The sequence below is a fragment of the Hibiscus syriacus genome, unplaced genomic scaffold, assembly GCF_006381635.1.
Source record: "Hibiscus syriacus cultivar Baekdansim isolate YM2019G1 unplaced genomic scaffold, ASM638163v2 tig00111837_pilon, whole genome shotgun sequence".
Taxonomy (NCBI): Eukaryota; Viridiplantae; Streptophyta; class Magnoliopsida; order Malvales; family Malvaceae; genus Hibiscus; species Hibiscus syriacus.
In genome coordinates, this window is record NW_024063194.1 from 659,093 (window position 1) to 731,181 (window position 72,089).

The 72,089-nt window shown below is 34.4% G+C and overlaps 1 protein-coding gene and 1 long non-coding RNA gene across 2 annotated transcripts; one reads left to right on the top strand and one right to left on the bottom strand.

Annotated features, from left to right (window-relative positions):
* Positions 1-3,368: 3,368 nt before the first annotated feature.
* Positions 3,369-25,658, bottom strand: LOC120171919. Its single transcript, XM_039179526.1, has 20 exons — positions 25,538-25,658; positions 25,340-25,354; positions 25,085-25,134; positions 24,613-24,690; positions 24,392-24,476; positions 24,219-24,301; positions 22,198-22,255; positions 21,722-21,834; positions 21,316-21,371; positions 20,992-21,088; positions 20,416-20,451; positions 7,781-7,917; positions 7,534-7,604; positions 7,366-7,419; positions 6,122-6,264; positions 5,407-5,520; positions 4,694-4,924; positions 4,491-4,550; positions 3,906-4,161; positions 3,369-3,509 (listed from the first exon to the last, which is right to left on the bottom strand). Coding segments are annotated over exons 1-20 (1,860 nt in total). The 3' UTR covers positions 3,369-3,507.
* Positions 25,659-26,388: 730 nt separating this feature from the next.
* Positions 26,389-27,205, top strand: LOC120171941. The gene is made up of 2 exons (XR_005520915.1): positions 26,389-26,420; positions 27,129-27,205. It is a non-coding gene; the product is annotated as an uncharacterized LOC120171941 (long non-coding RNA).
* Positions 27,206-72,089: the final 44,884 nt, after the last annotated feature.

Genomic DNA, 72,089 nt, shown 5'->3' on the forward strand with positions numbered 1-72,089 from the left:
TGGTTGATTACAAATTTCTCAAATCTTATTACACAACACTTAAACATCTCTCAAATCTTATTTTTGTAATTTTTTGTTCATCATGAGTAACACGGCTGAATCTTCCGTCGGGGGAAACCTTGAAGTCGTGAGAGTGATCGAACACACTCGAAACAAAGACATTTGGGATCACTACGATTTATGTGAGATGTCAAATGGCTCGAGGAGGGCGCGTTGTAAACTTTGTCTAAAGTTTCTTGCATCGGATGGAAACACAACGTTGAAGAACCATTTGACAAAATCATGCAAGGCACTTCGTTCAAGATCGGATCCTAGTCAATCGAATCTTACACCGCAAGGTGGTGTTTTTGTTTACGACAACGAAAAATTACGAGAAGCGTTTACAAAGTTCGTGATTACAAAAGCATTGTCGTTCGACCACTTTGATGATGAAGATTTCACGACAACAATTCAACAACTAATGCAACCACGTTATACTCAAGTAAGTCGTACTACCCTTAGAAGAGATGCTATAAAACTGTGGCGTACGGCGGGGGAAAAATGATTTTAGGATTCCAAGAACACCGTTATGGTGTGTCGCTTACATGTGACGTTTGGAGTTCCCCCATAACCGGAAATTCTTTTTTAGCCGTTACGTCACATTGGTTAGATCAAGATAATTGGCAAATGATGAAAAGAACAATCGCATTTGAATTATTCGTGAGCCGCATACCGGTGCTAATTTATTTACACTTTTAAAAAGGGTAATTTGTCTTTATAAATTAGAAAATAAGTTTTTTCTATATCCTTTGATATGCATCGAATAATACAAACGCGGTTCCAAGATTGAAAATACTTTCACCGATTTTAGACGGTGCGTTTTTTCATACCCGTTGCGTTGCACACATAATTAATTTATCCGTGCAAGCCGGTTTGGAGGTTATTGAGCCGATTAGATTAGAATTAAAACAATGATAAAATCGGTTCTTTGTAACAACATCAAAAGACTAAATGATAAACGATTTTGTAAGTCCGTTAATAAAAAGCTTTGGGTCCTAATTTGGATTGTCCAGCTCGTTGGAACTCAACTTGGATGATGATGCATACTGCCTTAAGGCAAAGGGAAACATTGCAAACATTTCACGATCGGCTTTTCGAGAGGGGTCATGTCCCAAACATTTATCCGGATTCGAGTTGGGAAACTATAGCCAAATAACCGATTTGCTTGAGGTTTTTAAAAATGCAACAACTTTTTTATCTGGTGTTTTTACCCTACTAGCCCGTTGGTTCTTAATCAAATTTTTTGTTGCTACCCGACTAAATGACTTTGAATTTGAAATCGAAGTTTTTCAAGAAATTGGCTTTGCAATGAAGAAAAACTTTTAAAATATTTTAAGGAGATTCCCCCCATTTTTACTTGTGCCGCCGCTTTAAACCCAACGTTAAATGTTGGTGGGGTTGAAACTAATTGAATAAATTGCGTTTGCTTTTAATCTAACCGATGATGAACCCAACTTTGTCCAAACAAAATAAATTATTTTAACAAATTTTTCGAGACATGTTTGCAATTTATTTAACTAAATACGGATCAAGTAGTGTAATACACGATCAAATGAAATGAATGCGGAATCATCTAGTAGACGTCCAAGTAACATAAATTTGAATCTTTTTAACACTCTTGTAAATTCCCAATCCAAACGATCACGTACTACCACCCTAAGTAGCGAGTTGGGAATTACATGTCATGCGATTTTCTATCAAAAATGACATTTGAAGAGTTTGAAAGTTTGGATATTTTGGCTTGGTGGAAAGAAAAGGAAGCACATTTCCGATTCTAGCCGCCATGGCCCGTGATTTACTAACCATCCAAGCTTCTACGGTAGCTTCGGAATCCGCTTTTTCTGTTAGTGGCAGGGTTATATCGCAACAGATCAAGACTAAGTCCCGAGTCGGTAGAAGTATGCATTTGTTTAAAGGATTTTGGATAGAGCGCTCGTAAGCAACATATCACCACCCTAAGATGCAATTGATATTTAAGTATTTCAATTATGTTGAGTTAATTAAGTATTTCAATTAAGTATTTGAATTTATCGAACTTGAGGTTTGATGCTTTCTCTTTGATTCTCTCTTGATTCTAGTTGCTTGATGTTTCTTGTCTTGATCAATGGCTTCTAAGCTTGCTTAAATACACCTTGAATCACTTCTGAACGTTAGTGATAATTAATGAAGATAATATAGCCGTTTAAGTGTGAAAATTTAATAAAATGCTTAGAGCGTGGGGGAATCGGTACCCTCTCATAGGGAATCGGTTTCCTCTCATAGGAATCGGTTCCCTAAGTGTAAAATTCAATTCGACCGTTGAATAGGGGAATCGGTACCCCCTATGGGGGAATCGATTCCCTCCGAGGAGCATTCTGGAAATCTCGGAGCCCATTCAGTGAGGAATCGGTACCCTCTTGGGGGGAATCGATTCCTATGAGCAATCTGGAATATTAAAATCGGTTTTTTTAACCGGTTTTTAAAAAAAACCGGTTTTAAAACCGAACCGGTTACCGGTTAGGATATCCGGCCCCAAACCGGTTAGAAACCAAACCGGTTATTTTATAAACCGGTTTTTTTTCTATGGGAAAAAACCGGATCGGATAAAAACCGATCCGGATCGGATTGAAATCCGACAAATGTGCACATCTAATTGTGACGATACTTTTTTCCAGAATGAATGTCCAACGAAGAAACGCATAAAGTGTCGATACATTTAAAATTGTATTGATCCCGAAAACATCAAAACCGATAATTATAATATAATAGGTAAATTTGCAATGTTACCGGTATAAATATGCAAATTTAGTTAGAAAATAGGTCAATATAAACACTACTTATTATATTATATAAGCGCTACCTAATATATTATTGTACTTGATAATATTTCCGGTTAAATACCTATTTTATTATATAAACGTTACCTATTACATTATATAAGCGATACCTAATATGTTATTGTACTTGATAATATTTCCGGTTAAATGATATAAAATAACCGATCACTTGTTTAACCAGTCACGCCGTTTTTTAACTGGGCAGAGTAAAACTTCCCAAATAATTATCTTTCAAACAAGCATAAGTCAAGTTTTCAAAAGTCAACTTACGTGAAACATAGGAACCCTAATTTACTCTCTCATCACTATAAAAAACCCAAAAACAGTTTTAAGGTGCAATGGCTACCAGTGGGAGAAGGCCATCAATGCATGGACATTTAATGGCTACAAGTGGGAGAAGGCCATCAATGCATGGACATTTGACCAAGTAGAACACTATATTGGTATATGTCGGCTCAACAACCTCAATTATTGATGGCTGTTCTATTGCATGTTTTTGACCTGCACTATTTCTGAAGCTACTTAGTCCGAGTCCGAGTCTGACAATGGCATCTGGTATGAATTTCTTGGTTCTAAATCAGTAATTGAAGCAGGTAGATTGCGTTTTGGTACATTTCTTTCCCGGAGGCGTCTCTCTCCTGGTCTCGATTTATCCTGGAAAGCAGATGTAGAAGATATAGTTACTAAAAAAGGCAAAACATACAACGAACTTAAATATCTTCCTATTCTCTTTGCTAAACAATCATGTTCTTGGATCAATAAAGCAGAACTAATCAGCAAAAATTTAATGAAGACCTTATGAAAATGAAATGTAGACTCAGTAATCAATACAATGTTTTTTTTTTTAAATCGGTTTAGTTGATGCTTCGGCCTACGATGCTCAAAATATATGGGAAAAAGAAAACTTGAAATTTGAGTATATCCGAATCGGATAGATGTGTATTCGACTGGGTAACATATATGACAAGTCATTATTATGGATTCCATTTAGGGGCACAAAATAGCCACATTACTTACTGTAAAAGAGATGCATTCTTAAATATCACCTACATTGTTCTCTGCTTGGCCTGGTTGACTTAACCATACGATTCTGTTGATTCTTCATCAACCAAATGGAACCATAGGACATCAAGGATCCCAAAAGTAATGCCGGACCAATCCTCGGATCACCTAGATAATCATATCTGTGGATTATAATGCGTTGGATTTTTTGCTTAGCTCCCATGCTTTTGGAAAGTATTCCTTGTGGAGCCCTTGACCAGAAAGGCTCTTCATCCTCAGGAACTAGCTCTGGTGTTTTTACCCTCTGCAACAGAATTAATATTAGTGCTCGAGTGGCAACTTTAAAGTTTCAAAGGAGATTGATAACACAATCGTATGCTGGAAAAGCAAATTGTCTCTCTCTAAAACATTTTACGAACAGATATGTTATGGGAAATGTAACTTGCTTAATATTTCTGAACGTTGATTACTAAAATAATGTAAAGAAAAGGTTACCTATAGGGTAGACTTTGCCCAAAACCATAAGTTCTACTAGGAAACGGCAATAAGAGTTGAAATAGAAACGAAACAAATGATATGCACAAATATAAGCCTTCTTTCTGAAATTTCTCAAAGAAACAATATGGTGCTTGCATAGAATGGGAGTTTCCTGGAGTCGCCATCTTTAATTATATTTGATATCCACTGGATGATCTGTGCAAATGTGGCAAACAACATTGAACAATTAGGAAATAGCTATATATTGGCTTTGGTAGGGTTCGAATATCTCTGATCTCTTACAACTGAAACATGAAAGCATCTGACACCATAGATTAACATGAGATAAATGATTATACCTGGGAAACTTCAGCTGAACCATTGAAAGTTACAGAAAGCCGTGCAGCAGGATCAACTTCTTGTTGGTGGAATTCCCATATGCTTTTTGCTTTATTCTGAACCTTAAAAGTATCTTCAGTAGCATTCCTTTCGTAGCGGATAATGAATAACCGGGGGACATCAGTTGGAACTCTCCTTGGTCCACATGTTTCAATACTACTTTCAGTATTAAGGTAGAAAAAACAGTAGTTCTGGATATCACAAACAAATTAGAGGTTAGAAATACATAAAAATGAGAATAACAGTGCACAAATAATTAACGCTTTGGTGAAAAATGTTGATGTGGACATTCTAAGATTTAATGATTAACTATCATTGTATGAGAGCGCACATGGCCAACCAGTTGAACTTTTGAAATCTGGCATCCATTTTCAAGTTAAGAATTAATTCCAGAAAAATAAAGTGATGGTTTAAGCTTGTATCAATTGCAAACCCCAATGGGCTTGCCCATGTAAATTTGGGAGTGATAGGAGTGACAATGTCAGTTGGATAACCCACCATCTAAAGTTTCAGCTTTTCAGGGCTTGCTTTCAAATTTTGATACAATTAACTGTATTTGAACCCAGGCTTGGGTCAGCCATCATAAGGATCGCCATCTAAATTTAGAACTTATTATAAGCCCTTTTCAGTTCTCAGGGATTCTTTTCTGAAAATAATAATAATAGAGACGCACATTTTGCATTTCCCCATCAAGCCAGCTTAATGTCAATCGCTTGCTTTTTAGAGCAACGGAAGCTGCATTCAACTTGCTAGATTTTGATAATGTTTCTTGGACCCTGCGCATGGTCTATAATCTAAATTAGTTCAACCCCGCTTCCTAAAATCAAAGAGGAGCTGGTTATCATATTGTTCTCATCTGAAATGCTAAATACGATCATATATCATTTTATTACATTGAAAATAGATACATATGAATATGTAGCACATGAAGGTCTATAATCTAAATTAGTTAACCCCACTTACTAACATCAAAGAGGAGCTGGCCATCATATTGTTATCCTCAGAAATGCTAAATTACATATCATTGTATGACACTGAAAATAGATACACATGCATATGTAGCACATGAATGCAGACATAATTCATTGGATATTGTCCTCTATTCAATTTTCTGTCTCTCCAAGCAGGCTGTTTGGAGACCTAACAAATACTTTTACAATCATTTAAGATTTATTATTCCCTTCTTTCATGTTAGTGTAAGATTTTTTTAATTAAGAATAATACAACCTAACAATAACCCAGAGTCTCACTTGAATATATAGAATAAATGAAGGGCAAACGTATAAATTAAATACAGAGAAAACTCAATTCTACAAAGTTGGAACTGTAATAAAGAAGTTGAAAAAATGCAGATGAAGATGATGCAACACGAGTGAAAAGAAGCTTACTTCTCGCATGCTATCAAGGTCTGGACTCAGTCTTCCAGCAAAGATAGCACAATACCAGGTCAAAGTATCATGTCCAGCACGAGAATAGCCACGAGCATTACACCCTAGTCCCTCTGAAGTCAAACTCCTTAATTGACGAAGCTCTGAAATAAGAAATGAAAATTATATAAAACCCTTAAGAGGGGACGGGGAAGAATTAAAATATAGATAAATAGAATCTTTGAAAGTACTACTAAGACTAAGATCAGTCTCCTTTTTCTGAATTTCATACCAAGTAAACTGGTGTGAATTTCACACCAGAAGAAATTCAATAATCAGCCAGGTTCATTTGTTTTCCTTACCAATTAGACACTAACTTCAGTAATATAATAATCCATGCTAAGCAAGAAAAAACTCCTACATTTCATTACATGCTTAGAATTATACTGAACATGAGTTCCTAGATGATATCTATCTGAAACGTTTGATCTGCCAAGTAATAGCAGAAAACAGCCATTTATATTCTGATTTTACCATCATAGTTCAAAGGAATAATGGTCTTGACAGAACATATTTAAGTAATTAAACCAAGAAGTCCTTTCATCCATTTAGGACCCATTTATTTCCTAAAATGTAGAACTACATGCAATTTTATAACCTGCTGCAAAGTAAGTTTCTATACAAACAATTGCTCAAATTTATGTAACTGTGCAATCTACTACTCGGCTATCCATTTAGCACTTTAAATGGACCCGTTAATTTCCTAACATGTAGAACTACATGCAATTTTATAACCTGCTGCAAAGTAAGTTTCTATATAAATTACTGCTCAAATTTGTGTAACTGTGCAATCCATTACTCGGCTATCCACCGTGGACCAGTTAACACCATTGTGCAATCTAAAACTACTGGCTTGTGGTCCTTAGATAATGCATATAGGATAATATGCTTGGATATTGTAAAAACTAAATATTATAACAAATAGAAAATAGATTTGGGAATGCCTTCACTACTCCGCTGACTGCGAATTTCAATACCATGCACAGATAATGGTCTCGAGTTCTTGCCATTAAGATTAAAAGAAATTTCTAATATACCATTCAGAATATTCATATTACTTATATAAGCGGAGTCAGTTTCATATTTTTTATTGAGAAATAAATGCATGCATGTTGTTATGAAAAAAATTATTTTTGAATTCTTCAAAATGTTTGCTTTCATATCAAAATACACGTCTCAATAATATAAGTAATGCTCAAGTATACCTTGTTGTTTGTTCTCTTCCAAGACATCCAAAAACCATGAATCATTCATTGATCCTGCAAAGAGAACTCATAGCTCAGCTTCATGCATGATTAAGAGAAATTAAATTGAACTTCTACTGGCATCAAAAACTGATAAGAAATAGAACAAACGTGCATGCATTAACATACCATGATACACAAGAGGTTTTATACCTGGATCTTTCAAGAACACGACTGCAGGGGCAGACTCCACTCCAAACCTGTTATTAGTTTATAAAAATCTGTCAAGAGATATTCTATCATAGAAAATGACAGAAGACTAACACTACATATTGCATTAAAAAAATACACAACCAAAGATATAGTTAACTGTATACAGGCTTCATCTCTAATTTATATACAAATCAAGTGCAAAAGAGAAACCAAAACTACATACGCGGTCCACCAAACAGAAAGTTCCTCTTCACTCCATAGGACACAAGCAAAAGTAGCATAGTTCCAATAATCCTTTGCAGCTTGACGAATTATCGGAGTTGCACGCTCCCCTTTTTTTGAGAATAAAATTACTTTTACCTACAAGTCAGAAGCATGTAACAATCAATTGTCACAAAGGAATACATGCAAATGGAAGGCAAATTTACAAAACGGAAGCATTCAAAATTCGAAATGTTTGGATGTTGATAACATTTATAATAAAAAGGGGGGAAATAATACGAGTGACATTGTCAATATCTTACGTTACACGTCATGGGCATCAGCTGTGAAATATACATAACACATGACTAGTAACATATATCAACAATTATAGCATAGAATCTATGCTATGCTAATAGACTTCCAAACAAGGCTCTCAGAAAAGTAATGAAATGGTATCCCAATCAATGTTACCGGATCACCAAAAACTTAGAAAGCCTTCAAATAAAAGCTAAAACATAATGGAAGAATACATAATACAAAAAGGAACAACTCTTACACCTAGAATTTTCTTATAGAAACTTGCGTATATTTGTCTATTCAAGACACCATAATAGTCAATATGCAAGTACTCTAGCATTGCTTCACTACATACATGATTACCAGGTTCCTTCTAGTTCTTATAGAATATATCAAATCCAAGTACGAACTAGGATATTTATCTTTCCTTTTTGTTTGAAAATTTTCTTTCTACCTGATAATAAAGGTGTAAGATTAATATTATATAGAGAAGAAATACAATAGGAATTACATAGATTAGTTTTTCAACAAAAAGTATTGAATGGAAAAACCTTACACATACAGACACAAACCACTAGAACAATTTGTGAACAGATTTAGGAAGAAGAAAAAGTCTTATTTCTTCTCATAGAAGTACACCCTTTTAACATGGCAGAAAAAGAATAAAAAGGAAATAATCTCTAATAATTAACCTATCCCTAAAAATTAGTAATTAGATTATGGCTAATATTTACAAGGAAATTCCTAGAACTAAGATAGAGAATCTCCTTAATTTAAGGATTTCCAACACTCCCCCCTCAAGCTGGAGTGTAGATGTCAATCGAACCTAGCTTGCCCATAATTTCTTCGAACCTTTTTCTGCTCAAGCTCTTGGTTAACACATCTGCTACTTGTTGAGTAGGTAAATATGAAACACAAACTTCCCCTTTGTTAATTTTCTCCGCAATAAAGTGGCGATCGATTTCCACATGCTTGGTGCGATCATGGTGTATAGGGTTGTGAGCTATACTAACTGCTGCTTGGTTGTCACAGTTCAGTATTATAGGTGTTGTATAGGATAATTTTAGTTCTCCCATTAGTCGTTGTAACCACATTCCTTTACATATACCTTGGGACAGAGCTCGATACTCAACTTCAGCACTGCTGCGTGCCACAACCGACTGCTTTTTACTCCTCCATGTCACGAGATTACCCCAAACATAGCTGCAGTACCACTTGTGGAGCGCCTGTCATTAACAACACCTGCCCAGTCTGCATCAGTGTAGACTTCTATACTTCGATTTACATTTTTCTTGAAATACAACCCCTTACCAGGAGTCCCTTTTAAGTATCTCAATATCTTGTACGCAGCTTCCAAATGTTTCTCCCTAGGAGCATGCATAAATTGACTAATAACACTTACTCCAAACGCTATGTCTGGATGAGTGTGAGAAAGATAGATAAGTTTTCCCACTAACCGTTGATATCTCCCCCTGTCTACCTCTTCTTCATCCTTATCAGTTCCTAATTTAAGGTTGGGTTCCATGGGAGCTCGGCTGGTTTGCAACCTAGCAGTCCGACTTCAGAAAGTAGATCAAGAACATACTTTCTTTGAGAGATTGAAATGCCTGCCTTTGACCTTGCTATCTCCATTCCAAGAAAATATCGAAGATTCCCCAAGTCTTTAAGTTTCAACTCAAGACTTAAGAATTCTTTGTCTTTCAATTTCAATAGAATAATCTCCTGTCAATATTATGTCATCTACGTATACAATGAGAATACAACACTTCCCATTAGCCGAGTGTTTGTAGAATAAGGTGTGATTAGCTTGACCTTGAATATAATGTCTACTCGTCATGGCTTTGGCAAAACGATTAAACCAAGCCCTAGGGGATTGCTTTAGTCCATACAAAGACTTCTTCAACTTGCAAACTTGACGCTTGCTTCTTTCGAATCCGGGCGGAAAATCCATGTAGATTTTTTCGTTTAATTCTCCATTGAGAAAAACATTCTTTACATCCAATTGGATCAAAGGCCAATCTAAGTTGACATCAATTGAGAAGAGCACTCGAATAGTATTTAGTTTGGCCATTGATGCAAATGTTTCCTCGTAGTCCAACCCATATGTTTGAGTGAAACCCTTGGCCACAAGTCTAGCCTTGTATCGATCAATGCTCCCATCTGGTTTAAATTTCGTAGTGAAAATCCACTTACAACCCAAGATATTCTTTCCAGTAGGTAGTTTAGATATTTCCCACGTTCCATTGTCTTCAAGAGCCTTTATTTCTTCCAACACAGCTTGCTTCCATTTGGTTAACTTAAGAGTCTCTTCTATGTTCTTTGGAGTTTCTACATAGTTAATATTAGAAATAAAGGCATTGTAGGATTTAGACAAGTTCCCATAGGATACAAACCGAGAAATGGGATGTTGAGTGCAACTTCTAGTCCCCTTTCTTACTGCAATTGGAAGATAGATGGAAGGCAAAGGAGGTGAGACTTCTTCCTCAAGAAAGTCCTCGGGTAAAGATGGCATTGGCACTGTTGTTTCAGTCTTTGGCAGCTGATGTTTCCGAGTGTATACACGAAGCTGCTGAGTTTTTTCTTGATATTTTTCAGGAAGAGAGGGTTGTTTTTCTTCATTAGTATGGTTAATCACCCTTGTTTCTTGTTGCTGCACAATGGAGTCGAGTAAAACAGGGTCCAAATCTGAAATTACAGTGGCTTTAGGAATTTCAGCAATGGCTGTAGGATTTTCAACAGTGGTTATAGGATTTTCAACAGGTTTTGTAGTGGTGGTAGGAGTGATAGGGTCTTGAGGTATAATGAGAAGGTTGTTCAAGGTCTCATCTTCATTAAATATCTCCCCCTGAAGATGAGAGGCTGAAAAATATGGCTCGTTTTCGAAGAAAGTAACATCAAGGGACACAAACATCCGGTGTAGGGTTGGAGAATAACACTTGTACCCTTTTTGTGTAGGTGAGTATCCAAGAAAGACACAAGTGTGGGCTCTAGGATCAAGTTTAGATCGGTTAGGTTGATGATTGTGAACAAATGCTTTGTAACTGAAAATTTTGGTTGGGAGATTAGGAACACAAAAATAAGGGAAATTTTTTTTGAAGAGTATGTAAAGGTGTTTGAAAGTTTAATACCTTTGATAGGAGTTGGTTTATAAGATAAAAAGCAGTGAGAACAGCTTCTCCCCATAAATACTTCGGTACACCCATAGTAAACATAAGAGCACGAGCCACAGCTACAAGGTATCTGTTTTTCCTCTCGAAAACTCCGTTTATTGAGGGCTGTCAGGACAAGAACTTTGATGTATGATCTCATAAAGATAAGGGCTTAGGATAGAATTAAAGTACTCTCTCCCATTATCAGTTCTAAGGGTGTGAATTTTGGAATTGAACTGAGTTCGAATCATTGAATGAAAACTTTGGAAGACTCTAGAGACTTCGGTTTTTTCTTTGAGGAGATAGACCTAACAAACTCTAGTGTGGTAATCAATGAATGTTATGAACCACCTAGCCTCTGTGACATTTTTTATTCGACTGGCTCTCCATAGATCACTGTGGATTAAAAAGGAAAGGTTGAGATTGAACATAAGGTTTCAAAGGATAAGAGACACGAGTATGTTTAGACAGTTGGCAAACTTCACAATTCAAGGAACTTATTTTCTTATTTAGAAATAGTAGAGGAAACAATTTCTTCAAGTACATAAAATTAGGGTGTCCTAGTCTACGGTACCATAGATGATAGATTCTTCTTTCGATGTAGATAAGGCCATCCCTTCTTGTGAACTGTTTTTATTCTAAATATATAAGCCATCATCAACTTTAGCAGTGTCAATCATCTTCCTCGATTCCTGTTCCTGAACCACACAACCGAAAGCAAAAAATTCAATAAGTAATTTTTCATCCTTGGTAAGCTTGCTAATTGAGAGTAAATTACACGAAAGATTTGGAACATATAAAACTTTATCAATGGAAAAATTTTCAGTAAGTCTGATTATTCCAATTCTAGCCACCGGCAAGTAAGATCCATCAGCTATACGAATCCGGGAGTGATCATGACAAGGTAAATGTGTGAAACAAACTTAGATTACCTGTCATGTGGTTGGATGCACCCGAATCTAGTATCCAGATGGGTTCATTTGTAGTATTTGAGGCAGTACCTTGAATAGCTAGTGAGCCACTGGCTGTAGGTGTCCCGAGGAGTTTATGAAGAGCCTCAAGTTGAGTTTTGGTTAGCCGAACATCCTGGGCATCTTTTTCAGTAGTAGATATCATTGTTGCCTTGTTTTTTTTTGTTTTTTTCGGGATAACCATGGAATTTAAAACATTTCTCCTTGGTATATCCAACCCGGTTACAGTGGCTACACCATGGCCTATTTGAACCGGAATCAATTCCAACCTTGTACCTTTGAGACTGTGGGCCTTTCGAAATAAGGGCAGTGTTCTCGAAAGGACGATGACCAGCTGTGGTCAAAGGTTTTAGTTCTCTTGTGTCTCCCAACATAATAAGTCGCCGTTTCTCTTCCCTCCTTACTTCAACAAATGCTTCTTCAATGGTTGGTAGTGTGGTTCTGCCTAGTATTCGTCCTCGGACCTCATCAAGATCACAATTTAGTCCTGCTAGGAACTCATAGAGATGCTCTTTGTTAATATGATCCATGAACTTAGTGTGTTCCGAGCCCTCACCCCAATCAGCTTCATAATACATATTCAACTCCTACTATAAGATCTTTAGGTTGTTGTAATATTGAGTGACTTCAAGTGCTCCTTGCCGAATATCTTTCAACTTTAATTTGATCTCGAGTACTTGGGAAGCATTTCCAAGATCCGAGTAATTCTCCTTAACTGCATCTCACATTTGTTTGGCAGTTTTGAAAAAAAAAGGTAAGTTCGACTTATATTAACTTCCATCGAATTTATAAGCCAATGTCGATGCTGGTCGTGGAATGTCTCCATTGATGTACCCAATTTTTCCTCGGCCACGAAGAACCATAAGGACAGATTGTGACCATTGCAGGAAATTTTCTATTTAATCGATGATTTGTGATTGTAAGAGAGTTAAGATCAGTTTGAGGGATTCTTTGGTTGTTATTTTGAGTAATTTGTGAGATCTCAGTCTCAAAGAGGGTTTCATTGATATCACCCATGAGAGAAGGAAAAAGAATTGTTTAGGAAGAGATATGAGAGACAAATGAGTAGAATCGAATGAATCCTATGGCTCTGATACCATGAACAGATTTAAGAAGAAGAAAAAATCTTATTTATTCTCATAGGAGTACACCCTTTTAACATAGTAGAAAAATAATAAAAAGGAAATAATCTCTAATAATTAGCCTATCCCTAAAAATTAGTAATTAGATTATGACTAATATTTACAAGGAAATTCTTATAACTAAGGTAGAAAATCTTCTTAATTTAAGGATTTCCAGCAATTTGAATAAGAAAATATGAACCACAAAAATTCTCCAAGATTTTTAGGTCCTCTATGAGGATAAAACTGCAATTTGCAAATGATCTTTCTAAAATACTGAAACCCAAACTACTTTGATATGCACCAAATAACAAACTACGAAAGCAATAAATTGTTAAAAGTCACAAAACACAAGCTATATTTAAATACTAGTGTACCAAAATGATGAGTGAGCGTGTGAGATCTCGGGGGGTAGTGCTTCTTCAGACAAAGGTAGATCTTTTCCTGGAGGAGTCTCTTGGGTTGCCTTCGTGGATAACCTTAGCAGGTATGTGAACAGAAGGGAGTTATGGGATCGTTTTAATCGTTATGGTAAAGTGATTAAGGTGTTCATTCCTTTCGTTAATAGGAGACCAAATTATAAGTATTGCACGTTTGCCTTTGTGCACTTTGCAAGTAGAGAGGATCTGCTCCTTGCAAAGGGTAAGATAAATAATGTTTTGATTGATGGGAGGAAAATTTCGGTTTCGATTGCGAGATTCCAGAGGAAGAATAGTTTGAGGAGTTCGGTGCGTAGTAGCATGGCGGGGGCCAGGAGTGTACGAGCAGAGGAGCTTGGGGGAAGAAGCTTGAAGTCCCGGGTTAACGATGGAGGGAAGATGCCGGTGAATAAGTTTTATGATGGAAGGTCGTATAAGGATACGGTTGTGGGAGTTAAGAAGGGTGAGGGCATGAAGGTGAGTAGTTATGGAGTTATCAGGGGAGTCAACAGTTTTGGAGTCTCTAGGGAGGGGAAGGATCCTTTGGATGTGTTCATTCCTAAGGAGGAAAGTTCGTGGTTGAGAGCGTCTTTGACTGGAATTTGTAAGGAGTCCTTTGAAGTTGATTTTGTGCAGAGGGCTCTCATTACTAAAGGTATCAATGCTAAGGTGGCTCGTTGGGGTCATGCTAATAATGCGTGCTTAGTAGTTTTCCGATCGGTCGAGGAGAAAGTAGCAACGGTGGAAGAGAAATGGGAGGCTCTATCATTCTGGTTTGATAGGTTGGAACCTGTCTTGGACGTGAATAATGTCCCTTTGATGTATTGTACGGTTTCTTTGATAGGTGTCCCTTTAAACTGCTGGTCAGTTGATTTTTTCACTAGTTTAGCTTCTAGTTGGGGCGCTCTAGTGAAGATTTAGGAGCAATCTGTTCTGAGAGATCGGATTGCAGAGCGGCTCGCTTGATGGTAAGGGTGGCAAGTCCGTTTGATATACCTCCTCAAGTCTTTGTTAATACGTTCGGTAGGTCATTTACTTTTAAAATTAAGGTGGAAGGAGGTGAAGATTTTTTCCCGGTGTTAGACGAGGTGGTTGAAGAAGTCGGCACCGTGGATCCTTGGGCGGAGAATTCACAGGAGTGGGGCCAAGGGGCTGAAGTAGAGGGGCAGGATGGGTTATTGGGTTGTCAGAAGATGTCAGGCTCTCAGGTCAGAGTGGAAGCATGGGTTCGGGATTCTCTATGTGGGGTCGGCACGCGTGGCGAGGGGTGTGTCAAGGAGACAGAAGTTGGTGATTGTAGTGGGACTATTAATTTATGTTTGGTGGAGACTGCATCAAGTGGAGATCCAGGTCAGCAGGAAGTGTTGGGGGAATTTCTTGATGGAAGAGAAATGGGAGTGAGTAAGGGAGTTGTCTCTTTGGGGACTGGAAATTGTGACCAAATTAATGGGTTAAATTTTAATTTGGGGTCGATGGAATCTAGTGGGCCCTCAAATGGTTTTTCTAGTATTAAAAATGTTGGTAATAAGTTGGTTTTAGTAATTGATTCGGGGGATGATATTCAGAATGTTTGTCGGATGAAGGAGGGGGTTGCTTTTCAGAAGTCAGACTCGATGGTTGCAGCTCTAGAAGATGGTTCAGAGAAGGAAGGTTCTCGTGGTTCTCTTTTGAGTTCGAGTGTCAGAGAGCTAGATGGGAATCAAGGTGCGAAGTGCTCCATAATTCCTTTGGATGATAAATGCAAATCACGGGGAAAGGAGGGAATTAGTTTTAAGAACTCGGTCCAATTCCTGTCTCGTCCCTGGAATAATGCAAACCACAGGAAGTTAAGAATTGCTCCCACCAATTCCAGTAGTGTTGGCTCGGACGGTGAAGTTTCTATTACTTTTCTTGATAGATTATATAGGGTGGATAGGAGTTTTTGTAGGGATTCTTTGGATCATGATAGGAGTACTTCAGAACATTCACACCCTTCGGGTCATGCAAGATGTGAAGCAGCTGCTACCAGGGAGGTTTGTGACTTGTTGGGGATTTCCTTTAAAGAAGGGCAGGATGTTTTTGAAGACCAGATAATGAGGATGGAGTTGATAGGAGTTCCTCGGGATTCCTGAGTGCTGGTGACTGGTTGTTTTAGGTTGTTATCATTGTTATTTAAATGACTCATTTGAAAATGATCTCTTGGAATGTTAGGGGACTGGGAAAATCAGAAAAAGTACGAGCTGTTGCTAGATTAGTCACCAGAGTTAAACCTACCTTTCTGCTTTTGCAGGAAACTAAACTGAATAAGTTCCAGAATGGATTTTGGAGGAAATTGGGAGGTACTTGGTTGAAAGGAAAATGCTGTCAGCCAGCAGTTGGATCTGCAGGGGGCTTAATTTGTTTGTGGAATGATAATTTCTTTGAAGTCACTAGGGAATTTTATCATAATAGATTTATTGCTTTATCAAGGAAATTTAAGGCTAGTAATTTTGATTGTGTTATTATTAACGTATATGGTCCGGCAATAGAGGCTGATAAGGAGGTTTTCTTCAGGGAGCTGAGCAGTTTTGTGCATACTCTAGAATTGCCAGTGTGTGTACGGGGGATTTCAACGCTTACCTCGATCCAGAGGAGAAAATTGGGGTGGCTCAAAATTGGCATTCTTTGGATATTTTTAACGCTTTTGTACAAGGTTTTAATTTTGTGGATTTACCGTTAGTTGGAGGGAGGTTTACGTGGTGCAATAATAGGGAGTTTTCAACTTGGATAAGACTAGATCGATTTTTATTAACGGATAACTTCTTTTAGAATTTTCCGAAAGCAATTCAAAAGCTGTTACCTAAATCCCTATCCGATCATAATCCTTTGTTGCTTGAAGAAGGCTGTACAGAATGGGGTCCTAAACCTTTTCGGTTTTTCAACTATTTGTTAGAGGAAGATGGGTTTGATGGGGTGATTCGGAACTCGATTTTTAAACGGAGAATGGTCGACGGGTTTGCTTAGTATATTACAAGGAACGAAGAAAGCAATAAAAAACTGGCCAAACTCAAATCAGAAGGGGTTTTCGGAGGAGATTTCTGTTGTGGAAACAAGGATACATGAGTTGGAATTGAGGTCTCAAGGTGGTGGCATTTCTGCTTAGGACAAGGAGCAGCTTCTGCATTGGAGGAATGATTTGTGGAATTTGCACAGGAAAGAGGAAAGTATTTGGCTGCAGAAGTCAAGACAAAAGTGGATAACGAATGGGGATAGAAATACCAGATTCTTCCACTTATGTGCCTTGAATAGGAGCAGAGTAAATGCAATTGCGTCCTTGAAAGTGGTGGGTGTTGCGGTTACTGATCCGGATCAGATTAGAGCTGCTATTTCAGATTTTTTTAAGCACAGTTACAATGACAAGTCAACTCTGGAGGTGGACGAAATTAATCTGAACTTCGCCAAATTAACAGATGATCAAATGGAAGGTTTAGAGGCTGTTTTTTCGAAAGAGGAAGTGTGGGAGGCTATCTACTATTCGGACAGCGCGAAGGCACCTGGTCCGGATGGATTTACTATGGGATTTTTTAAAAAATTCTGGCCTCTAATGAAGGAGAATATTATGAAATTTGTTCAAGATTTCCACAAAGGTAGGCAATGGGAGAATGGGGATAATCATTCTTTCATTTCTCTAATCCCCAAAAAACTGAATCCAGAGGTAATTGAAGATTTTAGACCCATAAGTCTTGTTAGCAGCATTTATAAAATAATTTCTAAAGTGCTTTCGAAAAGGCTAGTTTCAGTTATTAATGACATTGTTAGCCCATCGCAATTTGCCTTCATTCCGGGAAGACAATTGCTTGATTGTGCTCTTTTGGCTAATGAAGGCATTGAGTATTGGAGGAAAAGGGGGAGATGTGGAGTAGTCTTCAAAGTTGATTTCCGAAGGGCATATGATTCAGTTGAATGGCCAATTTTACTGAGATTAATGAAGGTTATGGGGTTTGGGGATAAATGGATTTCTTGGATTGATCATTGCATTTCTACAGCCTCTATCTCGGTGTTAGTGAATGGATCTCCTACGAAGGAATTTCACATTTCTAAAGGGTTGAGACAAGGATGCAGTCTGTCCCCTCTTCTGTTCAATTTAGTTGGGGAACTTTTAAATCTAATGTTGATCAAGGCTGCAAATGTAGGCCTTTTCCAAGGGTTCAGAATCGGTAGGGATGGTAATTCCTTCCATTTGACCCATCTACAGTTTGCAGATGATCTAATTTTATTCTGCAGTGACCGATGCAGATCTTGAATATTAGGAGAGTTTTGAGGGTTTTCAGTGTTATGTCGGGGCTGCATTTAAATTTGTCAAAGAGCACTTTGTATGGCGTCAATGTAGGGGTTGATAGGATTATGGACTGAGCGAAGGAAGCGGGTTGTGGAGTGGGGTCTTTTCCGATGACGTACCTCGGTTTACCGATTGGTTCAAGTAGGAATTCTATAGGTTTGTGGGAACCGGTAATCCAACTTTTCATTAGAAGACTAGCAGGTTGGAAAGCTAATTCTTTATCGATGGCTGGTAGACTTGTGTTGGTTAAATATGTGTTGTCTTCTTTACCGATTTTTTTTCTCTCTATTTTCAAAATTCCAGTAAAGGTGACTCAGAAATTAAATTCGTTGATGGCTAACTTTCTTTGGGGAGAAAATCAATCTAAGAATCGAATTCACTGGGTGAATTGGAATTTGGTGTGTAAGCCTTTTGAAGAGGGAGGGTTGGGAATCCTTGATATTAGGTTGATGAATAGAGCCTTGCTTGGGAAATGGGTTTGGAAATTCGCAAATGAGAAAAACAGTCAGTGGAAAAAAATGATATGTTGTAAAAATAACGTTAGCAACTTATCTCTTGCATTATCACATGCCGCTTCACCTATAGATTCTTGGGTATGGAGGGGTATTTTGAATAATTATGTTAAAGATGATACAATGGGAGAGTGTTTGAGAACAAATTCCAAGATCCAATTGGGGAATGGTAGGTCGATTGCCTTCTGGACTGATGTTTGGGTGAATAATTTGACATTGAAAGCTCAATTTCCCAGGATTTTTGCTTTGTCGACGAATAAACGGGGGCTTGTAGCCGAGTTTGGTGGTTTTCATAATAATGTTTGGGTTTGGAATATTCTTTTAAGAAGAAACCTTTGTGATTGGGAATTGGAGCAGTGGATTACTCTTATGTCTTTGCTCGATAATATTGCGGTTTCCGGTTCTGTGGAAGATTTTCTTGCTTGGTCGGGGAATGGGGCTGGTTTGTTCTCAGTCAAGTCTTATAGACAGATGTTGTCGAGCAATTCTGAATGCAAGTTTGAGTGGAAGAAATGGGTGTGGACAGGTTTGGCTCCTCCTAGAGTCCAAACCTTTCTATGGCAGGTTTGCCATCGTAAATTGGCAGTCCGAGTGGAGTTGAGGAAAAGGGGAATCCCTTTGGATAATGTTCTTTGTCCGTTATGTGGTTATCTTGAGGAAACAGTAGAGCACCTATTCTTATTGTGTTCTGTTGCAAGAGAAATTTGGAATAAATTACTAAAGTTATGGGATATTTCTACTGCTTTGCCTCAAGATCCCATTTCCCTCCTCTGTTCTTGGGCAAACCTACGGCAGAATTCTATTATTTGGAGGTTTATCCCGGCTGTCGTCTTATGGTCAATTTGGAAGGCTAGAAACTTGGTGGTGTTTGACAACGGAAATTTGGACAACACAACTCTTTTTTTCTTCATTAGACTTAGGTTAGCTAAATGGTACCTTGCGAAATATCCTACAGCATGTTTGCAGACTGATCTGCTGGTAGGGGATCCATCGCGGGCTGATCAGTTTCCACAACCGTCTTGTTCAAAGAAGGTTATTGGTTGGTCACCTCCACCATCGGACATCTTTAAATTTAACATGGATGGGGCAGTTACAAGTGATGGGCTGAGAGGTGGAATTGGAGGTATTTTAAGAGATTCAAATAGCTCGACCTTAGCCACTTTCTCTACAGCAGTAGGGTCTACTCTTCCTATTCTGGCAGAACTTAAAGCTATTAAGGAGGGAATTGATTTTTTCTATTCATCGGGTTGGTGTAAGAAGGGAAGACTTATTATCGAAAGTGATTCAAAAAGTGCAGTGGATTGGATTAAGAACCTACAACCTGCCCCTACTTCCTTGCGGGATCTGGTACAGGAAATTGGGGCTCTTATTTATGCTTTGGACGTTGTTCTTAGATGGATTCCTAGGAGCTGTAATATGGAGGCTGATAAGTTAGCTAAGCAGGGGATTGGTTGATTGTCTGTAGATCTTTGTTTGTATGTTTTGTGCTTTCTTGGGCAAAGCACAAGCTTTGAGTCTGTAAGGGTGGTGGTAGTTTTGTAAGAGGTAAACCAATCAGGTTTCTAAATTGGTTTACCCTAAGTCAGTGGTGTTGGTTATGGTTGTTTTTGGGTGTCTTCTGATTTTCTGTTTTTGAAGGGGTGTTTTCCTGGATGTATCTTATGTAATTTCAGGTGTTGAATAAATTTCTAAGGCACTCTTTTCCTCCTTCCACTGATTAAGGAGCTTGGTTATAAACTCCTATAATCAAGAAGGGGTTTTTAATGAGGCCTACAATTCTTATAAAAAAAACAAAACACAAGCTATTAGAATAACAAGGAGAAGTTGGAAGGAAAAAAAATAGAGAACAATGAACAATTAAACCAGACAAAAGAAGGAAAAATCATACCATATGGGGACTGCTTTTTGCCAGAAACCTTGGCCCCTGTTATAATAAATAAAAAATTCATAGATTTTATCCAACAGTAAACAAAAAACAGTAGGAGACAAACAAGACAATGTCAAACAGAACTCAAAAGGTAAAATATAACATGAAATGCAAAAGCCTAAGTCACATCCAAACAGAGAAAAAAATAGTGGCACATGAAAATGACACAAAACAATGTGTTACTGATGTTATAACTATGAAGTAGAGTGTCTCAAACAAATAACAAAGACAAAAAACAATGTGTTACTGATGTTATGACTATGAAGTAGAGTGTCTCAAACAAACAACAAAGACAATAGACCATTCATCTGTATTCCACTAGAACATATTAAACAACCAAAAAGATGGAAATTGTTTTTTTTTCTTTCCTCATAGGAACTAATTTTGCCAGTGATATCAGAAAACATATTTAGTCAAGAACGCTTCAATGAAAATCAAATTTGAATAATGATTTAGAATTGTATTTACCAATATTTTAAAAAAACTATATTAAGAACAAAAAGACAGATGATGACTCAAAGAGATGATATACATTACCAATGATTCCTTTGTATAATAAAAGATGCGAGGCGAGTTAAGTATGGCCATTGCAAACCAATCTGTAACTGCATCAACAGAGAGTTCTCCCTCAAACCTGTACATTAGCATCAATAAAGATATCAACACAGCACAAAAAATGTAACAAGTAAAGAAGACATTCAAATGCAATAGCTGGAGAACAGTAAAATGCCCAATGTACACATAAAAAACCAATATATTTATTTTCTCTCTCTATATAAAAAACATTGTGTGCTTCATGTGTCTTGCATTTGTTTTATGAGTACTTATCTTTAAAAAAAATAAACCTCAAAAGCAACTTACCTGATAAGACAGTCTGAAGTTTTACACCCTGGTGGGAAAGCAACCACTGAAGGAAGGCTTGTGCATTATTAAGTTAAACAAAAGTTAGAAGTGATTGATCATGCTGAAGTTAAAAAATTCGAAAAAGCAAATAAAAAACGCATTTCTAGTGGCATAGCATCTAATTGGAAGGAGAAGATACGTACTACTGATATTAAAGCAACTGATAACTTAAATATAAATAAGTTCATAGTCTTCAAAACAGAAAATCGTGCAAAGTCTTTCCGGGGATTTCCCTTTATATTATAGAAATCATTTTAAAGATTTAATAGCATTTGGCCAAAAAGAAATAGAGTTCATAGCAAATACAGTGTCAGAGAGGGGAGCTATATCTTAGCTCGTCATATTTGTAAATAAAACACAACTAACCATTCTTGAAGAAAAACTGGCCCATTGGCTTTCTCTCAGCAAGGTAGGCTGCAATTTGAATCTCACCAAGTTCAACCATACCGATGTTCGCAACCCCATTCAACAAAGCAACTAAATATGAAGAGAAGGCATATATTCATTAACATATTAAAGAAACAACCATGATTTGGACAAAGATTTTAAACAATTCTACTACCTGAGAAAGCAACAACCAACACAAATCATACTATTGAATTCTAATTTTTATTCACTAAAATCTCCTTTTTTTACGACTATTTAGAGAAACAGAGAGATGAAAGATGAAATCAGAAGAATCATATTCTCTTAATAAGAGTTGAAAATAAATATATGTAATCATACTACAATCTACATATTTACCAAAGTGCATAGTTAACTAACAGCAGTAAAATCCACATTGTAATGAGCAAATAAATATTCTTCGCTACATCCAAGGCTTTCAGCAAAAGAACATACCGATTTTTTTCCAGAAGTTAGCAAATTGGGTGGAGCGATTGCTGCTAGATGAATACACCTAAATGCAAATATCATTAGAAGAAAAACACCGCAGATAATCCATGACAAAATTGATTAGGTAATAACAAGTAATAATAAATCTGAAGTCCATAATCCAAAAGCAAATAGAACACACACATTCACATGCATGAAGGCCAAATAACCAACTCTATGGTTTATGGCTGGTAATATGTCAAGGACATATTATTCCCCGAATGTGACACATACCATAGTAGACTATAGAGTAAGAAATCACTTTTCTACACTAAATCTCAACATAATGGACATATTGGATTAAGAAGGTTCTTTTCCCTTCCGAAGGGCTTATAACTATTTGAGCAAGTGTACATACAGAAACATAATGTACAGAACTTGTATGAACGAGGGGAGTACTGCTCATGTATTATCAAACCAGCTAGTGAATTTCACATACCTAGGTGCAAACCAAATCTCTAATGATGACACCTCAATGTATTAATGTTTTGTTTACAAAGTACCAGAAAAAAAGTGTTTAAATTTAATGAGCAAATAGTTTGCATGATCAACACTTTATCTAATGTCTTTCATGAAAATGCACAAAGCTTTCTCTTAGCTTGGGAAGATTTGGTGTCTTATTCAACTATTTGGACCTTTATTCCAGGTGTAGTTCTTTGGACAATTTGGAAATACAGGAATGCCATTGTCTTCGATGGGGGGATGTTAGACTAGGTTCAATTATTTTCACAGCAAGGTTTAGGCTAGCTTTTTGGTTTTTAGCTAAATTTAACAATGTATCCATCTCAAAAGATTCCCTCATTAGTGATCCCTCTCTTGGAGATGTTTGTTCGGCTTCCAAAAACCATATAGTAAATCAAATTTCTTGGTCCCCTCCCCCCAAGGGATGTGGATGCAACTGTCAGTGGTGATTGGAAGACAAGCGGACTAGGCGGGATCTTAAGAGATGAAGCTGGCTCGGTGCTAGGTTCTTTTCAAGAAGCTGTTGGTCCGGGTCTTCCTTCTTTAATGGAATTAAAGGCAATCAAGCAGGGTTTAATTTTCTTTGATTCTTCTCGGTGGTGCTACAAGAAACGTTTGATCGTTGAGAGTGATAGTAAGTCATCAGTGGAGTGGATTAGGAATTTGGATAAATGTCCAAGTTTGTATGTTACTATTGCTAAGGAAATTGTTGATAGGTTAAGAGTATTTGAGGGTTTAATTCATTGGGTAGCTAGGCCAATAAATGTAGAAGCAGACGGTTTAGCAAAGTTTGGTATTGGCTAAGATTGGGAGTTTCTGATTGGGCTGTTTTTCATTTTGGTTTTCGGGTTTTCTTGTTGTAAGGGGGTGACCTTGGTTGTATTCACATACTATGTACTAGTCTTTTATAAATGAAATTTGAGGCATTCTTTTCATCCTTCCGCTGATTATGAAACACCTTAGGGCATTTTAATAATCTTTTTTTTTGATAGGAGGCATTTTAATAATCATGAAAGAGGTTTTTAACGAGGCCTCCACTTCTTATCAAAAAAAAAAATTATCTAGGAATAAGAATTAGCTAAGAGCTTGAGTCAACCCAAATTAAACATGGTACTGAATGGAATTGGTATAAGTTGGACAGTTTCAAGGAGTTAGGTTGAAATCACCAATAAACAAAAAATCCAAAACATTAAGCTGTTGGATTGCCAAGTGACCAATCCAACATTAGTAAGTCCCAGCTTAGCATCTCTCTCTCTCTCTTTTTCTCTGTGATGTTTGAGCTGCTGAATTTGAACTCTTAGTTTCCTCCATGAACAAGGAGATTGCTTAAACTAGCTTTTTGGATTTGAGCAGTAAGGTCTACCAGAGTATTGAGTATTTGACAACCTCAACAGTGATTTTTTATTATGAAAAACATCTTTGGAAAGTTTTAATATGAAAAGGAAAAGAAATTGTAGACATGGAACAGGGAAATCTGGTTAAAGTAGAAATAACATGCAAACATGTCAGTTGATGGTTGTATGTACCTGAAGTAACCATGGTTTGGAATCTTGAAACATAGATTGAAACTCCTTGGAAGTAATAACATTAAAAGCATAGTCTCCAGTATCTGCAGGAAGTACGCATTCATTGACCTCATGTTAACTTTTTAAGGCTTTACATGAATGGAAAAAATGGTAAAAATCCAAAATTTCAATACCAAAAGCATCAGCATTCAGTAATGGCAACTCTATGTTATAGAACTTTTCCCCTGCATATTGCTGACTGAGTTTCTCCAGAACATGCTGCAGCCCACAGAAGTAAAAGCCTTCAATTAAACAGCCAAAAACCCAACATAGAGCTCTCTCTCTCTCACACGCACACAGTTGTGACAAGGGGATAAAACTATAGACAGCAAGTAGTTTGCAGTAAAATACTTGCATCTTGCTCATTAATTCCAAACACATCATAATTCCTTTTCCATGTGGGATTTGTCAAAAGTTCATAAGCGTACCGAATCTGAAATGAGATAAGCACCATACTGATGGGATTAATATATGATTTGACCTGAGCATCTTCAAAAACAGCCTACCATGTTCATATAGCTAAGGCTAAATGTGAATTCATCTAATTTTATAAGAGCAACATCACACTACATACAATTGTTGCTTTCACTGCTTGTTTTCTACGTCCTAGAAAAAATTACTTAGAAGCAAATGGATGAAAGTAAAATCATAGTAATTGGATTTTTACTTCCAAAAGCAAAACTCAAGTAGTGAAGCAACAAAGAAAGTAGCTCAACCATTACAAGTCAAAATGCTAGGATCAGTAAATTTACTACCAAAAAAAAATTCAAATCTTTTTCCTTTTTGCAGAAGCTAAAGTTAAAAAAGATGAAGATTAACTAACCAACCTTGATAAATTCGGTGGCTGTAGGAACTTGGAACTTCCAGTCCTGAATTCCTGAAACAATCACGATTTATGACATGTAAACAAGAAATGCTAAAATCTGAAATAAATAAATAAATAAATTGAACAAAGTCCAGCAATTCGACATCTGTATAATGTTCGTATATTCTGTGATGGCATAATATTTTATGAATTTTAATACTATCATTTGAGACAATCAAAAGGCTAACTTCTTAAGAATAAAGAAAGGAAGATTTACCATTTGGATTCAAGATTCACGTACGCCTCTTGCACTTCTTCAATTGAACTATAGGTCTTTATTCCCAAAGCTACCACGCGTTAAATAAGAAAAGAACAGTATACTTCTAAAATTTTAAAAAAAATCCAGAAAGTACTTTCCTAAGTAAAATATATGGATAAAAATACGAATACATGTATACAAAGAGTTGGGACTCACCATCGTAACGAGAAGGTGGGAAGGCACGAGGGAGAAGAATGAGCTGATATAACATGGCGAGAGAGAAGAGAACCACAGGTACCGCATAGGTTTTGGCTTTCCCCACAAAATCACCGGCCATCGCTCGATTTCGCCGATGATGCCTCTGGTAAATTAAGATTTAGACTGAAGAGCCGATTACCGAGTAGTGAAGTTTTAAATATTCTTTTTAATCAAAGGAGAAGTATGTGACCCAAAGATCCCGTTTGGTTAAGGTATATTTATTTTCTGGGAGGAATATTGTTTTTCTGGATGAATGTACCGTGTTTGGATAGGTTGTATTACCAAGTGTAAGGAAAATATTAATACCAACAGGAATTTTTTTTATTACATTCTCGGGAATGTCTATCCTTCCTCTCCTTTTGGTATTTACTCATTCTTGTCCCCGTTGTCTAAAATAGTCTTCTCCCATATCCTTCGTTCTGTTGAAATCTTCTTTTTCTTCTTCGATTTAGCTTAGATATTTGCTTCTGGCATTCATATTTCAGTTTTTACATATTTCTTGGTTATGAAAGAACATAAAAAAAGAACTGTGCACCGTTTTTCCTTCACTTCTGTGCTTCTTGGTGTGAGGCTTCAAAACAAATGGACAAAGTCTTTTCCCATCTCTCCATTGATTTTCTCAACACTCACTTCCATAGGATTCCTCTTCAAATTTCCCCTTCAAAGCAAATGGACAAAGTCTTCGAGCTTCGTGATCGAGTTTTGGTTTTTGGTCGAAATTCCGTTATACCCATGGGAGTGTTCCGAAGAGGAACTCGTCGAGCTCTGTAAACCCTTTGGGAAGATCGTTAACACTAAGTGCAATGTCAACGCTAATCGGAACCAAGCTTTTGTTGAATTTGTAAGCTTCTAAATCCTTCCATTTTTTTTGAAGTTCTTTGTTTATAGTTTATGGATTGCTTTGTGTCAGCGAAAAATAATGTTCAATTTGTGTTATGTAAGGGCAATCAATTGTTTATTGTCCACTCTTTTGGGAATTTGATTTTCTAGTGTAAATTTAAGTTTTCCTTCAATTTGTCGAAGTATGAGTTCTTTTTGTGAGATTTGTTTTCTTTGCATACGTTTATTTTTTAGCTAATTTTTTAATGTTTTGATGTGTAAATTTGATGGTTAATTGCCGAATTGCAAAGTGTTATTATTACTTTTTAATTTGGTGGTGAATTGGGATGGGGGAACTGTGCTTTTCACATTTGAAAGTGTAAAAGAAATATTATTATGTGACCCGAGTTAGAGCAGTTTTGTCAGCAGTTGTGTGTGAATTTATTCTTATTTGAAATCAGACACATATACAACCTCGTAATCATATTAGAATCTTCAAGAAAAGAATGTGTAAACATTGACGTGTTACTTCACCGCCAATCGGATTGGATTTTGAATTTTCTTGGATGATGGTTTATTTTGATTTGTCTGGGGTTAACTTATCATTTGGGTTTTATTCTTCTTCTTCTAGGTTGAATATCGATGGGTTAATTTCATGCAGTGAAATTTAGATAATATTTGCAGGTTGATCAATTAGTTTTTATGTTAATTATGTTACTTTTATTTTTAGGTAGACTTAAATCAGGCTATTTCGATGGTTTCATATTATGCTTCATCATCAGAGCCAGCACAGGTTCGTGGAAAAAATGTATATATTCAATATTCAAACAGACATGAAATTGTCAACAACAAGAGTCCCGGAGATACCCCAGGAAATGTTTTGCTAGTTACCATTGAAGGTGTGGAAGCTAATGATGTGATCATTGAGACGATTCACTTGGTAAGTGCTTATTATTGGCATGCATTTCTCAATTAAATGCCTTCAATTGTTACAGATTCTCTATTCTATTTCTGTTATAAGAATTGGCTCTCTAGATTTTTTAAAGCCTTTTTTTGCTTCAGGTGCTCTAGATTAAGGAAAGAGCATATTTGTATGACAAAATGGAGACATCTTGAATTTCTATGTCTAGACTCTAGAAGTGGCCTAATTTAGTTCGTCAAAATCTTGTGAACTGCCATGTATGAAGTATCACTTCTATTTTCGTGTGTTATTTCTTCTACGACTGATGAGAGATGCTTAATTTTCTTAAATCCTGTATTTTAAGGAATATGCTTTTTAATAGAAGAGCACAAGACCGTTTCTTATAGATTTGAAATGAGTTAAACTGTTACCTTTATTGGAGATGGTAGTTTTTTTTTATCGAAATTAGTTGAATCACAGATGGTTATGCCCCTTATTTATATTCCTTTGTTGGAGACAGTTTGGAAATATTATCATGTATGTCATACTCCTTTCTAAGGTCTATCTTGAGCCATGTATGCACAGGTGTCATTCTGCACTTATTTCTTGTCCATTTGGATTTGTTAACAAAGACTTTTACATTATACCCATCTTTGTGAAGGTTTCTAATGTTCTTTTCTAATTTGTATTTGTGATATGTACCTGTTTCTGATTTAATTTTGTTCTAGGTATTTTCTGCATTTGGTTTTGTTCACAAAATTGCTACATTTGAAAAGGCTGCGGGATTCTAGGTGGGATGGCAAAAGTGCATTTAGATTTTTGGATCTGTGGTGATTTCATTTTTTTCAATATGATTTTCATATTTATTACAATTGTTGGCATGCATTAATCCAATTCACTGATGCTGAAACTGCTTCTTCAGCGAGGAATGCCTTGGATGGTAGAAGTATTCCCAAGCATGTACTTTTTCCTTGCATCTTCTTTCTCCTTCCACACCAGCACATTCATTTTTCTCATTTCTCTAGCGTCATCTAAAAATCTTCATATTGATTATAAATGTATGGTTTGAGAATTGTTGGTCTAACTGATACCATCTTTCTTTGTTTATATATTTGTTCATTTTGAAATAGAAATAATTAATTTAATTTAAATGTTTCTACCTACGTTATTTTTCTTCTGTTGTGGGAGGATTGGCATCTTCATTAAACCATCCTATTACCTCAGCTCATAATAATTCTCTGCTATCTTATAAAAAAATAGACGACAGTGGCTGAAAACAACCGCTTTCATTTGTTTAGGTCTTCAACGATTGAAATGTTTGGAGTTGTCTGATACTGAAGTTGGAAGCAATGGCCATCGCCATCTTTCTGGTTAGATATCCTCCTTTCTCATAGTATGACATTCTCTATATTTTGCAGTTGCTGTTACTTTATGTTTCTAGTTTTGGTGGTAAAGTGATTCTTTAACTCTTTTGTTGCATATAATTATTTTCTTGATTTGATTCTCTGTTATCGCTACTCTGATTTGCTATCCTTCTTTGGAAGCCTTCTCAAAACTCAGATGATTCTACATGGAAATTTTTTGAAAACAATTGAAGGCACCTATGTTAGACATATACCTGGATCTGGCATTCTCATATGAGTCTGCATAACAGCATTGTTCATTTAGTAGTCTAAGGAGCTTTAATCATTGAATAATCATATAAAATTGATATCTTCCCAAACAATTGATTCTTATATATGATCATCCGATTTCTTTTGGTTTACTTGTAGGTTTGGTTAATCTGGAGAGCATAAACCTGTCATTTACTGAAGTTACAGATGGCGGTTTAAGAAAATTGTCTGGACTCTTGTCTCTGAAATCACTCAACCTGGATTCTCGTCAAATCATAGATGTCGGACTTGCAGCTCTTACAAGTATGACTGTTCGGAGTGCATATTTCAGTTCTTTGAATTGTCCTTTTAGTTCTTTAACATGATTCATTGTGAAATAATAAGTTTTGTCACTTATTATACTGGTGAATTAATTTTATTGTTGTCAAAGATAATAAATTAGTTCTGATTAGTCCTTAGTTTATTGTTGAGAAAGAGATTACTGGAACACAATTATTTTTAGTAATTATGCTTATAAATATGTTTTTTTATTATTATAATAGCGATCATACCAATCAAAATAAATATTTTAGGTTATATAATAAGGATAATTCACAGCTTGAGAAAGAAAAATAAATTATTAGCTTTAAATAATTTTTAAGTAAAATAATATTTTTAACCAATCAAACATGGCCTTTAGGTTATATAATAACAATTAAAATGATTAACTAATTGTATTTTTTTCAAATAAAAATTTAATTGATCCATAAATTTTCAAATATGAAATATTTTTGTTTAATACTGGCTTATAATTAGATGTAACGTGAAACAATAAATTTAAACAACTGTACTCGATAATAATGTGCCAAAACTAAGATTAACGAATTTGGAAGTACTTCATTTGAAAGACAATTTCTTCAACAGTAGCAATATATCATCTTTTGGTAGACATCCAAAAATAAAGCCTTTGTCTTTTGAATACTTTGAACAGACCGACACATATAGTTAAATGTTGATGTAAAATTTTAATATATTTTTACATAAATTACATAAATTTAATATTAATTAAAATAAAAATAATACATGATATATTTAAATATTCAAGTAATATATTATCAACAGATAGAATTTTTATATAAATAATTTTTATTTAAATATTTAGAATTTCACTTGTTAAAAAATATAGAACAAGGACAATTTGGTAAAATATACATTCCAGTAATCTTTTATTCCTTCAACCAAACATTATAATCTTACATTCCTGCCAAACCAACCAAACACAATATTGTAACATTCCCAGTAATCCTATTCCTTGGTAATCTTTTATTTCCACCGATAATCTTACATTCCGTAAACCAAACGCACCCAAAGTGTATACCTTTGGTGTTTAATTTTTGGTTAAATTATACATATAATTATTTAATTATTGTTTCTTTTTATTTTAATAATTAATTTTTTAATCTTTTAATCAGATCATTTAATTATTTAAATATATCAATCAAATCATATATCGTTAATAGTTGACAAAATGTTAATGTGGTAACTAATCATTTATATTTACACATTTTTTCATTATTACATATTTAATCAATTTAATTTTTCAGCATGTATCAACACTAATTATAGTTCTTTTAATTTTAACCTAATTAATTGAATAGTTTTTAATCTAATCTAAATGTGACACATTTCATCATGTAATTAGAGTTTTTATTTTTAATCTAATTTCTTTAGTAATTTTTCAATCCAATCAAAAGTTGTAATGTGTCCCGAGAAAAATATTTAGGGTAAAGTACATTATTCACCCTTGAAATTTCTTCTTCCTCCTATTTTGTCAACTCAACTTTAAAAGTTTTCAATTTACTCATTAAATTTTGAAGATTAAATTTTTTGTCACTTTATTGATAAATAATTAATGACATTATAAAATGACAACTAACACCAAAATGACGTTATTTTGAATCTTTATATAAAATTATATTTAGGCTAAAACGGTATCGTTTTAGTCCAAACAAAAAAATCTCTATATTTTCTCCTTTCTCCTTTTTTCTTTCTTTATTCTTTTCCCCCTATTCTTTTCTTCTCATTTCTCTTCTCAAAACAATCTTGTTTAATTAATCATCAGATATGTTTACAAAGGGAATGGAACGTCATTTTTCAATAACTTTCGTCATCATCAGCTCTCACAGCCAAATTTTTTCTCTTTTTGAAGGGCTTGCGATTCATTAACTCAAATTTTCAGTAGAGTCGCCTTCCTTTGGAATCTTCTTCTCATATTTTGACTTTTTCACGATTAGAGATTTCTCAATCACACTGGGTTTTTTTCTTCTCGACTAGCTTCTTCTCGACTAGCTTCTTCTCGGCTTTGGGCTGCTATGAAAAATTCTTTGTTTTGTTTTGGAAAAGAAACAAAAGTTGATTGCAAAGGAAGATTAAGAGATGTTGAAGTTTATTTTGCAGATTTTGTAGCTTTGGAGGGTGGAAAATATAAGCCGTGTGTCATACCCCAATTTAAGGGTAAAATTATAAGTTTTTGAAATTTATAATTAGTTTTAGAAAGTTGTAGGAAATTCGGGGACCCAACCCTAAATTTTCTCATTTCTCATTGACAGTGAAAATTAAACCCCCTTGTCTAGTAATTTAACCTGTGAACCCCAAACTTGTACCCCTAAACCAACCACTTATCCTTGACAAACCACCTCGCTCCGACCACCATTGTCGTTCCTTGACCCTACCAACGTGATCGGTAACCTTTCGCGACCATAACCCCTAATTTTCCTCTTTGAGATCGGTCACCGATAGTCGTAATTTAATCCGAAGAGGTCCCGCCGAAACTGTAACACTCATTTCCCGTATATGTTTCCGTACACAAGTAATAGGTGTCATATGACTTTTAAAAACATTCACTCATTTGAAAGCCCATTAAATTTTTGTTTCGAAAATAAAACAAAACATTTTAGTAAAATAATACAACATTCATTGAAACATATTGCTAAAAATTATCACTTTAAATACATTCCTAAACATTTTTCTTAAATTCGATTACATGCTAGCTAATTTTTAAACTAAACATGATTGTTCCACTGTTACTGATGAGTCAACCTTAGATTGATGATAGCTGCTGCTGTTGCACCCCTTACTCGTCTAGTATTTGCTTATACCTACGCGTGAAATTAACACACGTTAAGTATTTATTTAGTGAGGCATAATACTATAAATGAACTACAACTTATACATAAGCATGTCATGACTATCAAAATCCGAAATAAATTGTATACTTCATGAGAGTCATTTAAAATCCTTTCAGTTAAACCATGAGTAGCACATTTTATACCTAAATGCACTGTTTTTCATTTAACTTGCATTTGTGGCACCTTTCTGCCAAAAATGCACCATTTGGCATCTAACTTGCATTAGTGGCATCTAACTTGCATTAGTGGCACCTTTCTGCAAAAACAAAATGCACCTTTAGGTATTGAACTTACATTAGTGGAACTTTTCTACCTAAAATGCACCATTTCATCTAACTTGCATTAATGACACATTTCTTCCAAAAATGCACCATTAGGCATTTAACTTGCATTATTGGCACCTTTCTGCCAGAAAATGCACCGTTAGGCATTTAACTTTCATTTTAGAGAAATTCCTACTCTAAAACTTATTCATAATATCATTTTCATACACATTATAAACATATATTAAATACTATAAAACATACATTAAATCAAAATATTATAGATTGACTCATTGCGAGTCTACCTCATCCCATATAATTACAATAGATGCTCCCACCTGATATACCTCCCTAGTAAGCTGAAATGGCGTCGAACTACTCGTCAACCTTATCCTTGCCCTTTTTCTTGCTGGACTCGGGAGCTTGGTTAAGATCTACACAAGCATCCATTAAGTACACATACCATACCAATGTTAGTATACTCTCTAACATTTATACTTTTAAAAATACTCAAATATTATCTTTAATTTCTATTACACTCTCTGCCTATCTTACAATTCCAGACTCAATAGTATCGGTACCCCTACCATGGTATCGATACTTCTATACTATGGTATCGATACTCCCTTTTAGTATCGATACTATTTCTTCATTCTGGATCCATGGTATTGATACATTTCTCTTAGTATCGATACCCACCTCAGTACCGATACTAATTGCATCAGTATCGATACTGTTCATCGTAATTCTTCAAATTTAAACCTATAGTATCGGTATTGTTCTTCTCGTACCGATACCCCTACCAGATTTTCCATTTTTCAGCTCAATTTTCACCAAATTTTTGTTTAAATCTCTTACTTTTACCTCAAACAATACCCTTAAAATTAATATCACTTAACTCAACTAACTTTCCTCCATTTAGCTTCTTATAACATCTAAATTCTCCAAGGAACATCTCAAACTAAGAATCATACCACTTTTTCTAACATGTTTTTAATCACATCCAAGGCTTCTAATATTTTATTTACTTCTTTGACAAGTCAAATATACTAATACACCTCAATAAAAACTCAAATTTCAATATATCATTCAAAAACCTATTTTCTTCAATCTCAAATAACTCATCATTTTCTTAGATTTAATCCTCTTTAACCCTTCCTTAAGCTTCCACACCACTTAAGGATTTAAAAAAAACCAAAAAATGAAAGGAATATTTAGTTGGCTGAAGCCTTACCTTTGGCTATGGAGGAGAGCATTTTCACGGGGAAGAAGAAGATAAATAGCTTAGTGTAATTTTTCACTTTCCCATTTTCCCGTTTTCTTTAATACCCTAATAAAAATGAATTTTAAATTCATTTCACTCTAAAGGACCAAAATGCATTTCACTCTAAAGGACCAAAATGCCCTTTCATTTATCCATTCTTACTAATTGGTCTTACTTAAATCATTTCTTATACTTTACCCTTTTATTCAATTTAATCCTCCAAAATTTAAATCCTTTCAAAATAGTCACTGACCTAATATTTGGAGTATTACAATTCTTCCCCTTAAGAAAAATTTATCATCGAATTTAAAGTACTTGAAACGAAGAAGTGTGGAAATTGCTTCCTCATGTCCTCCTCTCTTTCCTAAGTAGCTTCTTCTACCTTATGGTTCTTCCAGAGCACTTTAACTAAAGGAATCTTCTTGTTACATAGTTCCCTGTTTTCTGTAGCTAATATCCGCATTGGTTCTTCCTCGTAGGTTAAATCTGGTTGGATCTCTATTTCCTCTGGTGTGATGACATGGGATGGATATGATCGGTATCTTCTAAGCATCGACACGTGAAAAACATTATGAATATTATCCATATCTGGAGGCAAAGCTAACTGATATGCTATTGGTCTGACCCTTTTTAAAATTTCATAAGGTCCAATGAACATCGGACTTAGCTTTCCTTTGTGTCTAATCCGCAATACTTTCTTCCAAGGTGAAACTTTAAGAAATACCTTGTTTCCCACTTGAAATTCAATTTCTTTTCTTTTCAAATCGGTATAAGACTTTTGTCGATTGGAGGCTATCTTTAGATTATCCTGGATAACTTTCACTTTCTCCTCCAATTCTTTCATCAAATCCGGGCCAACTAGGTCTCGATCTTTTAGTTCAAACCAATTTAATGGCGTTTTGCACTTCCTCCCATACAAAGCTTCATATGGGATCATCTTAATACTCATTTGGTAATTATTATTATAAGCAAATTCTGCTAAAGGCAAATATCTTTCCCACGAACCTTTAAACTCAATCACACATGCCCTTAGCATATCTTCTAATATCTGAATAGTTCGTTCTGACTGCCCACCTGTCTGTGGGTGAAAAGCTGTGTTGAAATTCAAGCGAGTACCCATTGCCTCATGTAAGGACTTCCAAAATCTTGAAGTAAACCTTGGGTCTCGATCGGATACTATCGATATAGGCACTCACGCAGCCGAACTATATCTTTTACATACAATTCCACATATTTATTCAACGAGTGATCTACCCGAAACAGAATAAAGTGAGTTATCTTAGTCAATCTGTCCACAATTACCCATATTGAGTATTTTTTACCGAGTGAAAATGGTAGTCTCGAAATAAAATCCATTGTAACCCTTTCCCATTTCCACTCAGGAATGGGTATCGGTTGTAGCAATCCGGATGGCACTTGATGTTCAACTTTCACTTGCTGACATGTAAAGCATCTCGCAACAAACTCTAATACATCTTTTTTCATATCGACTCTTTAAATCCTGATACATCTTATTCCCGCCTGGATGCATTGTCAAAGGACTATAATGTGCCTCGAAAAGAATATATTTCTTTAGTTCATCATTATCGGGAATACAAAGTCTTCCATGATAATATAAACATCCCTCAACCCTCATTTCAAAATCTTAGACCTCTACATTTTCCACTTGCACCATTCTCACCAAGTATTTCTCATCTCGACCTTGTTGTTCTTTTACTCGATCCAAAAGCAATTTAAGTTCAGCAATCAAGGCACCATTTCCTTTAAAGACATACATGCATCCAAGGCCTGTAGAGCGGTAAAAGTCTTTCAGCGATGTGCATCCTCTACCACATTAGCCTTTTCGGGATGATAATCGATGATCAAATCATTATATTTTAAAAGCTTGATCCATCTTCTCTGTCTTAAATTTAGTTCTTTTTTAGTCAGTAGGTACTTTAAACTTTATGATCCATATAAATATGACACCGCTCACCATATAGATAGTGACGCCGTTCACCATACAGATAATGACGCCAAATTTTTAAAGCTAATACGACCGCTGCCAATTCCAGGTCATGTTTCGGGTAATTTCTCTCGTGATTCTTCAGTTGTCTTAAGGCATAAGCCACCGCTTTTCCATCTTGCATAAGCACACATCCCAACCTATTGTGAGATGCATCACTAAAGACTACATAGTCTTTTCCCGACTCAAGTTGTACAAGCATTGGGGCCTATTTTATGATTCTCTTTAACATTTCAAAACTTTGTTGGCATTTCTACGTCTAAGAAAAAGGCACATCTTTCCGTAATAACTTATTTAGCGGAGAAGCTAACATTGAGAAGTTCTTCAAGAACCGTCTATAATAACCAGCAAGCCCCAAGAAACTCCTAATTTCAGAAACATTCTTTGCGGGTTACCAATCCACTATAGCTTGAATCTTTTTAGGATCTACTCTTATGCCTTATACAGAGACTATATGACCAAGAAAACCAATCTCAGCTGATCAAAATTTGCACTTGGATAATTTTGCATACAACTTCTTTTCTCGAAGTGCCTGAAGAACCACTTGAAGATGGGCATCATGTTCTTCTTATGACTTGGAATATGCCAAAATATCATCTACAAATACCACCACAAATTGATCCAAGTAAGTTTGGAATACTCGGTTCATCAGGTCCATAAATACTGCAAGAGCATTAGTTAATCCAAATGACATCACCACAAATTCATAGTGTCCATATTGAGTCTAAAAAGCTATTTTGCAAATATCATCCTCTTTGATCTTTAATTGGTGGTACCCCGACCTCAGGTCTATCTTAGAGAACTTTGTTGTGCCTTTCAATTGATCAAACAAATCATCAATTCTCGGAAGATGATACTTATTCTTTATCGTTATTTTATTTAACTGACGGTAGTCGATGCATAATCTCATAGACCCATCATTTTTTTTTCACAAACAATATAGGTGCTCCCCAAGGAGAATCACTGGGTCTGACAAATCCCTTATTGATTAGCTCTTGCAATTGAGCTTTTAACTCTCTTAACTCCATTGGAGTCATTCGATATGGAGCCATAGAAACAGGTTAGGTACCCGTGTAAACCTCAATCTTGAATTTTACCTCATGATCTGGAGGTAATCCCTGTAACTCCTCGGGATAAACATTCAGAAATTCCCTAACAGCTGGAATATAATCTACTTTCATTTTCGATACTCGAGTGTCTATCACATTAGCTAGAAAAGCTATACACCTTTTTGACATCATTTTCCTTGCAGTCATGACTGATATCACATTGGATGGTGATTTCGCCTTTTCACCGATCACTACGATTTCTGAGCCTTTATCATATTTTAGAAATAATTGCTTCTTTCAGCAATCAACCCATCCATGATGTGGAGACAACCAATCCATGCCCAAAACGATTTCAAACTCATCGAAAGGCAACTTCATTACGTTTGCAGGAAACACAATCCCTTGAATCTTTATAGGAAATTTTCTACATACCCGAGTGACTCTTGCACTGTGACCCATAGGGTTTACCGCTATCATCTCATTAACAATTAGTTCTAAAGGAATTCCTCTAGCTCTAACCAACTTTGTACTAATATATCTGTGTGTACAACTAGGGTCAACTAAAACAAATATAGGCTCATCAAAAAGATGGAATATACATGTTATGATCTCTGGGTCATCCCGATACTCATTGGTCTTAATGTTCTAAATTTTGGCGACTCCCCGAGTCTTTTGTTGCTATACTGATTCAGATTGTCCTCTGGATCTACCCTTCATCTACTTCTATTAGACGCTGCCACAAATCTTTGAAATTGCACCGAATTATCCCCAGATTTCTTAAGATAGTTTCAGGCAAAGTGACCAGTCTCGCCACATTGGAAACAAGCTCCACTGAGAAGTCTTCATACTCCCCGGTGCACTTTACCATATGTCTGACATAAAATTCTCTCTCCAAATACTCTACCCGAGCTAGCAGCAAAACATTGGGATTGTTTAGTTTTCTACGAAGCTGCAACATAACCATCTCTATCAGTATATCTGAAACTTAAGCCCTTGCCTCTCTTAGCATGATGGGGAGTTGAAGGCATTCCAACTCTTTTCCCCGTCTGCAAACTCTGCTCTGCTGCTAGGGTCTCCTCTTGAGCTCTTTCAATAGCATTGACTCGGTTTATGGCTTCTTGTAAGCTAGGCAAATTCAAAGACAACATTTTCTCTTTCAACTTTGGCCTCAAACCTTCAATGAACCAATCACGTCGAGCCCTGTCATTAGGAACCACCTCAATAGTAAAATGACTCAACTTATTATACTCAGCCTCATATTCATGTACTGCTCGGTCACCTTGTTTCAAAGAAAGGAACTTCATCGGTATCGTCTGTCTAAACTACTCACCAATATACTTATTGTTATATTCTTCCAGGAAGAATTACCAGGTCAATTGTTTCGGTGGTGCATATTTCACAGTATTTGACCATTATACTCGAGTTGATCCTCTTAGCAAAGATATAGCTGCACCCAACTTTTCTGAATCCGAGCAGTGCACACTTTCAAGCATTACCATAACATCATTCAACTATAATTCTCCCTCTATAGGACCCTCATCCTCTTCTCCCTAGAACTCTTGAGATCCAAAACACTTAAACTCCTTTAGGATTAACATACTCGATGCTAGAGGAGCAGGGGGGAGGCGGAGGAGGTTAAAATCGGGTCAAAATGGCGTCAAGAGCTTGTATAAAAGCTCCAAACTCAGGCACCAACATCTCTTGATGTGCAGGCACACTAGTATTTTCAGATGGAATCGGCTGTTCACTATTAACCTCGTAACTTTCACTATGAGTTCCTTCTCTAATTTCTTGTTCCCTCACTCTTCGTGAGTTCGAGGATTCTGACATCTATTAGGACATAAATAATAATAACACTAAAGTTAGTAAAGAGTGACATCAATCACACTCTAAAGACACCATATCAGTAACCTGGACAATCTTAATGGCATGTAATCATTTTTTTCTAATTCAAATAAAACCTATTTTGGCTGAGAATCGGCTAAACCTGTAACTCTGATACCAATAAATGTAACACCCATTTCCCGTATACGTTTCCGTATACAAGTCATAGATGTCACATGACTTTTAAAAACATTTACTCATTTGAAAATCCATAAAATTTTGTTTCGAAAATAAAACAAAATATTTTAGTACAATAATAAAACATTCATTGAAACATATTACTAAAAATTATCATTTTAAATACATTCCAAAGCATTTTCTTAAATTCGATTACATGACAACTAATTTTCAAACTAAACATGATTGTCATACTGTTACTGATGATTCAACCTTAGATTGATGATAGATGCTGTTGTTGCACCCCTTACTCATCTAGTCTTTGCTTATACCTACTCGTGAAATCAACACACGTTAAGTTTTACTTAGTGAAGCATAATACTGTAAATGAACTACAACTAATACATAAGCATGTCATGACTATCAAAATCTGAAATAATTTGTATACTTCATAAGAGTCATTTAAAATCCTTCTAGTTAAACCATGAGTATCACCTTTTATACCTAAATGCAATGTTTTGCATTTAACTTGCATTAGTGGCACCTTTCTACCAAAAAGGCACCATTTGACATCTAACTATCATTAGTGGCACCTTTATGCAAAAACAAAAAAAAACATTGTTAGGCATTTAACTTGCATTAGTGGCACATTTCTGCCAAAAATACACCATTTCATCTAACTTGCATTAGTGGTACCATTCTTCCAAAAATGCACCGTTAGGCATTTAACTTGCATTAGTGGCACATTTAAGCCAAAAATGAACCATTTAATCTAACTTGCATTAGTGGCACCTTTTTGCCAAAAATGCACCATTGGGCATTTACTTTCATTTTAGAGCAGTTCCTACTCTAAAACTTATTCATAATATAATTTCCATGCACATTATAAACATATATTAAATACTGTAAAACATACATTAAATCAAAACATTAGAGATTGACTCTTTACGAGTCTCCCTCATCCCATATAATTACAGTAGATGCTCTCACCTGATATACCTCCTTAGTATGCTAAAATGGCGTCCAACTACTCGTCAACCTTATCCTTGCCCTTTTTCTTGCTGGACTCGGGAGTTTGGTTATGATCTACACAAGCATCAATTAAGTACACATACCATACCAATGTTAGTATACTCTCTAACATTTATACTTTTAAAAATACTCAAATATTATCTTTAATTTCTATTACACTCTCTGCCTATCTTACAATTCCAGACTCAATAGTATCGGTACCCCTACCATGGTATCGATACTTCTATACTATGGTATCGATACTCCCTTTTAGTATCGATACTATTTCTTCATTCTGGATCCATGGTATTGATACATTTCTCTTAGTATCGATACCCACCTCAGTACCGATACTAATTGCATCAGTATCGATACTGTTCATCGTAATTCTTCAAATTTAAACCTATAGTATCGGTATTTTTCTTCTAGTACCGATATCCCTACCTAGATTTTCCATTTTTAGCTCGATTTTTACCAAATTTTCATTCAATTCTTTTACTTTTACCTCAAACAATACCCTTAAACTTAACATCACTTAACCAAACTAACTTTCCTCCATTTAGCTTCTTATAACATCTAAATTCTCCAACGAACATCTAAACTAAGAATCATACCACTTTTTCTAACATGTTTTTAATCACATCCAAGCTTCTAATCTTTTATTTACTTATTTGACAAGTCAAATCTACTAATAAACCTCAATAAAAATTCATATTTCAACATAACATTCAAAAACCCATTTTCTTCAATCTCAAATAACTCATCATTTTCTTAGATTTAATCCTCTTTAACCCTTCCTTAAGCTTCCACATAACTTAAGGTTTCAAAAACAAACCAAAAACGAAAGGAATAACTAGCAAGCTGAAGCCTTACCTTTGGCTATAGAGTAGAGCATTTTCACGGGGAAGAAGAAGAGAAATAATTTAGTGTAATTTTTCAGTTTCCCCTTTTCCCCTTTTCTTTAATATCCTAATAAAAATGTATTTTAAATTCATTTCACTCTAAAGGACCAAAATGCCATTTCATTTATCCATTCTTACTAATTGGTGTTGCTCAAATCATTTCTTATATTTTACCCTTTTATTCAATTTAATCCTCCAAAATCTAAATCCTTTCAAAATAATCACTAACCTAATATTTGGGGTATTGCAGAAACCCTCGTCTTTTCGTTTGATTTTTCAGTGATTCCAGTCGCCTCAATCATCGTTTTCCCCGGTCAGTTCCGATAAAAACTCGATCGGTTTTGTCGCCTATCGTCGCCATTTTCGTTGACTACCGGCGTGAGTAAGTGTTTTTGTACTCTTCTTTTAATTAGATGGTTTTTTGGATGAATGTTGATGTTGTCTGGATCAATTTTGTCAAGTACATGAACATGTTGTAATCGGCCGGTGGAAGTAAGCCTCGTTACTGTCACACGTGCCACCACGAGTTGGCAGTGCGTATGGGGCTCTACTGCCGGTTCATGAGGGTTCTAGAAATGGTCTTGATGGATCGAACCGGCCCAACCCAACCTGACCGAGTCAACCCGAACTGAGTCAACTCGTCTGAGTTAACCCATTGAGTATGACTGTGGACGTTGACCATTGACTTTGACATAAAAAGTCAAATTTTTTGAAAAGTCATATTTTATATTTTTCAACATCCTAAGTCCACTTATGAAGTCTGTTTTGCCAAATTTGCACTCGGATTCAATTTGGTTTCTCAATTAAGTTTGATTTTTGACGTAAATTTAGTTGTTATGTATCCCAGGAATTATTGGACATTGAATTCAAGTTTAAGAGTGATCGAATGGAGTTCAAATCTTCGATCGGTGGAGCACAAAAACCGAGGTAATACATTACTACCTTTTATATGCTTTTCGGAACTTGTTGATAATTGGTAACTGCATCGATAAAATGATTGGTCTTTCGGGTAAAATTATTTATTTTTGAACACGAACAACATTTCGGTAAAAAGACAATAAACTGTATAAGATTCAAATGGCTCACATAAGAAACTGAAAGATCGATCAGAAATAATTATAAGTTCGGTGGTCCATTAATAAATGAATTTACTCCAAGATCTGTAAAATTTTGATTAATTTCTTTAAAGGTTAAATTCCAGGAATATTTGGATAAGAAATTAACAAAAATAGCCCTATAGGGTAAAATTACAAAAATACCCTTACATTGTAAAAGGTAAAGACTTCCCATGATGGTGAAAAATAACCCAGAAAGGATATACTTAACCAATTATCAGAGGAAGTCCATATTGTTTGGATTAAAAGAAACTATCGAAATGTCCTCGTACTACGAAATAACTAAAATAACCTCAAATGTTCAAATGACCAAAATACCCTAAACTCGTAAGGAACTAGAATACTTTGAAGCCTAATTTATCGAAAGTAATACCACTGATAGAATTGAATGGAATGACGATAATGCCTTTAAAGCGTAGAAAAGACTAAAGATGACTATGTTAACGGAGATGACCTGAGAACTTATATTTTGATTCACTTGAACCTTGGAATCACTGATTAAATTCCTGAGCTATTTGAAAACCCCTAAAAATAAACTCCTACATTTGAAAATTCTTAATACGTCAATCTCAGTGTTTTTGAATGATTATTTGAAGACTAGATTACTAGAAGTTCAACACGTCACTGAAGTAGTTAAATTTTGGATTATCCTCAAGTTTTAAAATAACTAATGTGCATGGACTCCAAAAATGACTAAAATAACCCCAAATACCGAGAAGACCTAAATACCTTTATGACTTCGATTAAGTGAATATCGTTGGATAGACTATGGGAACATTGATGAACCTAAATGATGTACTACCTCTAAAGGTTATGGAGCATGACCCAAGTTATCGAACATTTTGGGATACTATTACAACGTGAAAATGAAATCAATACCAATGAAACGCCTATTCGTCTCCTCAAGAACTAATCAAGGATTATTATGATATTGATCAGATCAACTGGAGCAGTCAGTAATAAGAAGTGAATAATAGTGAAGTATCAGGGTCTGAACGATTGACAAGTATCGCAATATTGGGATCTGTAGTTCAATCAGACTCAAAATCTTGATAATTCAATAAATAATCTGGAATACCACAAATCATCACTCTATCCTTACTGAGTTAATTTACTAAGAATTCTCCAAGAATATAAATGTCTGGAATACTCTTATTTTTCTAAATAGTAAGAAAATTCATATTATATCTAAATCTTCAATAACTCTGATGTAAAAGATTCTAAATACCTTACTGATTACTCAATTGACTTTACAAATATCTGAACACTGTATGATCTTGATAAATCATTTCCAGAATGAATGATGAATTAGTTAGCTATTAAACCCCCTTTTATAGGCATATTGATTCTAAAATCCTATTAAATTTCAAAAGTTTCATGGTTCCCTACCTGATAAATGCCAAGTATCTCTGAAGAATAAATGGATCCTCTAGTGTGTTCCTTATGTGACATGTAAATGTTTTTGCCAATTTTAAAATGTGATTTTCCGAAATCACTGATTTACGGGCGTATAAACTATGGCTACATGGTATATGTTCTCTGGTTACCTATTTTTACTAAAAAAATACAATCGTTTCTTATTTATGGATCATGGGATCTAATGGTTTATGAACTATGGTTATCTGAAATGTGTCATACGGTTTCCTGCTTTCACTAGAAAATATGGTCATTCTTGATTTATGGATCATAAAATATACTGGTTACTACTTAAACTATTTTATTAGGATATTATCTGTGTAGGCTGGAGTATAGAGGTTTGCCTTTGATCAAGCTGGTAATTTCTTATATAGGTTCAACGCCGATCGACTGGTAATTCCTTCTATAGGTTCAGCACCGATCAATTGGTAATTCCTTACGGACCTAAGGTGACCCTTAAGTAGGCTTTGTGGCCCCGAAAAACTTTCTTGGGTAGGCTCTCAGGCCCCAAGGTACTCCCTTGGGTTAATCATGTGACTGTATATGGTGTACGGTTGAAGGGCAGTTATGTGATTTATTTCATTATCACTCATACGAGATTTTACTAGATCACAATCATGATATAACAGTTTACTGTTAAATCTTATTTATATTGGATACTATATGGGTAAGATTCTAGAGTTTAGAGGTTTAACTCTGATCAAGCTGGTAAATCCTTATGGACCTAAGGAAACCCTTGGGTAGGCCCATAGGCCCCAAGGTACTGTCTTAGGGTGGCTCCTCTGCTATGTGCTTAGGGTAAGTCCTTTTGGATTCAGTTCAGGGGAACTAGATAACAATGTTCGGTTGGAGGATATTACTATGGTTTTAAAATATGTTTTAAACTACAAACATTTTTTAAAGGGTTTATATATGTTACTATGTCTTGTTGGAACACACTAGACATCCTACTTCGATCTCCTGAAAACTTGGTCCTTTGAATGTTTCCTCTGAACGGAAATCTTCATGATTTTTACTCAATAGAATATCAGTGGAACCTCAGCTTATTACATAAACCTATAGACGACCGAGTTAATAAGGAAAAGATTATGATGTTCCTTTTATCTGCATGTCCTTTAGCATCACTTGGTAGTTCTGTATTACTGAGCTTCCCAAAGCTCACTATTTTACTTACCATTTCAGGTTAAAAGAATTGATCCAATGTTGTTATCGAAATTAGATGGAGTTCCACCGATGTTCTTGTGGAGTACGGTGCATGTGTTTAGGGGGCATGTAAGTGGTATTCTATTTTTATATCCGAGTATGAAACGTGTATGATTTTAATTATGTTTGTAGTATATGATTGTTTTTTTGAATTTGTATTTTAAGTATAATTTGTTGTATGATTTTACATGTTTTAACATAAATTTTAATTTTTTTTGGGATTTTTATTGTGGGTCACTCTGGTGGCCCTAATATGAGATCTCGAATCGGATTGGGCTACCCGTATCGGTCTATGGGTGTTACATTTAGTGGTATCAGAGCCTAGGTTGAGTCGAGTCTTCTGGGTAAGTTGGTCGATTGACTGTCATAGGATGTCTGGTCTGTACATGTCCCTAGGATATGGGTGTACTTTCTGAGCCGAAACTTTGATGATAAGAAATAATTATGTAATAAGTATACCAAAGTATCTTATCTGTTATGACGCAATTTGTGGAAAAAAGAAATAATGTTTTCCAAATCTTAGAAGTTACCCTTCGAGTATCGTGGGAGTTTATTCGTTCGAGAATTTTGACCTAACTTCTGACGTGAATTTGAGTTTTATTACTCTGCAAACGTTCTGTGATGATAAACTCGAAACCAAACTTATAAGTAAAATGTTAAGATCAAGATCTGCTACCCAAGTATATTGTAGAACAAGGTATTTGGTCCGAACCTAAACAAAGTGTTATGCCTTAAAAGGTTCTGTACTGATGTACTTAATTGAAAAATTATGGACTCATGCTTAATCCAATTTTTTTGAGTTTGAAACTCAATAAGTGTTGAGCCTTTTTACCTCAATGATTTGATCAATATGAGATTAAAAAAGGGGTGCTTTTATAGTAAAAGTGTAGATCTTGAAGTGATTTCATTAAGTATGAAAGAAATCAATTATGTTTGTATGATGCATTGAAGTTAAACAAGTATTATTTTGATTAATAACTGATAATTAAGGTATGTTTGGTTAGAATTATGTTCAAGTTTGGAATTTTTTATAAGGAAAAATTTTGCCTCGAACTTTTATTCAACCGGTTAAGGTCTAATAGGGGAATCATATACCTGTAAAAGAGACCTGAGAGTATGAAGATTGGATGTAAGCTTAGTTTATACATTTCTATGACTTGACTAAATTTCAAGGATGAAATTTCTTTTAAGGAGTCACACCCTAAATTAGGGGGTCAAATTATAAGTTTTTGAAACTTATAGTCAGTCCTAGAAATTTGTAAGAAACTCGGTGATCCAGACCTAAATTTTCCCAATTCTCATTGACAGTGAAAATTAAACCCCTTGTCTAGCTATTTAACTCGTGAACCCCAAACTCAATCCTATAAACCAGCCATTTCTCCCTGTCAAATTACCTCGTTCAGGCCACCATTTTCGTGCCCTGACCCTACCAACGTGACCGATGACCTTCTATTACCATAACCCCTTATTTTCCTCTTTGAGATTGGCCATTGATCGTTGTAATTTAAGCCAAAGAGGTCCCACCGAAACCATCGCCTCTCTATTTGATTTTTCAGTGATTCCAGTTGCCTTAGCCATCGTCATGTCTCATCACCCCCAATATCGTGTTCCCCAACCAGTTCCGATCAAAACCCAATCGAATTTGTCGACTATCATCACAGTTTTTGTTGACCACTGGCTTCGGTCCTCTTCTTTTAATTTCGATGGATTTTTGGCTGAAAGTTTTTATCGTCTAGATTGATTTTGTCAAGTACATGAACATGGTGTAATCAGTTAGTGAAAGCAAGCCTCATCGTCATCGCACATGCCACCAGACGTTGACAGTGCACGTCGGGCTCTCCTGCCAGTCCATGAGGGTTTAGCAACGACCCAGGTGGACCGAACTGACCCAACCTGACCTGACCGAGTCAACCCGAATCGAGTCAACTTGTCTGAGTCAACTCGTCCATGTCAACCCATTGACTTAGACCCTAAAAGTTAAATTTTCCAAAAAAGTTCTATGTAATGTTTTTTGATGTACTGAGTCTATTTCTAAAGTTTGTTTTGCCAAATTCGCACTCGGTAAGCCAGTTTTCAGTGTTTTATCTTCTGATTCAATTTTGTTTCTCAATCAAGTTCAGTTTCTGACGTAAATTCGGTTGCTATGTATCCGAGGAATTATTTGAAATTGAATTAAAATTTGAGAGTATTCGAATGGAGTTTAAATATTTGATCGATGGAGTGCAAAAATCGAGGTAATATTTTTCTAGCTTTTGTATGCTTTCTGGAACTTTTTAATTTTGGTAACTGCATCGATGAAATGATTGGTCCTTTGGGTAAAATTATTTATTTTTGGACTCGAACAGAGTTTCAGTAAAAAGACAATAAACTATATAACACTCAGATGGCTCGCATAAGAAACTGGAAGATCGATATGGAATAATTATAAGTTCAACGATTCATTAATAAATGAATTGAGTATGAGATCCGTAAAATTTTGATTAATTTTTTTAAAGGTTAAGTTCCGAGAATATTTGGATAAGAAATTAGCAAAAATAGCTCTATTGGGTAAAATTAAAAAAATGCCCTTGTATTGTAAAAGGCAAAGACTTCCCCTAATGGTGAAAAATAACCCAGAAAGGATATACTTAAACAATTATCATAGGAAGTCCATATTGTTTGGATTGAAAAAAATTATCGAAATGTCCTCGTGCTACGAAATAACTAAAATAACCTCAAATATTTAAATAACCAAAATACCCTGAACTCAAAAGGAACTAGAATACTTTGAAGCCTAATTTATCGGAAGTAATACCACTGACAGAATTGAATGGAATGACGATAATACCCTTAAAGCGTAAAAAAAACTATGGATGGCTATAATAATGGAGAGGACCTAAAAACTTATATTTTGATTCACTTGAACCTTGGAACACCGATAAAATTCCTGAGCTATTTGAAAACCCCAAAAAATAAACTCATACATTTGGAAATTCTTAATACGCCAATCTCAGTGTTTTTGAATGATTATTTGAAGACTAGATTACTAGAAGTGCGACACGTCATTGAAGTATTTAAATGTTGGATTATCCTCAAGTTTTAAAATAACTAATGCATCTGGACCCCAAAATGACTAAAATAACCCCAAATATAGAGATGCCCTAAATACCTTTATGACTTGGATTAAGTAAATATCGTTGGATAGACTATGGGAACATCGATGAACATAAATGATGTACTGCATGTAAAGGTTATGGAGCACTAACCAAGTTACAAGACATTTTGGGATATTATTACAATGTGAAAATGAAATAATTTCCAATGAAACATCTATTCGTCTCCTCAAGATCTGATCAAGGATGATTATGATATTGATCAGATCAACTAGAGCAGTTAGTAATAAGAAGTGAATAATAGTGAAGTATCAGGGTCCGAATGATTGACATGTATCGCAGTATTGTGATATGTAGTTCATCAGACTGAAAATCCTGATAATTGAATATATAATATAGAATACCACAATTCATCTCTTTATCCTTACTGTTAAGTTACTAAGAATTCTCCAAGAATCTAAATGTCCGGAATACTCCTATTTGTCTAAATAGTGGGAACATTCATATTATATCTAAATCTTAAATAACTCTGATGTAAAAGATTCTAAATGCCTTCCTGATTTGCCTCCGCAAATATATAAATACTGTATGATCTTGATAAATCATTTCCCAAATGAATGATGAATTAGTTAGCTATTAAACCCCCTTTTATGGGGATATTAATTCTAAAATCCTAGTAAATTACAAAAGTTTCATGGTTCCCTACCTGATAAATACCAACTACCTCCGAAGAATTTCTGGATTCTCTAGTGTGTTCCTTATGTGACATATAAATGTTTTACCAGTTTTAAAATGTGATTTTCTGAAATCACTAATTTACTGATTTGCTAGCTTATGACCTATGGCTACATGATATATGTTCTCTGGTTACCTGTTTTCACTGAAAAATACAATTGTTTCTGATTTATGGATAATGGGATCTAATGGTTTATTAACTATGGTTATCTGAAATGTGTCATCTGGTTTCCTGCTTTCACTGGAAAATATGGTCATTCCTTATTTATGGATCATGAAATCTACTGGTTACTACTTGAACTGTTTTATTGGGACATTATCTGAGTAGATTGGAGTATGGAGGTTCAACTCTGATTAAGCTGGTAATTTCTTATATAGGTTCAGCGCCGATCAACTAGTAATTCCTTATATAGGTTCAACACAGATTAGCTAGTAATTCCTTATGGACCTAAGGTAACTCTTGGGTAGGCTCCGAGGCCCCGAGAAACTTTCTTGGGTAGGCTATCAGGCCCCAAGGCGCTCTCTTGGGTTAATCATGGGACTATATATGGTGTACGGGTGGAGGGAAATTATGTGATTTATTTCATTGTCACTCTTACGAGATCACGATCCTGATATTACAATTTACTGTTAAATTTGATTTATATTGGATACTGTATGGGTAGGATTATGGAGTTTGGAGGTTTAGCTCTGGTCAAGCTGGTAAATCCTTATAAACTTAAGGAGACCCTTAGGTAGGCCCATAGGCCCTAAGGTACTCCCTTAGGGTGGCTCCTTTACGGTGTGCTAAGGGTAAGTCCTTATGGATACAGCTCTGGGGAATATCATAACGATGTTCTATTAGAGGGTATTACTATGGTTTTAAAATATGTTTTAAACTAAAAATGTTTTAAAGGATTTATATATGTTACTCTGTTTTCTTGGAACACATTAGACATTATATTTTGATCTCTTAAGAACTTGGTCCTTTGAATGTTTCCTCTGAACGGAAATCTTCATGGTGAAATAACAGCGGAACCTCAGCTCATTATGAAAACCTATAGATGACCAAGTCAATAAGGAACAATTATGATGTTCTTTTTATCTTCATGTCCTTTAGCATCACTTGGTAGTTCTGTATTACTGAGCTTCCCAAAGCTCACTCTTTTACTCACCATTTCAGGTTAAAAGAATTGATCCAATGTAGCTATCAAAATAAGTTGGAGTTCCACCGACGTTCTTGTGTAGTACGGTGCATGTGTTTAGGGGGCATGTAGGTGGTATTATGTTTTTATATCCGAGTCTGAAATGTGTATGATTTTAATTCTGTTTGTAGTATATGAATGCTTTTTTGAATTTTTATTTTAAGTATAATTTGTTTTATGATTTTATACGTTTGAAAAGAAATTTTATATTTTTTCTGGGATTTTTACTATGGATCGCTCCTGTGGCCCTAATGTGACAGTTCAATGATCAAAATAGGAAATAGAAGAACAATCTAAACATTTAGTTGGTTTTATCCCATTCTTCATACCATACTTACGACAAACATCCATACTTTATACTCTGTACTAAGGCCATGTAATTGATTGGAGAAAAACAAATGGTTAATGTAATTCATTTTCCTGGTCAACTGAATTTCTTTTACATTTTTTGGAAAATGACTTATGGTCTGATTTTTTGTAAGTCATTTTACAAACTTTTCGTTTCAAAGCATATACACTCAACACATTATTATTTTATATATTTAATATTAATATATTATTTTAATAAGAATATTAATTATTTAAATATATTTATTGATAATTTTTATAATATAATATAATATTTTTATTTTAATAATATATAATAAATTATTAATAAAACTAAAATTATTTATTAATTTCATAAAAATAATATTTTTGGATTGTTAAATATTTAAAATATATTTCTTAAAATATAATATAATATTCTTATTTGAATATTATAAGTTTTAATAGTTTAATAATAATATTATTTTTAATAAGTAATTAATATACTTAATAATATATTATTTTTATTTTAATAAATATTTAACATAATTATAATATTTATTTTTAATAAAATACAATAATAACAATATTTTTATTTAAAATTATATATATAAATATTTTAATAATAATATTGACATAAATAATATTACATAAATTATTCTAATATTTGAAAAATAATAATATTATTTTGTTAATAAATAATATTATTTATTGTATTTGATGTTTATATTAAAGAATTTTTAAAAATTTATCAATTAATGGAAAATAAATTACACAACATCTTCCAAACTCTGTAAATTGTTTTTACAGAAAATGTAATTCATTTCACAGAATTTATTTTTCGGAATATGTTTTCTATGAAACAATTGGACCCCTAGTTGCTAAAAGAAATGGAATACAAGAAGTTTGCTTCACTTTTGGTTGCAATGGCAATAGAGCTAACTTTAGAATTAGGCATTTCACTTTAGAACCCTTCAAGCAATATTGTAATTTTAACTTTGCTATAGCATTCTTCAAAAACTAAGAAAAGATTCTTAGTGATCCCAAGTAACTTAGATCTTATTCAGCTTATACTCGTATTCTCCTTCGTTAACTTTTTTCGTATTTTGTAGTATTTATTAGTTCACACTTTTAAATATTTAATACTTTATACTATAACAATTCTAGCACTACTGCAATAACTAATCAAATCATATATTTCAATTTCTATGAGTTCGACATCTAACATTTCATGTCAATTTTATTACATTATTCGACATGTATACTTTCACATATTATCATAACATTATTTTGCATGCAATAATAAAATAATATGACATCATATTTATTCTTGTGAAATTGATAAAAATTAGCATGATGAACTTAGAAAAACTATGTCTTAGACTTGAACTAAGTGTAATAAATCTGAATAAGAGGTTAGGGATGATAAAAGTGGATGATTAATGTTTATAATATTATAATATGCTAACATGCTTATACAGTCTATGTGTACCACTAGGCTTGGTTAACTAATCGTTCGAATTTCTTTGTTCCTAGGTTACAAGTTTTGTTGATTACGATTGGATATTACTGGAAGAGTCTCAATGTGAGTATCAAAGCACAATAATGATCATTAAGTGGACATATAGAGGTTATAATCTTATTTGAGTCGTCTTATAATATTTTATTTATGTATTTGGTTTTCAAATAAAGTGCTTTATTTTTAAATTTTTTATATCTTGTATAATATGTTTTAAAATTTGAGTAGGTCGTATTTTTCGAAGTCGTAAAGTGTGAGATCACTTTAGTGATCCAATATGACACTCGTGAAATCAATAATGTGTAAAGGTCGAGTTTAAAAGTGTTATATTTAGTAATATTAGAATTAAGTTTAACTGATTCTATGTTAATTTGGACGAATCCTACATGCCCTTAAAGGTTGAAAAGTTTCCTTATAGATTGAGACTCTGATATCGTCCGTTTTATCGTTGATCGGAGAGTTAAGATGTCAATTTTGATTAATACATGTGTACACATGATTAATCAAATAAAATCTTTTAAAGTGATTAAAATTCGAGCGTTGTTGAATGTAATATATCCTACATTAAAATGAGTAAAGAAAAGTTTGAGTGACGAACTCATCCCATTTAGTGAACGAGTGAAGTGTTTCCAAGTCGAGGAACAAGAGTGCTAAGTCTAGTTAATAAAAATCATATCATATTATTCGAATGAGAAATTAGTTTCCAACTGATGAGATAATCGTCGAATTGTAATTTCGACAAAGAAAGAAGTGATTTCAAAAAATACGTGTCGATCCAAAAATCTTTCTATCGTTAGATTCATAAACACAAGGCGCGATTATAAGTTCTCATTTAGTTGTCTCGAATAGTAGAGTGCGAAGTGAAAGTAAAGTATTCACATCAAAATGGAAACAAAGGATTGATTTCTAAGATTTTGTGTATGAACCACAATCAGTTGATCAAGTCATTATAAAACAAAAGTGAGTGTTGAGTTGATGACTTGTGAAAGCAAGTTCAATAAGAAATATTTGTTATTAAGAACTTGTAATCATCAATTTTTGTACCTCAAATATATTAATAAAAAAGGATAGAGAAGTCAAACAAGGTCATGCCCTGTTGGTCCACTGCCACAGCCAGCTCACCAACCGAGCCTACCACACTAATCCAGTTGTAGCTCCAAATAGTAGCCCATGCTGCTGCCACCAACCCGCCAGCAACAGTTACCCCGCCATGCCCTGCAAAAATCATCTCCAACACGCTACACGCATCTGCAAAGAAAAAACAACAAGCAAGATTTCAATGATTATTTTTCTGTAAAAAATGGGTATATTAACCCACACATGAAACTGTAAAAAAGGTCGGTTAATTCGAATAAAATCCTCTCCAACAAAAACGTTGTAATACCATATTTCAGAAGCAAGAACAACAACGGTTTGGGGCCGTTTTAGACGGTTTTAGGATTCAGGTTAGGTTCGGGGTGGTTAGATCTACCTTTGGTGAATTTTCGTGCAAGTTTTGGTGTTTTCAGTCGCCGCACGATCGGAGCTGGATTGGGGTCAACTGACAGTGGGTTGGCTGAGGGAATGGGAGAGCAAATATGTTTTTTTTGTGTTTGTTGCTTGAAATGAAGAAAAACAAAAAAGAATGGTATTTATAGAACTTTAGGGTTTAATTGCGTTTTAGTACCCAACTTTTAGTGCATTTTTGCAATTTAGTCCCTAAAGGGACCAAAACTTCCATTTTTCCTTTTTCTACGTGTGCCTTATTTTGTTTGGGTTATTCACTATTTGGTCCCCCGTATTTAAGCAAGTTTTTACATTTTAGTCTAGTAGAGTGCAAAGTTGTAATTTCCCTTTTATTTGCCTATTTTAATTAATTTTGGTGGAATATCTTTTTAGTCCCTTTAAGTTTACCGTGTTTTTTCATTTTAGTTATGTGTAGTGACTATTTATATTTTTAAAATATTCGTGAACTGGTTTTTTAATTTACCTTTTTTTTTAATTTAACAGTTTTTTAGGCTTAAATAAACTAAAAAATTGTCATTAGGTCCCTTTAATTCCAACATGTTTTTACATTTTAATCTCCAAATCTATTTTTTATTTTATTTCGAATTAGCCTTTAAATTTTAAATTTAGCCACTATTTATTTCTGGTTTAGCTACTAACTTGTATTTTCATGCATTTTAGTCATTATTATTTTATATTTATACAATTAGGTCCTTGTACTTGTGTTTATTTTATTTTTTATTCTATTTTGTTATTTGTTTTTACTATTTTTTATTTTTTAATTGTTATTTTATTATTTCAATTATGTTTATTAATTGTTTTGTTTCATAGTTTAAATTCTAGATTCAGTTTTAAATTAGATTAATATTAGAATCAAGCTTAGAAATTAGGATTTCACATTAGTTTTAATAGGGAGCAATTCGAGTCGAGTTTCGCAATAGATGCCCGATTACTCGAATCAATAGCTCGACTCTTAAATTTTGTTGAACTATATTTTGATATAACAATTAAGGCAAAATGTTTTTGGACTTGAATTGAATTCATTCAAAGTTTTTCAAAGTTCTCAAAAATAATTCAAAGTCCTTAAAAGTGGAATTGAGCATAAAATGTTTTTCTAGACAAGAAGTATCGATACTGTTCTTACAGTATCGACACCTAATGAACAGTGTCGATACTGTTCATATGGTACTAATACCAAAGGTAAGGAAGTATCGTACTCACTAGGTAGTACCGATACTACCATCATTGCTCAAATTCCAGAATGCAAAAATGGTACCGATACCCAAAGAGGTATCGATACTACTCTACATAGTAGTATCGATACCATAGGTATAATATCGATACCATCAGGCCCCAACGACTAGTAATGCCTAGTTGATTGAAATATAAACAAAGGTAGTACCGATACTCCCTTTAGGAGTACCGATACCCTCTGTTCTGGAAAATTTTATTTTGCACGAAAATTGATCCCCAATGGCTCCTAAACACTCCCAATGGCTAGAAACGGTCACAACCACATTCTAACATATACATACAAGTTGAGGACACTTGAAGAAGGGTTAGAACACCTATCCAATCAATCAAACACAATAGAAGAGTTTTTCATCCCTATTTTTACTTTCTCTTGTAAATATTTTTGTTCTAGTGAGCGAAATTTGTAAACACCCTACCTTTGAGAGGTTTTATTGTTTACTTGTTTTTACCTTTTCTAAAAGGGGATTGGTTCTATCTTAGCCAAGTAAAAAGATAGGGAGTTGTAAATGTTATCTCTTGATCATTGAAAAAGAAAGAACAAGTTAGTGAATTTGTTAGAAAATCCTATGTGAGGAGCTTAGGTAGTGGAAGTATACTTGCTTGAGAAGTCGAACCACTATAAATCCTTGTGTCAATTATCTTATCTTTTTATCTCCTTACTCCCTAAACAAATTTTATCAATTAATCCCCTTTGCACATTTCGGTTGTTAAATTAAGCCTCTTCAAATCCCAACAATTGGTATCAGAGCTTGACTCATTAGAAAGTTTAACAACCTTAAGACAATCCTCGAAGAAGCTCTACTGATTCCCGACGCAACCGATAAAGAAATGACTTCCACCTCCGGATCGTTCAACATGGAAGACTCCCAACCGATCAACAAGCCTCCATACTTCAATGGAGCCAGCCACCATCATTGGAAGAAACTAATAAAGCTATTCATACAATCCAATGATCTTGATGCATGAGAGATGATCGAGAATGACTACTCTTCTCCAAATAAAGAAGAAGAAGGAGTGAAGTGCCAAAGAGCTTTGGAATAAGTTGGAAAATCTTCATGGAAATAAGAAAGAAGAACCAACAATGGTGGTGTCCTTAATGGCTCGTGAAGAGCCCGAGGTATCTTTTAAGTCAAATGAATTAAATTCTTATTCTTTTAATGAGTTACAAGATGCATACGATGAATTATTTTTGAAGTTTGAGACCATGAACTCCAAATACAAGAAATTGATTTCTAAATTTAAATTTAAAAATGATTTTCTTTTGAAAGCTAAAATAGATTTTGAATACCAAAATGATATTTTGAAAAAGGATTTAGAGCTTTTAAAAATGAAAATTGAAAGTTTTGAAAAAGAATGTTTTGATTTAATAGTTAAGCTTGAATGCTTAACAAAAGAAAAAGAAATCATTGTAAATAATTCATCTAGTTTCATAATGACAAAATGCTCACATTGTCATTATCATGGGCACAAGGAACATACTTGTCCTTTGAAGAAAGGAAAATCTTTTAAAATTAGACAAGTATGGGTTCCTAAGGGAACAAGGGGCATTGAAACTAATGTCCAAGGATCTAAAGCAATTTGGATACCAAAATCCCAATAATTGTCTCTTGTAGGTGTTTAGGAGCAATGGTAATGAAAGTGAAGATATTCAAATGCTCTAGCCACACTTGAAAAGGAATGGGTAACCTCTAAGCTTAATGCTTTTGATTTTGATTATTTGGTTGCTCATTTAGTTTTAAGCATGCATGAATTTTGATCTTAAATGGCTATGTTTTGTTTTTTATCTCATGTATGTTGAAAAAGTTTTATGATGAACATTTTAAAAATTTTAATGATTTTTAGTTCATCATAATGAATTTTGGTCAAAATTAGTTTTAAATGCAAATGATATCTCTCTAACAATTGATATCAACTTTTTCAAATGCTTTGATTTTATAAATTTTAATTTTTGACCTAAATTGTAAATGATTATGCATGTAGTTTAAAATGCAAATGATATCTCTCTAACAATTGATATCAAAAATTTTAAATGCATAACATTTTTGGAAAGCTTTATTCATATGCACTTAATTTGAATTTGGTATTGCATAAAGTATTTTAGACTTGGATATATTGAATTTCATGTGTTACTAAGATGTTTGTTACTCTTTGTTGAAATTCAATTTTGTTGTCAAGCTTTTAAAGTCAAATTTTGTTTGGAATGCATTTTTTGAGGGGGGAGCTTTGATTTTTTCAAATGGTTTTTAATGTAAAAATTATCACTTACGCTCAATTTTTTTTAACTTTAAAGTTGAATTCTTTTTGATTTAACAAAAAGGGGGAGAAGTATGGTTTGAAATATTCAATTTCTTAATGAAAAAGGGGGAGCTGAACATTTTCACATATTTTCCAACAATTGGTATATTTTTCATTAAACATTTTATTAAGGGGGAGTTTTGCCAAAAACAAATTTTCAAATGTTTTGTTATATCAAAAAGGGGGAGATTGTTGAACTATATTTTGATATAACAATTAAGGAAAAATGTTTTTGGACTTGAATTGAATTTATTCAAAGTTTTCAAAAATAATTCAAAATCCTTATAAGTGGAATTGAGCACAAATTGTTTTTCTGGACAAGCAGTACCAATACTGTTCTTACAATATTGATACCTAATGAACAGTACCAATGTTGTTCATATGGTACCGATACCAAAGGTAAGGGAAGTATCGATACTCACTATGTAGTACCAATACTACCAGCATTGCTCAAATTCCAGAATGCAAAAATGGTACCGATACCCAAAGGGGTACCGATACTACTCTACATAGTAGTATCGATACCATAGGTATAGTATCGATACCATCAGGCCCCGATGGCTAGTAATGGCTAGTTGATTTAAATATAAACAAAGGTAGTACCGATACTCCCTTTAGGAGTACCGATACCCTCTGTTTTGGGAAGTTTTATTTTGCACGAAAATTGATCCCTAACATCTCCAAAACACTACCAAAGGCTAGAAACGATCACAACCACATTCCAATATATAAATACAAGTTGAGAACGCTTGAAGAAGGGTTAGAACACCTATCCAAGCAATCAAACACAATAGAAGAGTTTTTCATTCCTATTTTTACTTTCTCTTGTAAATATTTTTATTCTAGTGAGCTAAATTTGTAAACAGCTACCTTTGAGAGGTTTTATTGTTTACTTCTTTTTACCTTTTCTAAAAGGGGATTGATTCTATCTTAGCCAAGTGAAAAGATAGGGAGTTGTAAAGGTTATCTCTTGATCCTTGGAAAAGAAAGAACAAATTAGTGAATTTGTTAGAAAATCCTAAGTGAGGAGCTTAGGTAGTGGAAGTAGACTTGGTTGAGAAGTCGAACCACTATAAATCCTTGTGTCAATTATCTTATCTTTTTATCTCCTTACTCCCTAAACAAATTTTATAAATTAACCCCTTTTGCACATTTTTGGTTATTCAATTGAACCTCTTCAAATCCAAATAAAATTTATTAATAATTAATATTTTCTAAAAAATACTTCAGGTTTAATAATTTAGATAATACTTAGAATTTTGGTTTATTAATTAGTCCTCAACTTTAAAAATTATTGATTTAGGTCCCTAAACTTTTTAGTCTTTTAGAACTCGATATTTTAGATCTTGACCTTTTAGTCCCTGAACTTCGATTAATGTTTTAATTTTGATATAATTAAATAGGTTAAATAGAGCCTCCATCTTATGCTTGATTTCACATTTAGTCTTTTAATTAGATGAATTCTTAATTTGGTCATCGCTTTTGCTCGAGGTTCCATTCGAAGCAATATGTATTAAAATTAATTTAAGTTAATGTTAGAATCTCTACTTTAGGTTATATTTCAAACTAGTCTCTTAATTTAGGGGATAATTCGAGTTGGCCCTCGCGTAAATGCTCAAGAGACCATCTCAGTTATTTGATTCGATAATTGATTAAAATTAAATAGGATTAATATTAAAGCCTACATTTTTAGATTTTAGCTTCTAGGTTCCTTTAATTCCATAATTTGACACCTTAAGCTAGAAAAAACCTTTAATTTACCTTAGCTTAATTATGATTAAATAAAAATTTGTTTGATTGCATTGTTCTTTAAACCTAAGGCAATGTTCACTTATTAGGGAATTAATGGTATATCTCCTGCAAGTATGCTCAGGGGGTGACTACTGGTGATTCCCAAAATAGGTCGACATCCTTTTCAAAGACCACATCATGATTTTCTAAGAACGAGGTAATATTCTATTATTAGGCACCATAGTTGATCTCCAACATTTACGCTTGGGAGAGAATGCTATCAGTCTCTATAAACGAATACCCTTTCAACTTTGCATCCGTAATGATTTTCAAATTAAATAAAAATTGAACTCAACATTTTCGATTTTAACTATAGGGTAATCAACTAGGTACCAATTTTTGGTCACTTGCGGGTGCTAATCCTTCTCCACGTGTAACTGACTCTCAAACCTGATTTTTGGATTTTCGCAGACTTTAAAACTTGGTATTTTGATAAAAATAAAATGTTTTATTAAAATCACCTGATTTTTTTGGTGGCGACTCCTCACATTTCAAAACACTTTTCAAAGAACCCCCGAGTCGCTATCGGTCTTTTCCTCGCCCAGGCAAAAACGGTGTCGATAGCTTGGCGACTTCACTGGGGACGTTTTATTTTTAAAACAACTTGAGAGTCGAGCCACAAGTTGGTTACCCTATATTTAGGATTTTAGGAAATTATGAGTTCGATCTTGTTTTAGTTTACAGTTCAATATGTTATTTTAAAAGAAAAAAGATTTTCTCTCTAATTAATTCTTACACTTCTATGAATGTATTTAAGACTGTTGCATATCATAAATCTAAGCCCGAGCTCAAGGTTTACCTAAGTAGGGAGAAACGTCACACCTCATGAGGAGCATTGGGCTTCCTTGTGTGGGTATGATAAAGTATCTCTAAAAAGTATCCTAAATTGCCTATCCGGGTATCGGATAAGAGGTACGCTTTTAGTGGTGTTATCTCCTAAGCCGAATCTGATTCTCAAGTCTTTTATGGGCCAGAATCAGATTCAATCTTAGCAGGTTGTAAAAATAGCTTTGGAACCGTTGATAGAACCCAACCTCATGTAGAGAATTTAGTAAACCTACTACGCTAGAGCCACGTGGATAACCTAGGAGAACTAGAACGCATGTGGTTAAGATTATTAATTTTCTTTGTACGTTTTTCAGTCTCAACTTTGAGTCGAATTTAATTATTGTTCTAAGATTACATTTATTTGACTAATCATTTCAACTGACTTGATTCTTTCTACTAACATTGATTTCTTTTTGTCTGGTCTTGTTGCATTTTTCTATGAACATGTCATATCATTCAAAGGTATTGATCCATTAAATAACTGATCGTTTAGAAGTTTCTTGAAAAACAATGCCACAACAATGCCTTTCGATGTGATCAGTAGAATTTCGAAGATACTCTACGTAGATCAAGTAGCGTCAGGAGAGAGGCTACCTACGAAGGACATGAGCTGGACGTATACCCGCTGAGGTAACAAGTTGGATTCAAGAAGATTCGACGCTGAAGCCAACAGTTTAAGATCACGAACTAGCTCGAAAGATTTCTGAAAGTAGGAGATGAGGTAGAAGCTTTGAAGATGATACAATACCCAAATGCTCGCAGGAGCTGGTCAACTTACAGATGTACCAGATCTTCACTTCCTAGTGTACCGAGACATTGTCAGTTTTTCAAGAATTGTTAAAGGAACAATTATTTTGTGATCAATGTCTTTTGCATACATTCATTTTGCATGACACTTGCATTCCTTAATACATTTCCAAATCATACATTAAAATACTCATTCATTAAAATAATGATGATAAGATAAGATTTTCGATCGTAGTGATCCGAGTTCACACTAGTAGCAAGAACTCTTATCATCTACGCGACATAAGGAAAATGCCTAAAGAAATAGAGGATAAGCTAGCCAGAATTGAGAGAGAGAAAAAAGAGATGCAAGAAGAAATGACGAGCAAGTTGACACAAATGAATGCTAATATCGTAAACTCTCATGGTGGAAGAAATATTTAGGAGACATTTGACCGCTGGAAAGACCACTTTGGAAGACCCCACACATCCTCCAGGTTTTACACCTGTTTCACATTCATGAGCATACATCTGCGCATCAAGGAATCCGATCACTAGTCTGCTTCACTATCGAGAACCCACAATATCAGGCTGGAGCTTCATTCCCCACTGGTTGTCCTACCACTTATATGCTAAAGCTAGGTGAATGTTGTACTAATAATTAGGTCCTTGACCTAAATGAATTAGCTAAAAGGGAAAAGATTATCAAAAGAATGAAAGATATAGATGAGGTGGTAAAATCTAAGGAGATGGTTGAGTCATTCTATGGGTATGATGCCAAGGATCTTGGTTTGGTTCCCAATTTGGTTCTCTCACCAAAGTTCAAGATTCCAGACTTCGAGAAGTACAATGGGAACACGTGTCCTTCATTCTATGTCACCATGTACAATCATCGAATAGTTGTCTACGTGGAAAGTGAGAAGTTGTTGATCCACTATTTTCAGGATAGTTTATCTGGACCTGCTTCCAAATGGTATAACCAGCTAAAACGTACTCAAATTCATTCTTGGAAAGACTTAGAAAGCCTTTTAGAGTCATAGAAGCACATGACGGATCTGACCCCTGATCGAATCACATTGCAAAGCATGGAGATGAGAAAAAAATAAGAGCTTCTAACAATATGCGCAATGATGGAGGGATGTCGCTTCTCAGGTGCATCCACCAGTGATCGAAAAGGAGTTAGCTACTATGTTCATTAATACATTAAAACCTCCCTATATTGATCATATGATAGAGAATGCAACAAAAAATTTCTCTGAATTGTCATGTGTGGAGAAATGATCGAAACAACTATCAAGAATGGCAAGATAAGAGGCTCTGACAGTACTGACGTCAAGAAAGGAGCTGAGGTCAATACAGTGAGGTCTTATTCAACTAATCATAGGACCAAACCTTATAGAATGACCCGAGAGAAGACCCCTATTTGTGAAATTCTGGTAACATATGAAGAACTACTCCCATTACTAGTTGAGAAGAATCTCGTGACTCCAGTTCAGTCTAAACCGAAAGAACCCCCATTTTCTAAGGGGCATGGTGCTAATGCAGTATGTAGCTACCACAGGGGAAGCTTGGGGCATACTATTAAGAATTGTGGGGCATTGAAGCGCAAGGTTTAATATTTAATTGATTCAGGGGCATGAATATTCGATGAATGATAGGGCATACCGATGCAAACCGTGAGAAAATCATTACAGCTACCTTATGAGGTTATTGGCAATGAGATTTTCAGACTCAAAATTCTTTAAATATCCACTAGAGTGAAAGCTCTTTTAAAAATCAGAGTTATAGATCTTTAACAAAGTGACAAGATTGAAAACTGATAAAACAAGGACCCTTAACTTTACCACAGATGATACATTTGAAACCCATACCCTTCTCTTACATGAACCACTATAGTCTTCTCCTTTCATGAGGAAATGATCAAAAGGCTTGACTTTCAGGTGTGAATAGGAGCGGACAACATGGGGCATATCTTATGTATGACATTGCAAAACTGCCTAGATTACACTTTTGTTGAAGACGTTCAATGATGATACTAACTTCGTAAATAGAATGGTGGAGTAGATGAATTTATTTTAGGTCAGTTGTTGGGGAAATGAACTCTAAATATGGGGTTTTATGACCATCAAAGACACATAGACTATAACAAGTTCTTCTTCATGAGCTTAAGAAATTCTAAATCTGAATACTAAAAAGATTAATAAATTATTATTATACAATAAAGCCGAGTTATTCTGCTAAAGTAATTGGTTATAGAGGCAACTCAAAAGCCCTGGCTTTATGAATATATTGCATTCAAACCATGATATTACTAGGATACTCGATAGTTCAGTGTTTGCTCAACTGCAATTGTCAAGTCGAAGATCTTGTGATGAGACGAACACTTTCGCTAGCCCAATGAAGGCTATTATAATATATACAATAAAGCTGAATTTAACTAGCCAAACAATGGCAAATTAAATCAAGTTGATCTAATAATGAGTTTTGATGAAAATGTACTAAGGGAATTGAGGAACACCTGTTATAGTCGACATCACACAAGCACTTAGGAATTTTATATTTAGACTGATGTCCCTGCACTACCTCTGCTAAAGGAAGACTATAAAGCTTAAACAAATGAAAGATTTCAGAGAACCAAAACATAAGTGTTCTACAAAGTCTAGTGATTGATTATGCTAATTGCATAATTTTGTATGCATCTGATTAAAATGCCAAGCCAAAGAAGAGGGGCATGTCGTAAGCTTCATAAAGATCGAAAAAGAAATAACATTTTGATGAGTGAAACCTTAGAAACTTTAAGGATCTAACCTGAAACCAACGCATCAATTTTGACACTTGTCAAAGAGGTATAACATTGAAAGATTAAAAGAACTATTCATTCTTTTGATATTTAGTGAACTCATGTTATGTGATTTGCTACAATTGTGAGGCTAAAAATGGACATTTTTCTTAAACGAACTTTCCCCATTTTGAGAATAAAAAGAAATAAAACATTTTCAAACAAGACAATTATATTGGAAATTCACAAAGGTCCCTCAGACCTAAAAGCTCAGAATCAGAATTGTGGTAAAGAATTTGAATGTTAGGGAGCGAGACAAGCATATTTTTGCCAAGAAATGAGACGGTACACAGTGGTGTGGGAGGAATGAAGACGAACAGGTCAAGAAGAGAACCAAGATTGCATGAGCACTTTTCACTGCTATTAATCAAGAAAAACATGCATTACACATACATGAATTTGCATTTTGCATCAAACATCCATCATCTTATGCAATGAAAACTTTAATTTTTCCCTCTCACGAGGGTACCATTAAAATTTCACTTGAAATACTATCTTTTCCAAACATCTTTTCTCTTCTCATGAGGACATTCAGGATAGCTACATTAAACTACATTTTTATAGATTTTTCAAGAAAATAAGGGAAGGAAAAGATATAACTCAAGCCTTGAATAAAGGGAATTATATTTTGAGTAGTAGAACCTCAAGAATTGAGGAACCCAATCCAAGAAGAATCATTTCGTTGATGTGGGGGCAAGTTACCCAAACAACATGGTATTTTCAAAAAGAATTTTTAAAGAAACTAAGCCTGGTTTTCAAGGGTTTCTTTAAGATGATTTTCAATGATTTTTTTAAAAAAGCTAAGCCTAATTTTAGGGGTTTCTTGATGTATTCAAATGAGTTTTTATAAACTAAGCCTGATCTTTAGGGGTTTCTTGATGATTATTTCCAAAGAATTTTTAGAGAAACTAAGCCTAATTTTTAGGGGTTTCTTGATGATAACTAGAAACGAAAGATTTTAAGAAACCTAGCTTAATTTTTAAGGGTTTCTTGATGAGTAAGTCCTCCAGGCCATCAGTAAGTCTTTCGAGTATGATGTTTAAATCCTACGGGTCATCTATAAGTCTTTCGAGAAAGATGATAAGTCATTTAGACAATCCATAAGACCATCAGGTAGGGTGTTTTCGACATTTCCTTCACTCAATTCACGGTATTTTGAATCACTGATACCCCACTAGAGGGGTTAAGATTTCTTTGATCGATTCATGACATTTTGAATCAGGGATACCTCGCTTGAGGGATCAATATCTCGCTTGAGATATTTTCACTCGAAACAGAAGAATTATCTCACTTGAGATAGTTTCACTCGAAACAGAATATTTATCTCGCTTGAGATAGTTTCACTCGAAACAAAAGATTTTAAGACATTAAGCTTGATTTTCAAGGGTTTCTTGATGAGTAAGTCCTTTGGGCCATCAGTAAATCTTTAGAGCATGATGCTTAAATCCTTCGGGTCATCTATAAGTCTTTCGAGCAAGATGATAAGTCATTCGGGTCATCCATAAGAACTTCGGGCAGGGTGTTTTCAACATTTCCTTTGCTCGATTCATGGCATTTCAAATCAGTGACGCCTCACTTGAGGGATCAACATCTCGCTTGATATAGTGTCACTCAGAACAGAAGATTTATCTCGCTTGAGAAACAAAAGATTTTAAGAAACTAATCTTGATTTTCAAGGGTTTCTTGATGAGTAAGTCCTTCGGGCTATCAGTAAGTCTTTTGAGCATGATGCTCCATAAGACCTTCGTGCAGGGTTCTTTCAACATTTCCTTCACTAGATTCATAACATTTTGAATCAGTGATGCCCCACCAGAGGGGTTAACATTCCATTGCTCGATTCACGATATTTCAAATTAGTAACGCCTCACTTGAGGGATCAACATCTCGCTTGAGATAGTTTCACTCGAAACAAAAGATTTATCTTGCTTGAGATAGTTTCACTCGAAACAAAAGATTTTAAGAAACTAATATTGATTTTCAAGGGTTTCTTGATGAGTAACTCCTTCGGACAATCAATAAGTCCTTTGAGCATGATGCTTAAATCCTTCAGGTCATCTATAAGTCTTTCGAGCAAGATGATAAGTCCTTCGGGCCATCCATAAGACCTTTGGGAAGGATGTTTTCAATATTTCCTTCACTCGAGTCATGACGTTTCGAATCAATGACGCCCCACCAGAGTGGTTAACATTTCATTGCTTAATTCACGACACTTCGAATCAGCAATGCCCCACTAGAGAGGATGACATTTCATGTGCTTGATTCACAACACTTTGAATCAGCCACGCCTCATATGAGGGACAAACATTCTCAGTAGAGAATTCATGAGAAGAACTTATTCAACCTTGGCTCAATTCACGACATTTCGAATCAGTGACGCCTCACTTGAGGGACCAACATTTCCAGTAGAGAATTCATAAAGAAAAGCTTGTTTCCTTTGCTCAATTCAGGACATTTCGAATCAACGATGCCTCACTTGAAGGACGAACATTTCCAGTGGACATATCACGATGAGAAGTATTTGAAGCTCAGATATATCAAATGACCAAGTCCAAAAATCAGTGCTTTTTGCCTTTGCTCTATTCCCGTTTCACAACAATGAGCAAAGAGGGGAAACTGTAATCACCAATTTTTTACCCCAAATATATTAATAAAAAAGGAAAGAAAATTCAAACAAAGCCATGACCTACTGGTCCACTGCCACAACCAGCTCACCAACCAAGCCTACCACACCAACCTAGTTGTAGCTCCAAATAGTAGCCCATGCTGCTGCCACCAACCCGCCAGCAACAGTAACCCCACTGTACCCTGCAAAAATCATCTCTAACACATTACACGCCTCTACAAAGTAAAAACAACAAGTAAGATTTCAATGATTATTTTTTTGTAAAAAATGGGTATATTAACCCACATATAAAACTGTAAAAAGGGTCGGTTAATTTGAAAAAAATCCTCTCTAACAAAAACGTTGTAATACCATATTTCTGAAGCGATAACAACAATGATTTAAGGTTTTTTTCTATATATTCGAATAGTTGTTATATATATGTATTTTTTATGTGTTGTTATTTTCGGTTAAGATCTCAGAGAGCAAGTTTTTTTTTCTGAACTATATTAACATACATCAATTAATTTGTTTTATTTCAAACTAATCTAAAACCAACAACCCATTTTTACAGTAAAATATAAAAAATTGAAAAGAAATCAGATTATGGTTACCTGGGTAATCGGAGCATCGTCAGAGTTCGAGTACCCGATCAGTTTTGGCCAAATTTTGAGTGGTTTGGGGCCGTTTTAGACGGTTTTAGGCTTCGGGTTAGGTTCAGGGTGATTAGATCTACCTTTGGTGAAATTTCGTCGGAGCTGGATCGGGGTGGCTGACAGTGGGTTGGCCGAGGGAATTGGAGAGCAAATCTGTTTTTTGTGTTTGTTGCTTGAAATGAAGAAAAACAAAAAAGAATTGTATTTATAGAAGAACTTTAGGGTTTAATTATATTTTAGTCCCTAAACTTCTAGTGTATTTTTTCAGTTTGGTCCCTAAAGAGACCAAAACTGCCATTTTTTTGTTTTCTATGTGTGCCTTATTTTGTTTGTGTTATTCATTGTTTGGTCCCCGTATTTAAGCATGTTTTTAAATTTTAGTCCAGTAGGGTCCAAAACTGTAGTTTTCCCTTTTATTTTCCTATTTTTATTTATTTTTGTGGAATTTCTTTTTAGTCCCTTTATGTTTGTTGTGTTTTTGTATTTTAGTCATGTATAGTGACTATTTATTTTTTTTAAAAAATATTTATGGACTGATTTTGTAATTTACTTTTTTTAATTTAACAATTTTTTAGGCTTAAATAAACTGGAAAATTGTCATTAGGTCCCTTTAATTCCTGCGTGTTTGTACATTTTAATCCCCAAATCTATTTTTTATATTTTATTTCAAATTAACCTTTAAATTTTAATTTATTTTAATTTAGCCATTGTTTATTTCTGATTTAGCTACTAACTTTTATTTTCATGCATTTTAGTCATTATCATTTTATATTTATGCAATTAGGTCCTTGTACTTGTGTTTATTTTATTTTTACTCTATTTTTGTTTTTTCTATTTTTTTTACTATTTTTTACTATTTTTTATATTTATATTTTAAGTATGTTTATTAATTGTTTTGTTTCATAGTTTAAATTCTAGATTTAGTTTTAAATTGGATGAATATTCGAATCAAGCTTAAAAATTAGGATTTCACATTAGTTTTAATTAGAGAGCAATTCGAGTTGAGTTTTCGCAATAGATGTCCGATTACTCGAATCGATTGCTCGACTCTTAAAATTTATTAATAATTAATATTTTCTAAAAAATACTTTAGGTCTAATAGTTTAGATAATACTTAGAATTTTGGTTTATTAATTAGTCCTCAACTTTAGAAATTATTGATATAGGTCCCTAAACTTTTAAGTCTTTTAGAACTCGGTATTTTAGATCTTTACCTTTTAGTCCTCGAACTTCGATTAGTGTTTTAATTTTGACAAAATTAAATAGTTTAAATAGAGCCTCCATCTTAGGCTTGAATTCACATTTAGTCTTTTAATTAGGTGAATTCTTAATTTGGTCCTCCCTTTTGCTTGAGGGATCATCTCGATTATTCGATTCGATAATTGATTAAAATAAAATAGGATTAATATTAGAGCCTTCATTTTTAGATTTGAGCTTCTAGGTTCTTTTAATTCCATAATTTGACAAGCTAGAAAAAAACCTTTAATTTACCTTAGCTTAATTAGGATTAAATAAAAATTTGTTTGATTGCATTGTTTTGTAAACTTAAGGCAATGTTCACTTATTAGGGAATTAATGGTATATCTCCTGCAAGTATGCTCAGGGGGTGAGTAGTTATGATTCCCAAAATAGGTCGACATCATTTTCAAAGATCGCATCATGATTTTCTAAAAACGAGGCAATATACGGTTATTAGGCACAATAGCTGATCTACCGCATTTACACTTGGGAGCGAATGCTATCGGTCTCAATAAACGAATACCTTTTTCAACTTTGCATCCGTAATGATTTTCAAATTAAATAAAGATTGAACTCAAAATTTTCGATTTTAAATATAGTGTAATCCACTAGGTACAATTTTTCAGCACTTGTGGGGTTGCGAATCCTTCCCCACACGTAACTGACTCCCGAACCTGATTTTTGGATTTTTTATAGACCTTAAAACTTGGTATTTTGATAAAAATAAAATGTTTTATTAAAATTACCTGTTTTTTATGGTGTCCCAATCGCACGTTAAATGATTGGTGGCGACTCATCACATTTTGAAACACTTTTCAAAGAGAAAAACCCCGAGTCGGTATCGATCTTTTCCCCGCCCGACCAAAAAATGGTGTTGACAGAACTGATCATATATCTTTAATATCGATCATTGTGATAAATGCTTTCACATATTGTAACACCTAAAACCCATATAATTATACCTATACAGATTTTAGATGACACCTGACTTCCTTAAAATATTTTCCAATTCAAAACTGATTTAATTGTTTTAAAAGATAACTGATAATATAAAAATATCATATCACGTTAAACTATCACATACTATTTAAAACATATATTAGTATGTATTTATGCTATCCATACTGAAAATAGAGTAAAACAGTTTAGTTTAGTTATTAAAAACCAGTTCCAAAATAGTTCAACAGAGCAACTAGAACATTTATAGGTACATGCCACTAACTAAGTCAAAATCACATCATATGATGTCTTACTGATATGGAAATATACTCCTTGATGCTTGATGTCGCTCTGAACTCTTTATTCAACTACTGGCTTCTTACCTACGCATGAAAATCATCACACGCTAAGTATATACTTAGTGAGCCAATTTAAAACAATAAATAGTGCAATACAAATCATGCCTGAAATTTATATCACTTTCAAATGCCAAAATCAAAACAACATAATATAAATAAAATCATTTTTTAAACAACTATTGCCCACAATTCTCAATCCATGAGGAACCAGGTATAGGAGTCAAATATTGCACAAAAGTGCTTAGGCCGAGCATTGCTCACCTAATAATGCACCGTAGTGCTGTGGTCAGGTTTTACCCTCCTGACTTGTACCATGTATCTTATTTGACACAATAGTACTACTTAATTCTGCAGCTGGTAGACTCTATGGCATGCCATTAATACCACTGAACCTCAATAACATACTTGGGCATATAGCCATAATTTAAATCATCCATTGAAACATATAATCATGTATAAACATTAGGGCAGTTCATACCCAAAATAACATCCATGTCAAAATCTCATGCTGATAAAACAAGGTCGACTTATCGCAAGTCTTCCAAATGATGTATAAAACATCTATGTACACTATGTATAAAACATCTATGTCCAATGTCATGCATGTATTGCACTCACCTCGACACTTTATATACCAAAATATGTGCCTCACTACAGTCCACAATAACTCTTTTAAACTTGATTTGCTTTAATCAAAATTCATCACGATCTGTATAAAATCACAAATTAATAACATACTTATGTTAGTATTGTACTAACATAACACATCCCCAAAACAAATCCATAACATACTTGAAACTCATTTTCTACCAAAATACTTACACTTAATAATTCCTTTTTAATATTAGCACCAATTTTTCTAATTTACTCAAAATGGCCATTCACCATTTTATCACTTAGATTCTTAATACAAAAAATTCCAGTATTGAAATTATTACCATTCAAATGCTTTTACAAAGGTATACTTGAAACTATGCGAATGTTGTACTTAAATCACCAATTTTTCTAATTTCCAAAATGGTCATATTTCACATCTAAACACTCATTTCAATTCCAAAACAGTAATTTCCAGCATAGTATATCAATTATTAAACAATTATACAACCATTCACAACTTTTCCAAAATTTCTAAATTGGTCCCCCAACTTTTCAAAAATTAATAACTTGGCTCGAATAACTTAAAAATAAAAAAATTGATTTTTTAAATCCAATCTAATTTTGCTCATCGCTAGAAAAAAGTTGCACGGCAGGGCCTAGAGGGGAAAATCGGGAACTATACTATGGATGTTTAATATTGTAGAAAAGTGAGGCATTGGCAACAAAACTTTGCATGGAGAATAAAAGCAAAGAATGCAAAGAATTACTTAAAGAAGAAATTTCCATGGCATTGACATACGATGGTAACTAGTAAAAGGTTTAGTTGCTAACAATTTTCAATAGTCATACGAATCTTCTAAATGCATTTTTTAACATCAAATAACGAATTAAATACCAATATTACATGCTTTTTGATTACTATATATCTATTTTGAACATAATTATGAGATGACAAAAAAAATTTAAAAAGCAATTTCATCTTCTAAATACAGACATGATATAATCTTTCCTCAAGCAAGAATTAAACGTCATTCATATAAGGTTTTAACTTAACATAAATATCCAAAACTGGTGATATTGTTCTCATAACTTTTCCATCTCCTTCCTAAGAGCATTGTGTAACACTCTATGCCCCATTGAGCCTAAAGTGTCAAATTGGGCTGTCGAGACAACCCCTGATTTTAAAAAACTATTCATTTTCATTTCAAAACATATTAAATGGTACCAAAATAGACATCCATGACAATTATAAAATGCTTTCATAAATCGGAGCTTCGTGATGCATAATTTAAAACAATTAATACAACTCAAAGTTTGATAAACCAAATACATAAGTAAGGTCCTATGAATACACATGCCCATTAAAGCTTGTGCAGTACTCTAGGAGAGATGTTGGAAGTCTCGCTGGAACGTTGCTCCACAAACAACTCAAGCTAATAACATACGAATGACATACATCTAAATGCTGAGCTTACAAAGCCCAATAGTATAAATGCTAATCTAAAGCAGCATTATAAGTCTCACAAGCACAAGCATGCCAAAGACATGATACTAAGCAGTAGATACATGCTTGATCATAATCAAGTTCTACCTACTTAAGGCTCAACTATTTTATCGCTAAAGTAGGAGTCTCATGCTTCCCTTATTCCTTTACAAAGTGCCTCGCCATGGGTATAACTCTATTTGTTCTTTAACAACGATGACTGTAATTGTTGCGCATTCTCTAAATGCAACACATGACACACTATTGTGCATTATCTGATTGTGACACATGACACATTATTAGTATATGGTCTCACATAGCCATCAAATACTAGTTAGCTTAGGGAACCTGGTGATCACATATTTTCGATAAAATTCCCACTAAGTTGTTGAATGATCTCCTAGTCTCACATAGCAATTAGGTAGATCATGAAAGGGAACCCGATTATCACATAGTATCGGTATAATTCTTGCTCAATTGAAGCATTGACTTGATCTCACACAGCTTTCAATCCAAGCTCTAATGATATCTCATGTATTGTGCTGATATAACTACACATGCATATCTAAGGCCACAATGTTAGAGTATGCCCAAAGATAAATCATATGATGATTGTAATGATACATTTTATTTACCGATTTTATTGAATAAAGGCATTACCGCTATTATTTTCAGTTATATATTTGTGTTTAAAATAAACTGGAAGATAATAAAGTTCATATAATAATATAATTGTTACTATTAAAAGAACCTTAGTCAAATATTATTATGGGCATTGACAATAATAATACGCTTAAGACTAACATGTTATTAATTGATGACAACGAGTTTTCATTGACATAAAGATGTCAGTATTGATACATGGTTATATTGTTAGAGAACAATGTATTGGATTGACCAACCATGAGCATATGTATTGGATTATTATGTGACAGTCATAACATTGCTCATGATGATGACTATATGTATGATCCTCAGACTTGAGATCAATGCTATCCCAACATATATTGTTGTAAGTTTTGATGCAGTTAAACATGTTTCGTAACTGGTTGCTCTATAAAGATTGTTATTGAATATATCTTGATAGATGTAGTGGGTGTGTATTATTAAGATAGGATTTGTCCTTCCTACATAATAGGAAATATATCACATGTCACTTGATTGAGTGAGACTAGAAATGCATGGCCATGATCGAATAAGTTGATATCAGATATAACAAATTATCGTTAATTAAAGTCTACTCTAGATATCAAGAAACAATAAATGGGTTATACAAGTGTGACTATTCCAAGACTTGTGCCTAGTCCAGATATAACGAACAAAAGAATGTAATACATAAAAGAGTTAATCACGAAGATGATATGTCGAATCTTATTTTCTTGTAACATAGGTGACAATGATATATTTCTAGATGTCACTCATTGTATGTAATATTAGAATTGTTCTAATAATTACTGCTAACGTTACAAGAACCTACAGGGTCACACCCTAAGATTGAAATGAACAGAGATGTATAATTTGTTGTACGTTACTAAAATATATCTACAGTTAATATATGTATATTTGATACACATATATTTTAATTATCCCGAATATTTAATTTGAATTATGTTAGGGTTACTTGGATATAAAAAGAGGTGTAAGGTCTAGCAGCTTTTTTTTACATCATCTTCATTCGTTTTTCTCAAAATAGTTTTGGGAAAAGCAAATATTGCTCTCAATAGGGTGAACTGATATGTGATTTTGTGGAGGCTTACGATTCAAATCGATTGTCACCACCATTAACCGTTGTTGTCCTTGCTGCTTTTCAAGGAACCTGTTGTAAGTATTCGCATCATTTTCTCCCGATTTT

Excerpts from the sequence above, each read along its gene's own strand:
- LOC120171919 (XM_039179526.1), bottom strand. The coding sequence starts at position 25,658 with ATGGCCGGTGATTTTGTGGGGAAAGCCAAAACCTATGCGGTACCTGTG. Across the intron at positions 24,302-24,391 it reads ACTGAATGCTGATGCTTTTG|ATACTGGAGACTATGCTTTT; the intron begins GTATTGAAATTT and ends TACTTCCTGCAG. Across the intron at positions 20,452-20,991 it reads ATTATACAAAGGAATCATTG|GGGCCAAGGTTTCTGGCAAA; the intron begins GTAATGTATATC and ends TTATTATAACAG.